This window comes from Choloepus didactylus, chromosome 27 (genome assembly GCF_015220235.1).
Source record: "Choloepus didactylus isolate mChoDid1 chromosome 27, mChoDid1.pri, whole genome shotgun sequence".
NCBI classification, from domain to species: domain Eukaryota; kingdom Metazoa; phylum Chordata; class Mammalia; order Pilosa; family Megalonychidae; genus Choloepus; species Choloepus didactylus.
The window spans coordinates 19,712,546-19,779,878 of record NC_051333.1 but is presented as its reverse complement, the minus strand read 5'-3'; the positions used below and the strand labels follow the sequence as shown (position 1 = coordinate 19,779,878).

Sequence of the window (67,333 nt, the reverse complement as noted above, 5' to 3'; positions counted from 1 at the left end):
CTCCCTGCCCTTTTCACCATCAAAAATACCACAAACTTTATTCATGTAATCGGCTTCTTGCTGCACAAGAGCAAGAATCTTTGTCAGTTTTGTTCTTCACTGCACCTTGGTGCCTAGAAAGGTGCCTGGCAAGTAATTCCTACGTGAATAAATGGGTCGGGCACCTTTAACAGGCCCAGGGTGGCCTAGAAGTGGAGGGGACACTCAACAGACACCAGCCACCACTGCGAGCAGGCTGGCAACCCTGGAAGGGACAGCTAACGCCTGTGTGCAGCGGGCACCACCTCTCGGACACTGTCGTGAGCACATTACGCACATCTACACCTTAAACATCGCAGGGACCGCCCGAGGCCAGGGCTAGCGAGACCCCCCCCCCATTCCACAGATGGGGAAACTGAGGCCCAAAGGGAAGCTCCAGCCTCAAGGCCACACGGCTGGAAAGCAGCAGAGCTGGGATTGGAACCTAGGCCAGGCCAAGTCCAGAGCCCATGACAGAAATCTCCAAGGGCAGTGCCAATCCACTCAACCTAGAGACAGCAGTAACTCTTGAGCCCTCAGTGGCCTCCCTGAGTCTTTATTTCAAGCTCCCTGTGGCCTGCACTCACTTGGGGACAACTTATCGGGCAAATTACATGGGGTGGGAATCCCAGTGGAGATGGTTCAGCCTCTGAATTGGGTAAATTTTCTTAGGGAGGGAGCAGGCATTACTTCTAGACTTAAAAGAGGAGGGAGGAAGGAAGAAGGGAGAGAGACAAAAGGATCTGAGAGTGAATGAAAGAGAAAGATAAAAGTCTCAGCTGGAATAAACAAGGGAAAATGGCTGGGGAGGGGGAGGACAGCGTGGGGGGTGGGGGGAGCAGTGAGGCCAGAGTCCCGCAGAACCCATGGGTGCACAGGCCTTGCTCTGGCTCCCCTCCTACCGTGGGAGGTCGGGGCAAGAGGAGGAAGGGGGACCCCGTGGCCAAGTACGTAAGCTTGGGGCTCTGGGCTGCCACTGCCCATCATGGATCCCTGGGGCTCGATTTTCCAGGGGCTGGAGGCAGGAAGACAAGACCGAGAGTGTCTGCCCCTTCTGGATGAGTCAGTTCCCTCTGAGAGCCACCACTGCCCGGGCTCCACCCACCCAGCCACCCCCAAACCTCAATCCCTCTGCCTGGGCCTCCCCCTCACAGCTCTGGGCACTCTGGGCTGCCTCCCCTGGGCCATGGGCTTCCGGAGGGCGGGGCCTGGAGCTTGTGCAGCGTCCTCAGCATCCAAGGCCCAGCACACAGCCCGGCCCTCATCGGGTGTTAGCTGTCCTTATTCTACGCGTGCTATGAAATCAGGTGGGGGCACCAGGGGATTCTTGCCAAGCAATTGTCCGAAGGAGCCTGTGGAGTGACCCCGCAGGCCGACCCGCTGACCGACTTTCCCACCCTGCACAGACTGACCATGAGGCAACCAGGTCGGAGAGGAGCCTGGACAGGGGCCAGGGGCAGGGATGGTGCCAGGTTCTGTCACCTGTAGATGGATCCTAGAGGGCAGGTGAGCCATACAGACTCGGACACTTCGTTGAGCTCGAAGCTCTCGAAGGAGATGTACTGGGACACGAAGCGCTGCGTCTTTTTGCAGGGCACCTGACAGGCTTCTACCTGTAGCTCCGGCCGAATGCGGTTGGACCACATCGTCACCTCCCTCAGGTAGAGCCTGCAGGGCATGGCTTCCTCCAGGGGCCCCTGGATGTAGCAGTAGCCCAGGCGCTTGCGCTCGCCCGGCACCCCGCAGCGGTTACAGTCCTGCCAGGGCTCCCAGCGGGTGAAGATGAGCTCCTTGCCTCCCAGGCTCAGGGTCTCGTTCTCCAGGGGCTCCTGGGCCAGGTCTCTGTGTGTGATGTGCAGGGTGGTGGCGTCCTGGAAGTCGATCTCGTACTCCACCAGGAGGGTGCCGTTCTCATCGTGGCAGCGGTAGAAGCCCGTCTGGGAGGGCTGCGGGTTTTTAATGAGAATGCTGCCCTGGGGCCTCGTTTCTATGTTGGAGATACCGGAGATGTGGTTGGACAGTTCGGGCTCCTGCAGAAGGAAGTAGTACCAGCGTGCCCTGGAGGAGTTGCAGCCCAGGATGACATCGTTGCCCGAGAGCAGGGCCCGTTGGCACTGACTGCCATCAGGGTAGCTGATGGAGATGAGGAACCCGAGCACAGGGAGAGCAAGGCTGAGCAGCGGGCCCAGGGTGGTCAGCATGGTGGACTGGGGCTGCAGGAGGGGGCCGGGCACCAGCCTGGACATTGTGAGGTCACCCTTCTTGGTACTGGAGATAAAGCAGTGAATTCACTCTGCCTCTCTGGTTACTGTTCTGCCCACAAAACCCTCTCCCACTCAATCCCTCGCCTCCTCCATGCTGCCCTTTCAGCTCTTCCTGGAACCAGTCAGACAAGCAGGCAGGCTCCCGCCTCAGGACCTTTGCACATGCCGATCCCTGGCTCTTCCTCCAGATATCTGCTTGACTCAATTCATTTTAAACAAATGAATAAATATTTTTCTTGGTTGCCTCCTTCCCAACCCCTTTCCAAAACTCCTTCTCAGCCTTAAAATTAAAAACAATCATTGTACAGGCGTGAGCATCCATCCGTCACCCATTCCACAGATTTTACCAGATGCTTCCTGTGCACGAGGCATTATTATAATCATAACAGAGAATAGGTTAGACAAAGCCCCTGCCTCCCTTTGAGCTTACCTTCTAGTGGGAGAGGTTCATAATACCATATAACAAACATATAATATATAATGTCAGATCATGGTAATTATTAAAGAGAAAAACAGAGCAGAGAAATGGGGACAGAACATGATGGTGTGATGTGTGGACATGAGCCATTTGAGGGAGGGGAGTTGGGCCTCTCTAGGGCCTCTCTGAGAAGACGAGCTTTCGACAAACACCTGAATGAAGTGACAGAAGGAGGTGTGTGGATATTGGAGGGAAGAATGTTCCCAGGAAATGGCCAGACCCTGACTTAGCTGCCTGGTTAGTGTATTTGAAGGGCATGGAGGCCAGTGTGGCTGAGAAGGAGTGGGCAAGGGGGAGAATGGGGGCAGGGGGAGGTCAGGGGTTCACCTAGGTCTCTGCCGAGACATTCCACCTTCATCACTACCAGGCTTGTTCAGGAGAAGCTGTTATGCTTAGACTCTCTCTGGAACTGTTGCTTCTATGGTGTCCTGTTGCCTCTCCCACCTGGAGTGGGTCACACATCCCTTCTGTTCTCAGATCTACAGACCCGTCTTGGGTTTTCTTCTGCTTCCCAGGACCTTGTGAATTCCCTCTTACCTGAAACACGCTGTTTCAGTTTGCTAATGCTGCCCTTTTGCAAAACACCAGAAATGGACTGGCTTTTATAAAGGGGGTTTATTTGGTTACAAAGTTACAGTGTTAAGGCCATAAAGTGTCCAAAGTAACACATCAACATTCAGGTACCTTCACTGGAGGATGGCCAATGGTGTCCGGGAAACCTCTGTTAGCTGGGAAGGCACGTGGCTGGCATCTGCTCCAGAGTTCTGGTTTCAAAATGGCTTTCTCCCAGGACGTTCCTCTCTAGGCTGCAGCTTCTCTCCAAAATGTCATTCTCAGTTGCTCTTGGGGCATTTGTCCTCTCTTAGCTTCTCCAGAGCAAAAGTCTGCTTTCAAAGGCCATCTCCAAAATGTCTCTGTAAGCTGAAGCTCCTCTCTCAGCTCTTGTGCATTCTTCAAAGTGTCCCTCTTGGCTGTAGCAAAGCTCACTCCTTCTGTCTGAGCTTATATAGTGCTCCAGTGAACTAATCAAGGCCATGCTGAATGAGTGGGGCCATGTCTCCATGGAAATTATCCAGTGAAAGATCTCGCCCACAGTTGAGTGATCACGTCTCCACAGAAACATCCAATCAAAAGTCTCCAACCCAATCAACACCAATACATTTCCTTCCCACACAAGACTGCATCAAAGATAATGGCGTTTTGGTGGACATACTACTTCCAAACCAGCATACACACCAACACCTATCTCCCTACTGCTTCCCCTCCATCTCCCTCCCTGTCTCTGTCATTCTCTCCCTAGCCCAGGGAATCTTTTAAACAGTAAATATTTTCGAATATTTCAATCAGTAACCAACATGTAAAATCTAAGAGATCTCAAATGAGAATCTTTGCTATTCTTTAAACAATTTGGATGAAACTCCTGCTTACTGCTACAACTGAGTAGCTTGTATCAGATCAACCCTCTTTCTGATAATAACTATTATGGCTAGATATAACAACAACAACAACAACAACAACAACAACAACAAAACAGCCACCTGGAGGCTTCTGAGTGCAATTGAGGCAGCTAGGATCTGAGGGGCCAGATATTGGAGAGAATGGAAACTCATTAAAATGAGTCGGATTCTCACTTTTGCTTTTTTCCCTTTGGAGCATTTGCTGATTCTAGTCTCAAGGCATAAAGATCAATCCAAAAGTGACTGCCTAGAGTTTTTGGCAGTCTCATGGGGATGGGGAGACAAAAATTGGAGTTCAGAACCTACTAAGAAAGTAGAATCTTGAAGAATCAAGGTCCTAGAGAAAAGAGAATCATAGGGAGATGAGCTAAACCCCAACAGATTGAGAAGCTTTTCCCCTTTCTCTCAATGCGTTTGCAGAATCCTAAGCTGTATGGTGCAAAAGGCCAAGAAACTGCAAAGCTGGGGAATAATCTAAAAGACCACCCTCATTTCTGACATCAACTGCAGAGTCTAGGAGTCCCCAAAACCACCCCTACTTCTGATACCAGTTGCATATTTGAGGGTTCCCAAGACTAACTTCAGTTTCAATAATTAGCTAGAAGGACTTGCACCAAAAGCTGTGATGCTCACAGTTACGGTTCATTATATACATATTAAAATCAGCCAAGGGAAGAGACACATGGGGCAGAGTCCAAGAAAGTTCCAAGCATAAAGCTTCCAGTTCAATAGAGTCATGGACAGCATTAACTTTTCTGACAATTATATATGACAACATACACGGAGTACTGCCAATGAGGAATATTCGCCCAAGCCCTGATGTTCCAGAGTTTTTCCTGGGGCTTGATTGTGTAGACATGGTTGATTGCCTGCATGGCTGAACTTTGTCTCCAGCCCTTCCAAAGGTTGGGTTGATGCCATGTGGCTCAAAGTCCTCACCCTGTATTACATTACTAAACTATCCAGTGTGTCCCAAAGACCCAGGTAAACAAAGACACTCTTATCAGGCAAACCATTCCAAAGGCTTAGAAATAACCTCCCAAGAGCCAAGGACAAAGGCCAGACCTCTCTTTGGGTAAGGTTCATTCTTTACTATACATAATTAAATGGGAAGTAGCTACCAAAAATGCTAAATGGAGTTCACAGAAGTGTCACAAAGCCAGGGAGACAAAAGTTGGTGTTCATGGCCTACCAAGGAGGAGAGTTGGTAAGTTCCTTGGCTCAAAGCTGAGACCTGTTATGGGCTACAAGCTAGGAGCAAGAGATAACTGTAACCCAACAATGCCCCATAAAACCCTAAATCCAGCCTCTAAATAATTAATTCCCTAATTGGATCAAGGTAAGCTGCCCCTAGTTTAACTGCCAGCCAGAAGAAAATTAAACCCTCTCTGGAGGAAGAGAATATCATCCAGAACTTTTGCAATTTTTTCATGCATAATGTCCAAAATTCAATAATAATAAAAAATTTATCAAGCATGCCAGGAGTTAGAAACAAAAGATAAAACCCCAAGAGAAAAAAAAATAGACAATGGTAACAGACTCACAGGTGATTTAGGTACTATAATTTTCAAATGTGGACTTGAAGATATGTCCAAGAGATTAAAAAATGAGGGATTTGAATCTATATAGAAAAAGAATCAAATTAAGTACTAGAATTAAAACATAAAATTTGTGAAATTAAGAATTCACTAGAAGGGGTAACAACCCATTAGGCATGACAGAAGAAAGGATTAGTGAAATGAAAGATGAACAGTAGAAAAATATCTAGACTGAATTATGCAGTTTATACCTGAAACTTTCTGAAACTGATGAAAGATATCAAGCCACAAATTCAAAAAGATCTTTGAACTTCAAACATGGCAAATATAAAGAAAACCACATTTAGGCACTTTAATGGAAAACTACTGAAAATGAAATGGGAAATGTTAAAAATGGCTGGAGGATAAAAAGATACATTACTTTCAAAGCAACAACCATAAGACAGTCAATTGACTTAAATAGAAAAAAATGGAAGTGAGAGGACAGAATGACGTCATCAAAGCACTGGGGGAAAAAAGCCAGTCTAGAATTCTATGCCACAATGAAAACATTCTTCAAAGATGAAAGCAAAATAAGAATATTTTCAGAATTAAACTATGAGAATTCTCCACAGCAAAGCACACTAAAAGTAATATTAAAGAGAATTCTCCAGGCAGTAGGAAAAGAACGTCAAATTGAAGTGAGGTAGTGCAAGAAGGAGAAGCACCAGAAGGATAAATATGAGGGTTAAACTAAATAAATACTGCTTGTCTTTTAAAAATTGTGTTTTCTGGAGTTTAAAATATATGTAAAATGAAAACACAAGACAACAATAATGCAACAGGTGGAAGGGGAACAAATTGAACTAAAGGGCTGTAAGGTTTCTGCATTGTCTGGGAAGCAGTAAAAGCAACATTTATGTTATATTATGATGAGTTGAGAATTAATGTTGTAATCTCTAGAGTAAGTACTAAAAGAACAATAAAAGAATGTATACCTAATAAGCTAATAGAGGGGAAAATGAAGTAATAATTTAAAATATACTTGATTAATCCAAAAGCAAGAAAAGAGAAAAAAATGACAAAAGGATAGAAAAAATGTAAAGCAAATAGAAAGATGGTAGATTTTAATCCAAATAGATCAATAATTACATTAAATGTAAATAAGCTAAGTACTCCACTTAAAAGGTAAAGACTTTTCAGACTTAATATTAAAAAATCCATATGTTCCATAAAACAGATCCACCTTAAATAAAGAATATAGAAAAGAAAGTAAAAACATGGAAAAATATTGTGAAAAGATTAATCAAAAGAAAGCTGGTGTGGTAGCTACACTAATAACAGAAAGAGTAGATGGAAGGGACAAATGTATTAAAAGAGATTACAAGGGACATTTTATAAATGGTCAATTCAATGGGAAGATTCAACAATCTTAAATTTGTATGAGCTAAAAATATATAAAGCAAAACCTGAAACTACCAAATGCTGGATAGACAAATCCATAATCACAGTTGGAGACTCAACTACAGAACATACATTCTTTCACACCCACATGAAACATTTGCCAAAATTGGCCATATTCTGGGCCAAAAAGCAAGTCTTGATAAATGTCAAAGGAATAAAATCATACCTTTTGGTCAGTGTAATTAAGGTAGAAATTGGCAACAACAACAACAAAAAAAAAAAACAAGAAAATTCCCGGATACTTGAAAATTATGACATGAAACTTCTAAATAACCAATGTGTCAAAAGAGAATCACAATTGAAAATAGAAAATATTTTAACTGATTAAAGATGAAAATATTTCTTATCAAAACTCATGGGATCGGTAGATGGTAGCATAGAGAGTAGTGAAAGCTAGTTAGTCCCCCTGGAACAACTAATAAACAACCAGGAACAACTAGTAAATAATCCAGAATAACTGTTGGGGGAGGGGGGACAACATGACTGTCCACTCATCATACACCAACCTGAATTGGGAGGAATGCCTGAGATTGCAGCATAAAATCTGTAAGTAAAAACTGCGGACCTGAGCCAGGAACCCCTCCCCCCACAGCCCAAACTGCAAAGCCTCGTGGTACCAGAGAGCAGCACTCTCTGAACAAGCGAATATAGCTCAGCTGAGCTCCAACTGGGGTTTTAATTAACAAACATGGACTGCTCAATACAAGCTCTGAATCCCCAACAAACAGACAGAGGCTTTTGGTGACAACTGACCTTGGAGAGCCAGAGGACCTCTCTGGGAGACAGAGGGGGCCCCAAAGGACCAGGTGCTGTCTCTGGCCAATGGCTGAAAATGAGGGGGGCTGCAAACTGGCCCTGAAGGGGGGATTTCTGTTCCTTTTTTTTTCTCTCAACCTGGGCAGCTCAGTGGAGAAAGCCTCAGCCATTTTCAGTTCCCAGTGCTCTGACGCAGACAAGGGTGGAGATAGCAGAGGCAGACAGACTATTCAAATGCTAATAACCCCTCCCTAGGGTTTTTTTCATCCCTAACAGGAAGAAGGTGGTGCCAAGCTCTACTATCCACCTTCCATTCAGAACTAGACCACAGAGCCTAGGGAAAACAGGCACAGGTCTCACTTCCTTACACCAGTCTGGAGCTACAGGCTGACGGGCACCACCTGCTGGTCAGAAAAGCACAGCAGCTTGAGGTGTCACCATGTGTCAAGTTTCTAAGACACACCCTCAGGGAAGCCTGATACTATTGCCTCATTCTGAGATCTGAGCCCCTTCTGGACTGGGGAAACCTGATTGGGGTCACCAAGGAAACCAGATGCCTAGAAAACAGAAAACTACAACCTATACCAAGAAAAATGAAGTTATGGCCCAGCCAAAGAAACAAACTTACACTTCAACTGAGATACAGGAATTTAAACAACTAATGCTAAACCAATTCAAAAAGGTTAGGGAAGATATTGCAAAAGAGATAAAGCATATAATGGAAACAGTGGATGTACGTAAGGTGGAAATTGAAAGGTTGAAAAAACTGGCAGAATCTGTGTGAATGAAAGGCACAACACAAGAGATGAAAGACACAATGGAGACATACAACAACAGATCTCAAGAGGCAGAAGAAAACACTCAGGAAATGGAGAACAAGACAACTGAAAGCCTACACACAAAAGCACAGATAGGGAAAAGAATGGAAAAATAAGAGCAATATCTCAGGGAATTGAAAGACAATATGAAATGCAGGAATGTACATGTCATTGGTGTCCCAGAAGGAGAAGAGAAGGGAAAAGGGGCAGAGCAATAATAGAGGAAATAATCAATGAAAATTTCCCATCACTTATGAAAGACATTAAATTACATATCCAAGAAGAGCAGTGTACCCCAAACAGAATAGATCTGAACAGGCCTATGCCAAGACATTTAATAATCAGATTATCAAATGTCAAAGACAAAGAGAGAATCCTGAAAGCAGCAAGAGAGAAGCGATCCAACACATACAAAGGAAGCTTGATAACACTATGTGTGGATTTCTCAGGAGAAACCATGGAGGCAAGAAGAAGGGGTGTGATGTATTTAAGATACTGAAAGAGAAAAACTGCCAACCAAAAATCTTATATCTAACAAAACTGTTCTTTAAATATGAGGGAGAGTTTCAAATATTCTCTGACAGACAATGAGAGAGTTTGTGAACAAGAGACCTGCGCTACAGGAAATACTAAAGGGAGCACTACAGACAGATAGGAAAAGAAAGGAGTGAGAAGTTTGGAACACAATTTTGGGTGATGGTAGCACAGCAATGTAAGTACAGTGAACAAAGATGACTGTGAGTATGGTTGAAAGAGGAAGGTTAGGAGCATGTGGGACACCAGAAGGAAAGAGGAGAGATAGACTGGGACTGTATAACTCAGGGAAATCTAGAGCACTCAACAATTGTGACAGAATGTACAAATATGTTTTTTTCATGAGGGAGAAATAACGAATGTCAACTTTACAAGGTGTTTAAAAATAGGGAGGTATTGGGGGGAAATACAATCAATGCAAACTAAAGACTATAATTAACAGAAACATTGTATTATGCTTCCTTAATGTGGCAAAGACAGTCTACCAAGGCTAAATGCATATAAGAAGGGGACATAAGGGAGGGGTATGGGACTCTTGGCATTGGTGATGTTGTCTGACTCTTTATCCTACTTTAGTTTAAGGCTTTCTCTCCTTTTGTTGCTTCCTAGCTGTCATGTTTGTTTTTGTGTGTGTGTGTGTTTTCCCTTTTTTTTTTCCTTTTCTTTTGTCCCTCTACCTTCTTTGTCTCTTCCTCCTGCTTTGTGGAAGAAATCGAGATGTCCTAATATAGATAGTGTTGATGGTTGTGAATACATAAATATGTGACTATACAGGGAACCATCGATTGTTTACTTAGGAAGGAATGTATGGTGTGTGAACAAAACCATCTCAAAAAACAAAACAAAACAAAACAGGGTTGATGAAGAAAGCTTGAAGGCACTATATTGAGGGAAATAAGTCAGACCCAAAACAACAAATATTGAATGGTCTCACTGATATGAACTAATTATAATATATAAACTCATAGACATGAAATATAAGTTACCAGGATATAGAATGAGGCTAAAGAATAGGGAGCAGTTGCTTATTATGAGCAGAATGTTCAACTAGATTGAACTTAAATGTTTGGAAATGAACAGAGGTGATGGTAGCACGTTGTGAGAATAATTAACAGTCCTGAATGGTGCATGAATGTGGTAGAAAGGGGAAGCTCAGAGTCATGTATGTCACCAGAAGGAAAGCTGGAGGTTAAAATATGGGAATGTATAAAACAGTGAATAATGTGGTGGACAATGTCTGTGGTTAACTGTACAAAGATTAGAAATCTCTTTCATGAACCAGAACAAATGTATGACACTATAACTAGAAGTTAATATTACAGAGGAGCATATAGGGAAAAAATACACCTATTGCAAACTATATACTACAGTTGTATTTTAATGTTCTTTCATCAATAGTAACAAATGTATTATACCAATACTATGAGTCGGCAATGGACGGGGTGGTTAGGGGTATGGGAAGATTGGAGTTTCCTTTTTTTTTTTTTTTTTTGTCATTATTTTTTTTCTGGAGTAATGAAAATGTTCTAAAATTTTGAAAAAGAAAACATTAATTGTGGTGATGGATGCACAGCTGTATGATGGTACTGGGGGCAACTGATTGTACACTTTGGATCTTTGAATAATTGTATGGTATGTGAACAATCTCAATAAAAAAATGAAAAACAAAAAACAAAAAACATCAAATACCTGGTAATAAATATAAGAAAAGATGCAACATATGGGCCAATGGAATAGAATTGAGAGTCCAGAAATAAACCCACATATCTTATGGACAATTGATTTTCAAAAAGGGCGTCAAATCTCTTCAATGGGATGGAATAGTCTCTTCAACAAATGGTGCTGGGACGATTGGAAATCCATACGCAAAACAATGAACTTGACCCCCGACCTCTCACCATATACAAAAAGTAATAAAAAAATGTATCAGCAACCTAAATATAAAAATTTTCAAGAGAACGTAAAGAAATACATTCAGGACTTGGGTTAGGCAATGAATTGTTATATTTTACACAAAAAGCATGGGTAACAAAAGAAAAAATAAATAAATTGGACTTCACCAAAATTTTTAAAATGTTTGTGCATCAAAGAACATTATCAAGATAGTGAAATGACAACCTACAGAATGGGAGAAAATATTTGGAAACCATATATCTGATAATGGTTTAATATCCAGAATGTATAAAGAACTCCTACAACTCAACAGTAAAAAGACTAACAACCCAATTTAATAATGGCCAAAGGACTCATATAGACATTTCTTCAAAGAAGATTTACAAATGGCCAAAAAAGCATATGAAGAGATGCTCAACATCAGGGAAATGTAAATCAAAATCACGAGATACCATTTCACACTCTTTAGAATGGCTACTATTTTAAAAAATGGAAAATTACAAGTGTTGGAAAGGATGTGGAAAAATAGGAACCTGGTGGCAATGTAAAATGGTGCAGCTGCTATGGGAGAAAGTTTCACAGTTCCTCAGAAAGCTAAATATAGAACTACCATACTACTTGGCAATCTCTCTACTACGCATACATACAAAAAACTGAAAACATGGACTCAAACAGATATTTGCACACCAATGTTCATAGTGGCATTATTTAAAATTGCCAAAAGTTGGAAGCAATCAAAGTGCCCATTGACCAAAGAATGGATAAATAAAATGTGGTATACACATACATGGAATATTATTTAGCAGTAAAAAGGAATGAAGTCCTGATACATGCGACAACATGGGTGAACCTTGAAGACATGTTGAGTGAAATAAGCCAGGCACTAAAAGACAAATATTGCACCATTTCATTGATATGAAATAATTAGAATAAGCAAATTCATAGAATTGGAATTTAGAATATAGGTTACCAGGGGGCAGAGTCTGGGGTGGGGGTGGGGAATAGGAAGTTAACACTTAGAATGTACAGGGTTCCTATTTGGAATGTTTTGGTAATGGATGGTGGTGATGGTAGCACAACAATGTGAACATAATTACCAGCAATGAAATATATATCTGAATGTGGTTAAAGGGAGAAATGTTAGGTTGTATATATGAAAATAGAATAAAAATTTTAAAAACCCATGGAATGGCAGTACAATAACAGTGAACACCTTTAAGTTAAACTATGGACTTTAATTAATAGTACAATTATAAAAACGATTGATCATCAATTGTGACAAATGTTCCACATCAATGCAAGGAGTTAATAATAGGGGCATGTTCCAGTTTGCTAATGCTGCTGTTTGCAAAACACCAGAAATGGATTGGCTTTTATAAAGGGGGTTTATTTGGTTATGAAGTTACAGTCTTAAGGCCATAAAGTGTTCAAGGTAAGGCATCAACAATAGGGTACGTTCACTGGAGAAAGGCTATTGGCATCTGGAAAATCTCTGTTAGCTGGGAAGGCACGTGGCTGGCATCTGCTTGCTCCCAGGTTGCGTTTCAAAATAGTGTTCTCCAAAATGTCTGAGTCAGCTTCCAACAGCCATCTTCAAAATGTCTGTCTCAGCTGCAGCTCTAGCATCTAGGCTGTGTGGCTCTTTTTAAAGTACTCCAGTGATCCAATTAAGACCCACCTTGAATGTGTGGGGCAACATCTCCATGGAAATTATCCAATGAAAGATCTTGCCCACAATTGATTGAGTCACATCTCCATGGAAGCACTGAATCAATAGGTTCCAACCTAATCAACAGTAATATGTCTGCCCACACAAGATTGCATCAATGAACATGGCATGTTGGGGGACATAATACATTCAAACTGGCACAAGGGGTATATGGGAATTCTGTATTTTATGCATGATCGTTCTGTAAGCCCTCATTAAAAAAAAAAAAGACAAGATATACAAATGGTGAATAAGCAAATGAAAAGGTGCTCAGTATCATTAGTCCTTAGGAAAATGCAAATCAAAACCACAATGAGATACCAACCAATAGAATGACTATTGTTGAAAAAATGGAAAATAACAAGTGTGGCAAGGATGCGGAGAAATTGGAACCTTCATTTGTTGTCAGTGAGAATGTAAAATGGTGCAGCCACTGTGAAAAACAGTTTGGCAGTTCCTCCAAAAGTTAGGCATAGAATTATTATATGATCTGGCAATTCTACTTCCAGATATCTATCCAAAAGAATTGAAAGCAAGGAATAGAATAGGTATTTGTACACCAATGTTCATTGCAGCCTTATTCACAAGAGCCAAAAGGTGTAAGCAACCCAAGTGTCCCTCAATAGATGAATGGATAAACAAAATGTGGTATATATCCATTCAATGGAATATTATCAGACCTAAAAAGAAATGAAGAAGTTCTGGTACTTGCTACAACATGGCTGAACCTTGATGACATCATGTTGAGTAAAATAAGCCAGACACAAAATGATGAATATTGTATGATTTCTCTTATATGAAATACTTAGAATAAGCAAATTCACAGTGACAGAAAGCAGAATAGTTATTGGGGGTTGAGGGTGGGAGGGAAGAAGAGGGAGTTATTACTTAAAGGGTATGGCTTTCTCTCTGGGATGATGAAAACGTTCTGAATAATGGTGAAAGTTACAAAATGTCAAGGTAATTGTGTGGCAGCATTGTTCACTTAAGAGTGGTTAAAATGATTTTTGTTATGTGTATTTTGCCACAATTTTTAAAAGTTCAAAAAGAAACTAACACAAATATAAAAAGAAAGATATGCAAGACTTCTACATTAATAACTGGACATTGCTGAGAGGAATTAAAGAAAGCCTAAACAATGGAGGTGTTTAACACGGGCATGGATTAGAAGACTAAATAAGGTGATATAATTGATTCTCCCCCAATTTTTCTTTAGAGTCAAGAAGTCCCAATTTTTTTTTTTTAAAAAAGGATTTTTGGGGGTGAAAATTACAAGTTGATTCCAAAATTTTTATGGAAATACAAAGGGCCAAGAATAGACAATCTTGAAGAACAAATTTGGAAGACTTATGCTGTCTGATTCATGAGATTATAAAGGTATTATAATTTAGACTCTGTGGCATTGGGGCAAGGATGGATAGACCAATTGTATCAGCCAGAGGCCAATGGGGAGACTGAACCCCAGAGTTTAGGCTGGCATGAGTACGGGCCAGGGCAGCTGGGTCCCCATGCTTTATATTGGGTCTTTCTGTGAATATCAGAGTCCTGCGAGGGCAGAGACGGGGTCTCTGATGGCCACCACTATGTCCCCGATATCCCCTGCCCAGCGCAGCCTCCGAGTGAGCACCAGGATGCTGAATGGCCATCTGCATAAGCCAGTGAAGAGACCCCCCTTTCTGCCCAGGCTGACCATGAAGTCTCACGGGCTGGAGACAGAGCCTGCTGGTCGGTGGGCACGAACACCCCTGGCCCAAGTGGACACAGGGAACAAAGCCTGGGAGAGGGCCAGAGGTGGGGAGGAGGCCTGTTCCTGTCACCTGTAGATGGAGGCCAAGGGGCAGGTGAGCCACACGTTGTTGGGCAGTTTGCCCAGCTGGTCGCTGTCAAAGATGAAGAACGGCTGGTTGGTCTCCTTGACGCGGTCACAGGGAACGAAGCAGGTTTCCACCTGCAGCTCCGGCCGCATGCGGCCAGACCGCTCCTTGGCCTTCCTCAGGTGGAGCCAGCAGGGCATGGCTTCCTCCAGGGGCCCCTGGGTGTAGCAGTAGCCCAGGCGCTTGTGCTCGCCCGGCACCCCGCAGCGGTTACAGTCCTGCCAGGGCTCCCAGCGGGTGAAGATGAGCTCCTTGCCGCCCAGGCTCAGGGTCTCGTTCTCCAGGGGCTCCTGGGCCAGGTCTCTGTGTGTGATGTGCAGGGTGGTGGCGTCCTGGAAGTCAATCTTGAACTGCACCAGGAGGGTACCGCCCTTGTCCTGGCAGCGGTAGACGCCTGCCTGGGAGGGCTGCGGGTTGGTCAACTGGAGGCTGCCCCCAGGCAGCTCCTTTAAGTGAGGCGTGGAGGAGAGGGGAAGACGACTTCCCCCAGAACGGAAAAGAAGTACCAGTGTGCTCTGGGGTGGTCGCATTGCAGAACAACATCATTGGCCGAGAGCAGGGCCTGCTGGCAGAAACTCTTCTGGGTACAGGTGATTAATATCTGTGCCCCCAGAATGGGGAGAGAAATGCTAAGCAGCCCCAGGGGAGCCCACGTAGTGGAGCGGAGCCGCAGCAAGAGTGTAGGAACCGTCGGGCATTGTGAAGTCACTCCCAGAACCCAGCCTCGGCCCACTGACCTTCCAGGAGCACAACTCAGTTCATGGAGTGAAGTGTAGGGCAAAGACTCAGATGTCCACAGGAGGTGGGCGGGAAATAAGACGAGCGAAACTAAGTCAGAACAGGTGGAGTAAATGACTGGCCTCCACAAATCCGATATGCAAGGGCAGAAAGGGACAAAACGGCTGGAAGGGGGAAGACGCGGGAGACTCACAGCAACCACTGGTTTCTACCGTTTCTAAAATCCCATGGGCGGATATTGCACTCTGCTTCAATTCACCCCCAATCTGCACCTTGGGCTGGGGGTGGGGGGTCTTCCCAAACCTTGTTCTTCAGCTCGTGGCTCTACTCTCCAGGGATCTCTCTCCTTTTCCACTATGGTCCTTGGCCGCATTGGAAGGTGTCACAGGAAGATAAACCCTACCTGGGGCCTCAAAGGGTTTTTCAGCCTGCTTTCTGTCCCCCTAAGGATTCTTATAAGCCTCCAGTCAATAACAGGTGCCAGAAAACACATGCACAGTTCTCTTCAAGATCTCTTCTCTCTCTCTCTCTCTCTCTCTCTCTCTCAATTACAGATAACTTAAAAGTAAATCCGAGCTCCCTTTATACAGTGTACAGACAAATGAGTACAAAAATGGGGACAAAAAGTAAATGAATAATGGGGGAGGGGGAAGAGGGGTATGAGATGTTTTGGGTGTTCTTTTCTACTTTTATTTTTATTTTTTTATTTTTATTTTTGGAGTAATGATAAGTGTTAAAAAATTGATTGTGGTGATGAATGCATAACTAGATAATGATACTGTGAACAATTGATTGTACACTTCAGATGCTTGTATGATATGTGAATGTATCTCAATAAAATTGCATTTTATAAAAAGTAAATCAGTGTTATATATCACAATAAGGAAATAACTGAAATTGTGGAACTGTAACTCATAACAGTTTTTGAAATTTGCTCTCTAAACTTGTTAAGTCATACTTTGAAAGTTAGCACTGTTCTGTATATATGTTAAATTTCACAATAAAAAATGCGTTAAAAAAAAGTAAATCAGGCATCCTTGGAGAGCCATATCCTTCATCTCTCACAGTGTCATTCTGTCCATTTTTAGGATTTTCTGGGAGTATCTTAATTCATTCAGAGCTTTTCACAATAGTCAATAATGATTTAACCAGGGTTCTACCCTGGATTTTATCCTTGCCAAAAGCTAAGTTTTAATCAACCTCCATCTCTCAAAGGCCTTCTCCATTCTCAGCCAACTTTGGCCACTCCTAAAGTTCTGTATCCCAACTTCTTCCCCTAAAGTATTTTATCTGCCTTCCAAATTTCTCAGTCTCAATCCTTCTGGCTTCAAATAAGTTTCCTTGTTCCCACTGCCCTATGTCTAAGCTAATCCCATGTGTTTTTATTTTTGAACACAGCAGCACCCCACTCCTGATAGTCATTTACGTATCCATCAAGATAGACTAGGATTTGTATTGTAATAAACTTCCCCCATATCTCAGTGACTTAAGACAACAAAGGTTTACTTCTCACTCATGCTCCATGTCTGTTGAGGGTTGGCAATATAGCCATTCAGGGACCCAGGTTGATGCAGCAAGTGTCATCTGAAACATTTCAAGCCTCATGCCAGAGGGAAAGAAAGGTTTCCTGTCTACAATTAAATGCTCTTGCCCTACGTTATACATGTCACTTGTTCACAAAACATTGGCCAGGCTCAGTTACCTGGCACCACCAACCCAACAAAGAAAATAGATTTCTACTATGACCAGGAAACATTTAGCAAATGTCAGTAATGCCTACCACAGCTAGTGCCCATTACAAGGAGTGTTTCTCTGGTACATTCCTTTATATCAAAAAGTTAAAACAATTTCATAAATCCTTCCATCAGATGTCCCCCAAAGTTCTACTGGCCAGGATTGGGTTCCATGCCCAGATCCAAACCAATCCCTGAAAGTGATATTTTCATGATTGCTTAAACCAGTTAGAATCTGTTCTCTAGAACCAGGGAAAGGTAATCTCGGACTGCAGAAGCTGTTAAAGACCCCAGGAAAATCAGGGTGTCCACGCAGGTGAGATGTGGAAGAGAGTGCTTCTTTGATGCAACCAACCACATCTGCTGCAACACTCACTGATGGGAAATATCTGTTGTACCAGGATTGCTGTGGGCTCTGTGTGAGCCATGTGGCCTTGGGGAAGTTGCTGCCCCTTGCTAAGCCTCGGTTCCCACATCTGTAAAATAGGGCATTAGAATTCTCCATCACCAAGGTTGTTACAAGGCTTTCCAGAGACCATTCATTTTTGGCATAGTCTGTGTTTAGGATATAACAGTGGTTATGATGGCGGCCATGTGGTCCAGTGGTTTCAGTTCCAGGCTCTGGGATCACTTTAATCCCTTGATTCACCATGTATTAGAGGAATTTGGGGCCAGCAACATAACCTCCTGTGTCTGGCACCTTCATTTTCTCCACACCCAGACCATCAGGGCCCCACCTGTGGTTGAACAAAGCTGGGGTTGTTGACTCATCGTGGTAAGGGAGGACTTACACCACGGGGAACGGGATGGTGAGGTGTCTCTCAAGGTGTCAAGGAAGACAGAGTTTGGGCTTGTGTTATGGGATATGGGGGAAAGGATGAAGGAGGTGGGGATTTGCTCTGGGTTGGGTGCTTTCAGGAAGTGGGAGTAGTTCTATTTAGGCCAAAAACTGCCACTGTTAAAGAAACAGCAGTCACTAATATTAGCTTGGAGAGAAGGATGTTAGTATTGTGGCTTGGATGGCGTTCCTCTTTTGCCTGCATTCAGACGTGATGGCGAGTGGTCTTATGTTCTAGTTTGCTAATATTGCTGGGATGCAAAACACCAGAGATGGATTGGCTTTTATAAAGGGGGTTTATTTGGTTACACAGTTACAGTCTTAAGACCATAAAGTGTCCAAGGTAACACATCAGCAATCGGGTACCTTCACTGGAGGATGGTCAATGGTGTCCGGAAAACCTCTGTTAGCAGGGAAGGCACGTGGCTGGCGTCTGCTCCAAAGTTCTGGTTTCAAAATGGCTTTCTCCCAGGACGTTCCTCTCTAGGCTGCAGTTCCTCAAAAATGTCACTCTTAGTTGCACTTGGGATATCTGTCCTCTCTCAGCTTCTCCAGAGCAAGAGTCTGCTTTCAACGGCCATCTTCAAACTGTCTCTCATCTGCAGCTCCTGTGCTTTCTTCAAAGTGTCCCTCTTGGCTGTAGCTCCTCTTCAAAATGTCACTCACAGCTGCACTGAGTTCCCTCTGCCTGTCAGCTTATACATATGGCTCCACTGATCAAGGCCCACCCTGAATGGGTGGGGCCACGCCTCCATGGAAATATCTAATCAGAGTTATCACCTACAGTTGGGTGGGGCACATCTCCATAGAAACACTCAAAGAATTCCAATCTAATCAGCACTAAAATGTCTGCCCCACAAGATTGCATCAAAGATAATGGCATTTGGGGGACATAACACATTCAAACCGGCACATCTTGTTTTTACCTTGAAGCATCACAATCACAGAGAGGCCTTGTCTGATGTTGCGTTTGGTGTAACTGGTTATGTTCGATGGGAGAACACCTTGACCTCCTCGTGAGTGCCAGGCCGGCTCCTGCCTAGCAGGGGCTTGCTATCTTTTCCTTGCATATTTGAGGAACTGCAATGCAGCCTCTTCCTGCTATGCAGGCCTGAACAAATGGCATTCTCTCTGTGAACCTCAGTTTCCTCATTTTTCAAATGGGGATTTTTACTGGTATTAGCCACATATTTTACTGGTGCTGGCTACATAGGGCTTTTGTGAGGATTTGATGAGATGTTGGGTATTAAGTGCTCAGCTGGTGTTATTACTGAAGGGTGGAGGTGGAGACGGGACATGCAGGGTTCTAACTGAGGACTCCCCGTCCAGAGGCAGGTAAGGAGGGAAGAAAGCAAAGGGATCCCCACTGTGGGTCCCCACCCCAACCTTCCCATCTCCAGTCTCATCTGCTCTGGTGCACTGGCCACTTGGCAGCCAAGGAGTTTTTCTGAGGCCCAATCTGACCAGGTGCCTCTCCTGCTTATGATCTAGTGTCCCTCCAAGCCCCTTAGTGTGGTTTCAAGCTCTGGCATGATCTGGCCCACGACAGCTTCTTTGGCGTCTCCCTGCTGGAAGATTCTACACCACTGCCCTGTTGAACTCAGTCAGGCATAACCATGTGATTCACTTCTATCAATGACATGTGAGCAGAAGAGACATGTGCCACCTCAGGATAAGGGCTTTTAAGAGCTCGTGTGTATGTGCCCTGCTGCTCCCTGTCACTGCAGTTAAGGAGGTGGATGCTGAGATGGGATCTGTCAAACCAGGTCCCTGAATGACAATGTTCAGCAGAGCCACTTGCCAACTCCATGTGGACACACGGCATGAATGAGAAATCAACTCTATTATTTTAAGCTGCTGAGCTTTGGAGATTGCTTGTTACCCAGCAGAATCCAGCTCACCTTGACTGATACAAATCTCCCTCTGTCTTAGCCATTTCAAACATCCTTCATTTCATCCGATCCTCCCAGCTCGGGGGCCTCACATATGCTGTTCCCTCTGTCTGGAACACTTTTCCTTTCCTGAACCTAACAGTCCTACTCGACTTCCAAGAGTTAGCCTAGTAACACCTGCTCTGAGAGGGCTTCCCTGATTTCCCCAGGACTGGGTTAATGCCCATTGCTTGTAACCATCTGTCTGGTCCCCTAGACTGGACATTCCATCAAGGCAGAGATCATGGCTAGGATTTGCCATCTGTGGCTTCAAAACCTGTGCTGCTTTGCAAGGGATGGTGGTGGTGGTGCAAAATTCAGATGCCCACAGGGGCGAGGCAGGTGACATGAGAGTTGGCTCAGGTGGGGCCTGTGGGGACCTGACAGCACCTCGTAAAGGGAGTGGGTGTCCCTCTACTCTAGCTCACCGTTGCTGTGGGAGAAGGTAGGCGGATTTTTCAAAAGAAGCCAAACACACATTATTATATGACGTGTATTGGTTCAGCAAAATTTTAAGAGCTGACTGTGTTCTAGACTCTGCTTAGTTCTGCGGTAACGGTAAAATCAGAAAAATCTCTGCCCAGGGAGACATCGGATTAATATGTAAGAATGAGATTATTGTGTACAATGTGTAGCGTGTCAGTTGGTGATAAGTGCTAAGGAGAAAAATAAAGCAGCCAGGAAACACAGGAAGTTGAAGGGGGTGCAATGTGATCAGGCTGAAATTTTGTGAAAAGTGGTCAGTGAAGGTGTCTCTGCAAAGGTGACCTTTTAGAAAAGCCCTGAAGGAGGAGGAGGATTCCGGGGGAATGTGTGGGAAGGGTGCTCCAGGCAGAGGGAGTAGCAAGGACAATGGCCCTGAGGTGGGAGTGAAAGGCACAGCGCCAACAGCGAGGCGGTCAGTGAGAGCGGTGCAGGCGAGGTCCGGGAGGAAAGAGCAGGCCCCTGCGAGGACTTTGGTTTCTGTTGGGAGTGAAGGGGAGCCACAGGAGGGTTTTGAGCAGAGGGGCGAGATCTGGTTAAACAAAACACGGCTGGGTACAGAACCGGCTCTCCAGTGGCCAGTTTGCAACCTCCAGGAGTCCGACGAGATGAGGCGCCTAACGCTCCCCGGGTGCACTTCCTCTGGGTACCACCGGGGGGAAGCAGAGCCGCGCCGAGCGCCCTGCTTTCGGGGGGCCGCGCCCCGCCCCACCCTCGGACGCAGGTGGCCCAGGCGCTGGGACCCTCGCGGCGGAAGCTGGTCCCGGGTGCGCGCCTCCGCTCGGACCCTTTAAGGGCCAGAGTTTCCGGACGCCTGGCCCGGGGCGAGCGACGGCGGGGGCCGAGCCACGAGATGGAAATGAAGGAAGGCGGAGGAAAGTTCCCAAGGGGAATCACAACTTTTCCTGCGCCCGATATGCCGCTCTGGCGTCCCCAAGGGGGCAGGGTTTCCATTCCGGGAACTTCACTTGGTTTTCTGAATCATCTAACTGGGAGGCACACAGGGCCCGCGGCGCCCCCCGTCTCCCCAATAAGAGGACGAGAGGGACCCCAGGACTAGGGGAAGCGCCAGGCGCTAGCGCCAGCCGATCCCGGCCGGAGCGCCTCCAACGCGCCCCTCCCCGCAGGGTGTGCCCAGGCCGATCCATCGGAGCCGGGGGGAGGGGTGCAGGCAGGCAGGGAACAGGTGCGCGGCGGGGCCCGCCCTTCCCCGACAGGTGAATCACGCCAAGTGGCTCCCGGTTCTGTGGCTCTCCGCCCGCTCGCCATGGCCCGAGCAGGAGGGCGCTGGACGGGACCCGGGCTCTGCGGGCGCCCTCCCGGCGGGCTGGTCACTTGGTTCCTCCCTTCGGGGCTGGGGCGCACCTGGGACAGCCCACTTCCGGGGAGGGAGGCGGCCGAGCCCTTCCCCACCGCCCACCCCCAGGGCCGGCCCTCGGCTCCCACCCTTGTGTACCTGGGGCGATCCATTCCCTGAGCGCGCAGGGGTGGAGTGGTTCGGAGGACCACGGCGGGTCAAGCAAGTTTCTCCCCAAAGCTGGAAGCGCGTGCTGCATCCACGTTTCCCCGCCTTTGAAAACTCCTGCACGCGGCGGGGCGGGGTTGGGCTGGGGACAAGGAACGGAAGCAGGCAGCGGAGGAGCGGGCACCCCTCCCAGGCTTAGTGCGCGCCGCGCCCCCTACCCCCCGGGTACCTGGGAGCGGACGCGCGGGCCCGACGCGCACAGACGGCCGCGATGGCGCTAGTGACCCGGGGCCTCTCCTGGGGCCCGGGGTCCCACCCAGCCCGGGGCGGCCGGGGGTCGCTTGTCTTCGTGTGCCTCCTTCTCAGCACCTGGTACACAGGTACGGGGTAGGGATGGGGGTCTCCGGGGCTGCGGAGCGGCGGGAAGGCACAATGGAAGGGGCATGGCGAGAGTTCTGTGCCAGGAGAGAGGCGGGAGAGCTGGGGGTGGGGTGGGGAATGCGGAGACTGGGACCTCACGAACCCGGCTGGCGAGAATTCCCCTTGCGCGCCGTGGAGCGATCCCCGCCCTTGTCCAGAGATAGCAGGAAGTGAAAGTCCCGGGACCGGGAGCCCGGGAACGGCTGGAAGGACGGGACCCTTTGTGGAGTAGGGGCAGGAGGGCCGTCCGCTCGCTGAGAAAGGCTGGGATGGGGGCTGGGACGCGCCCCGGGATTTGTAAATCCTGGGGTAACGGGGAAAAGGCAGCAAGGGCTGGGTCAGACGCTTCCTGGAGGGAGAGTGCAAGAGACGGCACCCAGACGGCACCCAAGCCTCGGGTGGGTGCGGGATTGGGAAACTCCCGCCCCCCACCTCCCGGGGACTGCAGAGTATCTGTGCCTAAGGGTACAGTGGGGATGGATTTAAGGACTTGCTAGAAAGTGAAATCAGGTGTTTGTTTGGATGTGGTGGGCGGGGAGGGAGCAGGAAGGCTTCCCCGGGGGGTTCATTTGAGATGGCTTTGGGTAGGGTGAGGTGGGAAGCTGACGGAGATTTTTTGGGGGGTAGGGGTGCTCCATGGCACAGAAATTCAGTGAAGCAACTTCACAAATTCCCCCCCAATTCACGAAACCCTGGGTAACCAGGAGCCCTTGGGGGTTCAGTTTGAGGTGAGCACCATTTGGCCTGTACAGGCCAGGAGAGAGGCCCTTTTTTGATATGCGAATGGCAAAGGGAAGAGGGGGCTGGGGTGGCTCCAAGCCCACTGTCTGGGGAGAGGGATGGAGAGGACGTTCCGGGGAATCCCTCCGTGGAATCTGGCCTCCTGACCTTGCACCTGCTCCTCCAGCCCTGTGGGTCTATAAAACCGACGTGATTGTCGTCGATAACTCAGCGGTCCCAGGGATTAAGGAACACTGTGCCAGGCTATCAGTAAATCCCTGCCCTTGCAAATGTCAAGGGCCAAAGCCCTGCCCTGCGCTGGCCGCGTGACCTCCCCGGGGCAGCCCCCACTGGGCCCCACTGATTCTCCTCTTGCCTCCAGCCCCTGCCGGCGCGATCCAGGTGACCGTGTCGGACCCCTACCACGTGGTGATCCTGTTCCAGCCGGTGACCCTGCCCTGCACCTACCAGATGACCGCGACCCCCGCAGTGCCCATCGTCATCTGGAAGTACAAGTCCTTCTGCCGGGACCGCATCGCCGACGCCTTCTCCCCAGCCAGCGCCGACAACCAGCTCAACGCCCAGCTGGCGGCCGGTAACCCGGGCTACAACCCCTACGTGGAGTGCCAGGACAGTGTGCGCACGGTCAGGGTGGTGGCCACCAAGCAGGGCGACGCCGTGACCCTGGGCAGCTACTACCAAGGCCGGAGGATCACCATCACGGGAAGTATGTAGGGCAAGGCAGAGATGGGGCTGGGGGCTGGGGTGGGCTCTCAGTGGGGGGGGAGGGGGGCGGCCCCCGTGGGCCCAGCCCGGGGTCCCCCACGGGGAAGCTCTCGACGGCCAGTGTCTGAAGGGACACACTTTCCACGCCCTTGTTGAACAGCAAAGAGTTATTGAGCATCTGACATCTACTGGGCACTATTCTAGGCCCCGGGGATATGGCGGTAAACAAAATCAACAAGTCACTTCTCCTGTGGAGTTGACATTCCACTGAGGGAGACAAACCAGATAAACACAACACACACTGCCATGGGCTGGGAGATACGGAAAATCGGGTCAGGGAAAGAGAGGCAAAGGGACTGTAGTAATACTTTACCACCACCGCAGCGGCCATTAGCAGTAAAAAAGTATAAAGGGTCTCCTCCCGTGTGCCGGACTCGAATCCACGTTTGCGTGGATTCACCCATTTAGACCACAGTGGAATTGAATGAGTAGACACTATTCTTTTCATTTTGCAGAGGGGGAAACTGAGGTCCAGAGAGGTAAAGTGACCCACACGGGGTCACACAGAGCTGGATTCTAACCCATCCACTCTTCACCCTGAGGCTCACAGAGGAAGTGACAGGAGTGAGCCAATGGGGCAAGAGATTTTTCTGGAAAAGTCTGTGACTTGCAGGCGTTTAACACACATTGTCCCATTGAGTCCTCACCATCACATCCTTCCTTCCTGACAGCTGAGGCTCAGCAGGGTTATGTAGCCCGCCTAGATGCACAGCCATAGGGCGGGTGCTGGGATTTGAACCGAGGCAGCCCCGAGAGTCCTTGTCCTTTACCGTAATGCTGCCTCCTGATAGGAGGTGTCTTTGGACTAAGCAACAGCGATGGGGAAGGTGTTTGTTCGTTCACTCATCCATTCATTTGGTATTTCTTGAGCACCTACTAAGTGCCAGGTGCTGTTGTTGGTGCTGGGGATGGAGTGGTGAGCGGGACGGCCGAGGACCCTGCCCTCGAGGAGATGACATTCTAGAGGAGTGAGACAAGCAGTAAGCAAGTGAGAATGAGTAAGAGAATTGCAGACTGCTAAGAGCCACACAGAAAACAGAGCCAGGTGAGGGACTGTGTGGGATGACCCAGGGACACCCACCTTGACACCCTTGTGGGTGTGATTTGGGGAGGGGCTGGAGCTGGGCCCTAAAGAATCTGGAAGGCAGAGGGGCAGGTGCTGGGCGGCAGGGGCAAAGGGTGAAGGGCTCACCCGCCTCCTGGATGTATCCTTCCACTCTCAGAAACAAGGACCAGCGTTTTCATCCTGGGCAGAGCGGGAAGCAAGAGGCCCTTTGCAGACCCCTGGGAGACCAGGCCGGGAACTCGCACCTTCCCTCACCCGCCCCGACCATGGATGGAAGGCGGGTTCCAGGGGCTGAGCTTGGGGTCCTGTTGCAGAGCAGGGACCCACCTGCCCTGACTTTTCCAGGGGCTGAGCTTGGGGTCCTGTTGCAGAGCAGGGACCCGCCTGCCCTGACTTTCCATGGGCAGTTCAGCCCTAAGCAGCCTGCTGTTCTGAGGTCAGAGGGCTTCTCGCGGGGGGCTCAGCCTTCACAAGCCCCTTCCCCACTGACCTGGGGGCTTCTCCAGTCTGGGCTGGGTCGGACTGCCCACCCCTGTCAGGACCACCCAAATACTGAGGGTGCCCTTGAATCTGCGGGGAACAAACCTCCTCTGCTGAATACAAAGCTCCAGAATGACCCTCTGGCTCTATCCTGAGCGAATTCTTTAGGGGCCCCCCAGGCCCAGAGCTTTCCAGCTGCCTCTCCCTAGAGCTGTGTGGGACACGAGGCATCTGTAAGCGCCCATTGTGTGTGTCTCCTTTCAGGAAACCCAGCGGCCATGGGAGCTTCCTCCATTTCAGCTTTGAAGCTGTGGAGAAGTGGGCTTCCCCTTTGGGGTCCCTGGGGCACCAAGCATCTTGGTTTTAAAAGGGAAAGCCCTATGTCCCCCGAAACTGCTTGGTCCCAGGCAAACTGGAATAGTGGGTCACAGCGTTATCCTTCAGCTCAGGGTGGCTCCTGCTCCCCGTTCGTTCCTCCTGCCTCCGGTGAGACGGGGCGCCTGGAGAGAGGCCCTGTTTACCTCCCCAGGCTGCTGGGGGCCCAGGTGTCCCCACTCTGAGCAGCACTGGACCACAGAGCCCCAGGGGGTCCCTGAGACTCAGGGTGACCTCTGCCAAGTGCAGATAAGGACCCAGAGGCCCAGATACGGGGCGGAGACTTCGTTCCCACCCAGGGCCCTGGCATCGTCTCCCTAAACCTAAAACAATCAGAGCGGAGCCCGGCCCGGGAGCTCGGGGCCAGCCGGGCCGGGGACAGGGTGCGCCTCGCAGGAAGGAGGTGGGCCCGGGCCTAGGGCTTCATGAAAAGAAGCCGGAAAGTCGTATTTTCATGGGTTTTGAAAACATCATGCGGGCCAAACAAAACACATTCAGGGCTGGATCCAGCCCACAGGACCCCAGATTTCTACCCCGAGCCTATGACCTCGCGCTGCCGCAGGGGGTTCCTCTCTACCTCTTGAGCTGGGCAGGGGCCAACTCTCAACTCCGGTGCGGAAGAGGCCCGGTCAGAATCGGATTTAAAGACAGAGCTGGAAAAACAAGGGGCCGACAGGGCGTGAGGGAGAGTCTGGAGGATTTGGGGGAATCTAGTTCAGGCCGAGGGTGTAGCACCCATCACGTGGAATGAAGCACAGCACGTAGGGAAAGCTCAACCAACAGTGAGAATCATGACCAGGGGTCGTGCCCTCTGCTCCTTCAGGTCTGCTGTGAAGGTCACCTTGTCCGGAAGCTTCCCAGCCACCTAATTTAAAATGGTACCCCCCCCCCCCGCCCCGGCACAATCTGTCCCCCTTCCCTGCTTTGTTTTCTGCATACTGCTTATTACCATCTGATATACCATATATTTTAGGTTTTTATTTGCCTCTCTTTTCCGGTTAGGATCTGAGTTCTGTAAGCGCAGGGATTTAGATTTGTTCTCTATAGCAGTGGTTCTCAAACTTGTCAGTCTTAGGACTTTTTTAACGCTCTTAAGGATTGAGGTCCTCAAAGAGCTTTTGCTTTTATAGCTTTCAAGCTGATGAGTTTAAAAAAAATCTTAAATGATAATAATAAACTAGTTACAGATTAACATAAATAACATACTTTTTATGAAAAATAACCATATTTTCCAAAACAAAACAAAGAAGCTTTAATGAGAAAAGTAGCCTTGTTTTATATTTTTGCAAATCCCTGTAAAAGTCTGGCTGAATAGAAGCAGCCGGATTCCCACAGCTGCTTTTGCGTTCAATCTAGCGTGATAACAGATGTCATGGAGCTTCTGGAAAACTCTACCTCCCACTCACGCAAGATTAAGTGAAAATAACTTCAACTCAGGGATGCCCTGGAAGGTCTTGGGAACAGTTGCTCTCTAGCACACCAGGGGACTCAAATCCTGCCTGGAACATGGTAACCACTGAGCAATCACTTGTTGAATATTGAATGAAGGAGTCAGGTGCCCATTTGAATACACCTGTGTGCCCAGACCGCTGTTACAGACGACAAAGGCCAGCCCGAGGAGGGCAGGGAGCTCCAGCCAGGCCCTCTGTCGGGCACGAGGCACCCACAGAGCCCGCGACGGACTGGGTCCCACTCCCATGGACAGTCAGCATCTCAGCTGGGTGCTGTAATCCAGCAGTCGGGTGGGGAGCTGTGAGAGCTGGGGCAGCCCGGGAATGGTCCTCGAAGCCAAGGCCTGAGTAACAGGAAGGAACCAGCCCTGCAGAGGGAAGAGCCTGGGCACAAGCTGAGGCAGGTCTGAGCGCAGCGTGTTGAGCTCGGTGTGGGGAATGGTGGGGATGCCGCTGGCCTGGTGTCCAGGAGCCGGGTGGTGCCGAGGGCCTGGTGGGCCCGGGCTGGGTGTTTAGGATGGTGCCAGTGGACATTGAGGAAAGGAGGATTTTCCTGTGGACATGAGGCCTGGGCTGGGGACCCAGTGAGGGAAAAAGCTCTGTTCCATTCCCTCAGCAGATACTGACTGATGCCCTGCGGCTGCCAGGGGCTGGGAATCGGGGCACATGGTTGCCGCCCTCATGGAGCCTTCTGCAGAGGGGCGGTGGGCACCTGGGGCAGGGTGGTGGGCAGGTCCGCGGGAGCCCGGGAGCCTGGGAGCCTGGGTCCCAGCTGCCGCACACTGGTGACTGGCTGAGGGAACTTGACTAACGAGGGCCTAGGAGTGGAGAGGAAGCCGGATGTGCCGAAAGACTTTCATTACCAGCATGATTAACAGGCTCCCCGCCCGGGGCTACCCCAGGCCTGAGCGTCCCCAAGCGCTGGGGCTAGCCTGGGATGTGGCCCAGGGCCCGCGCGGGGTTGCCGTCTCTCTCACCGCCTGGATGTCTCCCAGTCGCCGGAATCGTCCCTTCCCTGCCCCGGCCCCACTGCCCCGGGGCTGCAGGAGGCCCCGGGACAGCTCCTGTGAGAGGAGTTAAGCCGTGGCCTTGCAAGGTGGTCCCGATGACGGCCTCGAGGCACTGGTTCTCCACTCTCGGTGAGCTCTACACCTTTGGGCAGAGGAGGTGGCCTCTCCAGTCCTGTTGTCCTCTAAAAACAGGAGGGTAACAGAACCCACCTCAAGACGGCTTGAAATAACCCGTGCCAAGTGCTTAGAACACTGCCCAAAGGTGGTGCACCCCTGGGAGAGTGATTGCAGTTGCAGTTGACCCGTTGGCCTCACGCTTCCTTCGTTGGGGGTGGGGGCAAGTGTTCTGGCCCTGGGGTGCCCTCACGCTGTCCCCTCCCCACCCAGATGCTGACCTCACCTTTGACCAGACGGCTTGGGGGGACAGCGGGGTGTATTACTGCTCCGTGGTCTCGGCCCAGGACCTCCAGGGGAACAACGAGGCCTACGCAGAGCTCATCGTCCTCGGTAAGTGTGGGGCCAGGGCTTGAGGGCCTCGGAAGGGAGAGGGGAAAGAGAAGGGGGCGCTTCCTCTGTCTGCTTCCGTGTGTTGGCCTCTGCTTCCCGCTCTCCTCTCTCTCTCTCTCTCTCTCTCTCTCTCTCTTTGGGCCTGTTGCATGCTTTGCTCGCCCCTTGCAGCACCTCCAGTCACTTGGGCTGATCTGTGCCCTGCAACCCCTGGCAGGGACCCCTCCCTGCACCCCCCCCCCCCCATTGTTCAGCCTGAGCCAAATGGCGAGTGGAGAGAATTGGGGACTCGGCCTCTTCTGGCCTTGTTTTTAAAAAACACTGAGGTGGTCAGAGTCAGTGGGCAGCACATGAGGATGGCGGGTTGTGTGGACGCCTGAGATGCTGGACCCGCTTTTGGCCACGTCCCCGACCCAGAGCCCCCCATTGTGGTGCATGCTCTTTGCCCTCAGCCCTGCTAGGATAGCACCCCGTGGCTTACGAGCAAGGGCCCCTCAGTTGAGGCGGACCCCGAGTACCCAGGGCCAGCAGCCCCTGCCTGCTGAGGACCCCGTGCCGTCTGCGGTGGGGACGCTGCCAGGGGAAGACACGTGGTCTTGTGCGGCATGTGCTACATGTGAGTGCGTGCTGGGCCGTGCACTGCCCTTGTCCCACATACAATGCAAAGACATGCATGCGTGAAGGAGCACGTCGTGGGGAGCACACCCCAGGGAGCTCGCCCCACACACAGCCCACGTGGAGGGGATGGCGTGCGGTGAGCTAGGCTGGTGGCAACCCACACAGTCTCTGTGTGGCCATTGGCGAAATGCCCAGTCAACATCAGCCACACTGAACATGCTAGTCCAGGACTCGTTTACCCTCAAAAATATGATCGAGGCCCCCAGAGAGCTTTTGTGCATGTGGAATATCTCTAGAGATATTTATCAAGCTAGAAATTAAAACTGAGAAAGTTTTAAAGGGCAAGCTCCACAAGTGCACAGTCCATTAGCCATCTGGGGCGACATCGCGTGTCACTTAGCCTCTGGGAAACTCCGCTATTCACTCGAGAGAGAACCGCACTGAGAAAGGCAAATGCCGCCCAGAACTGCTGTGAAAGGAGCTCTGGCCTTGTGGCCGGGATGGCACTTTGAGAACCGCTGGTGGAGCTGCTGACGTGGGAACCAGACCTGCTGGCACATGGTCCCAGTGTGTGGAAGTTTGATGGTCTGGAGCCCAGGGATGCAGACGCCCTGGAAAGTGCCAGCCCGGGGGGCCCAGAGCTCTCAGGGCTCCAGAGGGGAGGCACTGACGGGGTGACACGGCGTGTGGCTGCGGCCCAGGATAGGGTCCATGACCCGGGGTTGGAGCCTGTGGGCCCAGACGGGGCCTTTCGTGGGCTGTAGTTAGCTTGGCCTTTGTGGGCCAGATTATGTTTTATGGTTTGGTGCTACATAGGCATTTCATTACTGTATGTTCAGTGTGGTTATATCCTTTATTCAGTTGTTCTGATTAAAAAGGAAATATTTTCATGGACCCTTAAAATGATGGGCCTCGGGCATCGGGCCTCCCCGCACCTGGTGCTGGCCGTGCACCCAGGGGCCACGCTGCAGGGTGACAGACTGTGAACGTGGCCGGGCCGATCCACTGGGGCCCCACGGGCAGGTGCTGGACCCCACAGTCTCCATGTGGGAGCCCCTTCAGGCAACAGAATCACCCACAGCGTGAGAGGGGGGTGGAGTCAGGTGATGGCAGCCTTTGGGAACACAGCACTCACATCTGGGCAGGGGGTGGAGGGCAGGAACCACTCTCTGACACCCTTCTAGGCCACCAACCCCTCTCCCTCCTCAGGTTCACCTTCACCCTGCTCCAGCTGGAGCGGGGCTCGGGGGGCAGGGGTGGCCCGGGCTGGCTGTGGCCAGCATAATCTCCTGTTTCTCTTTTGTCCCTCCAGGCAGGACCTCAGGGGTGGCTGAGCTCTTACCTGGTTTTCAGGCGGGGCCCATGGAAGGTATGGGGGGTGGAGTCCTGAGTGGGGCTTCCCCTGGGGTCCCCTCTCCCCACCTTGTACCACTCTGTCTCTGGAATTCTCCCCGTCCTAAACCCTGCTCGCTGCCCCACTAACCCGCCGACTTACTCCACGGCATCTTGTGGCCGGGCTCTGGCGTTGGGGTGGGCTGGGCTGGCTGAGGAGGAGGCTGGGGTGTAGGCAGAGGCCCCTGTGACTGGTGTCTGCAGTGCTTTCTGGGGTGGGGTGGGGGGGTATCTGGCTCTCTCTCCTCTCTCTGGGGCTACAGCCTGTTTTGCTCTGGCCAGCTTGCTTCTCGTTTTTGGCTCCCCTCATTCCCCAACTTGGGGATGGGCCTGGATTTTGGAGGGGTGGGTGTCCCGCTGCTGCTGCACCCCGATCTGTGGCATAGAGAATGCAGCTTGGGCTGCAGCTTCCCCGACCAGCTTTGCAAATCCTACTCCCTGCCCCCGCCTTGCTCTGCACTGGCCCTGCCTTGCTACCTGTCCCGGCTGCCCCACAGATTCAGGGCTCAGGGCCCGTTCTCATCTCTCTGCAGACTGGCTCTTCGTTGTCATGGTCTGCCTGGCCGTCTTCTTTGTCTTCCTCCTCCTGGGCATCTGCTGGTGCCAGTGCTGCCCCCACACCTGCTGCTGTTACGTCAGGTGCCCCTGCTGCCCAGACAAATGCTGCTGCCCTGAGGCCCGTGAGTGCCCCCTGCGCGGCCGCCCCCTCTCAGCCTCCTCCCGGGTCCCCAGCCTGCCTCCCAGGACAGGGCTGCTGGCCCAGAGGTTAGGACGTCCGCAGACGGGGAGACAGTGGGCCAAGGAGGACCTGTACTTCCTGCGACTTTTAATTTATCTTTATATTTCATTCATTTTGCGTTTTCTTCTTTTGAAGTAGTCAAGGCCCATGGTAAACAAACAAACGAAACCCAATAGTACCAAACTTTATTCACTGAAAAGTGAAGCTCCCTTTAAAGACAAAATCTTAAGTACAAAGGGTAAGAAGCTGAACTAGGTTCACCACGCTGCACAATCTGAGTAGATTTAAAAATCACACAACTCACCTCCACACACGGCTCCAGCTCCTCTGAGTGGAGACCTATGGAGGGTGTGGAAGGGAGACCAGAGATGAAGAGGAAATAGAAATCAAGCAGAAGGGAAACAAAACGAGGAAACCAGGTCTCCCTCCTGCTGCTGCCCCGTGTCCTCTCAGGGACGTCACTGTCACCCGTGCCCAGGGTTCCCCTCCGAGAGGTCAGGGTGCACGAGCCCCTCGGTGCCCGCAGTCCATGGTACCCAGGTAGCACAGAAACAGGTGCTGCTGCGAGCACGGGCAGGTGCAGGCTGGAGGCCAAGTGAGTGAAGTCTCCCCTCCGAGTCGTCTTCCTCCTCTGTAAAAGGCGGCTATGCCAGGGCCCACCCTTCAAGGTGAGTCCGAGGACTGGGCAAACCCTCGTGCTGAGCAGGCAGTGTGGGGCCGGACCGTGTGCAGCGTTCCCCGTCTGCTGGCCGTCAGCTCTGGTGATGCCAGAGGGCCACATCAGGGCCTCTCAGAGCTCGGATTCCCTCCGTGAGGTCCCACCCTCCTAGGGCACTACGGGCATTAAAGGAAGAGTGTACAGAAGCTTCCGGCACGGGGCCCAGCTCCACCCAGGCCAGCTAACTTTATGATCGTGAACTCAGTGGGCAGAATTTCCTGAGAAGTACTATTCCTCTACCCTCAAAATCCACCGCCCTCTGGAGGCTTCTGCTGGCTTTCCCCTTCTTCCTTGTTCCTCGTAGCTGAGAGTGGGTGTTGGTCCATCTCACAGATTCACGGAGGGAGACCCGTGGGCTGCTGCCAAGTTTGCAGCTCCCCATGAGTCAGGGCTCGGGCTGGGGCCAGGACTGCAAAGGCCTGTGCCAAGGCCACATTCACTCCATCTCGAGATCCCGCGACCCCAACCCGAGGCCTTGCCCCTGCTAGCCCATCAGAGAGCACAGCTCCCTCGACTAATTACAAACGGGCAGACCATGCCAGCTACTGAGGGCTTCTCCGGGCGGGACTGAGTGCTTAGGCTTCTGCCTCTGAACAGAATCAGAGGTGCAGGGAGCTTTCCGTCTTCCTGCTCACATCCCCTGGTGGAAGGGACCTATTAGGGCCCAGGGACTTGCTGCAGGGGCAACCACCAGAACTCAGCTTCTTGCTGTGGGGAGGAAGGTGGGAGGGAGGCTCTGCCCTTGAGCCTGCAAGCCCACAGCAGGGGAGGGGGGCTTAGCCCCCACATTGGAAACTCTAGAGGAGATAACTCTGCTACTGTGGCTGAAGAAAGTGAACTCCGAGGCCCCCTGCCTCCTGCCCCAGACTGATTCCCATTGCATCTGGGGCTTGAAGATGACTAGGGGGAGCACCCAGCAGGCGGGAGAAGAGGGTGGGCATGGATCCGCAGGTGATGGATTTTTCCAGAGCAGGGGCTTGGCTGCTGAAGGGGACAGCAGTGGGCCCCTTGTGGGCTTCGTTTAAGGGACAGCCACACCCTCGGTTGCCTGTTAGAACAGGCCCGGGTTGGCTGCATCTGATGCGGTAGCTGGGGAGTTGGAATTATATATAAAACCATCTGATTGTCAAACGTTGGCAAAGCACCAAACTGTCCAAACAAAACACAGTGGCCTGCCCGACTGGGGCTGTGTGCTGCCAGTGGGGACCCCCTGCCCTGAAACTTGGGTGAGGAGTCACTGGGAGATGGGGACTCAGGTGAAGCTGATGTCCCGAGCCTCGGGGACCCTGCAGAGACGGAATGAGGACTGGCAGGGGTCCCAGTGCCTAGGGAGGCTCCACCGTCGGGGGGCTGGGAAGACCCAGGTCCACATCCCTCCAGAACCCTGATCGCCGTGCAGGCCCCGGCCTCCTTGTCATGTTGACTGTGTCCTCCCAGTGTATGCAGCCGGCAAGGCGGCCACCTCAGGCGCTCCAAGCATCTACGCCCCCAGCACCTACGCCCACCTCTCCCCTGCCAAGACCCCACCCCCACCAGCCATGATTCCCCTGGTCCCTGTCTACAACGGTTACCCTGGAGACTTTGACAGGAACAGCTCAGGTGAGGCTGGGGGAGCCAGGAACATTGGTGGGAGGGGGGAGGCTGGGCATTTGGGCACTAGAAGGGTCCAGGGCCGGAAGGAAGAGTGGATTGAGGGGGCCTGGGCTGTGGGTGTTCCAAGAGGGCAGCCACTGATGGCCAATTTTCTCCCCCAGTTGGCGGCCACAGCTCCCAGGTGCCCCTCCTTCGCGACACGGACAGCAGCGTGACCTCGGGTGAGAAGCGGTCATTAGGAGGTGGCCATGCCTGGAGGGGAGGAAGCTGGGCCAGCTTCCCACCTCCCACACTGACGCCTCTGCCCTCCGCCCCCTGCCCTCAGAGGTCCGCAGCGGCTACCGCATTCAGGCCAGCCAGCAGGATGACTCCATGCGCGTCCTGTACTATATGGAGAAAGAGCTGGCCAACTTTGACCCTTCACGACCTGGCCCCCCCAACGGCCGTGTGGAGCGGGGTGAGCAGGAGCCTTGGGGCCTGAGAGCTCCCTGAGCAGGGAGGGAAGCACGTTCCTAGATGCCTCCCCTGGGGATACTTGTTGCAAATCCCCCCTCCCTCCCAAGGACACAGTGGGAAGGCGATAGGATCCTGCATGTCATCACATAATAGATGAGAAACCAAGGGCCCCCTAGTAGTGACACTGTTGGACCCCGGGGCCCCTGGCCTCCTCCCAGCAGCCAGTGACACCCCCCTTCCCAACAGCCATGAGTGAAGTCACCTCCCTCCACGAGGACGACTGGCGATCCCGGCCTTCCAGGGGCCCTGCCCTCACCCCGATCCGGGATGAGGAATGGGGTCGCCACTCCCCCCGGAGCCCCAGGAGGTGGGAGCAGGAACCCCCCATAGAGCGGTCCAGGGATGGCTGGGGGACCGGGCGGCCCCGGGCCCGCTCCGTGGATGCTCTGGATGACCTCGCCCGGCCGGGTTCTGGTGAATCAGGGAGGAGGTCTCCCCCAAGCAGCGGGAGGAGAGGCTGGGCCTACGCAGCCCCCCGAAGTCGCAGCCGAGACGACCTCTATCACCAAGACGACTCAGGGGACTTCCCACACTCCCGAGATGCCCACCACGATGAGTTCAGGTCCAGGGACCACCCTCCTGCCGAAACCCGGTCCCACTACCATGGTTCCCGGGACCCTCGGGATAATGGCTCCAGGGCCGGGAACCCCCAGTACGACGGGCGGCTGCTGGAGGAGGCCTTGAGGAAGAAAGGGTCAGGGGACAGGAGGAGACCCTACAGGGAGGAAGAGGAAGGGGAGGCCTGCTACCCCCCCGCGCCGCCCCCTTACTCCGAGACCGAGTCCCAGGCGTCCCGAGAGCGGAGGCTGAAGAAGGTGAGTGGGCCGCCCCTGCCCGAGCGCACGGCCCTTTCTGGAACCCTCCCGTCCAGTCCTCCTCGGTTCACGGCCTTCTTTCTTCTTCCCTTGCAGAACTTGGCCCTGAGTCGGGAAAGTTTGGTCGTCTGACCTCACATTTTGTATGTAGTTTTTGTACTGTTTTTTTGTTTTTTTTTTCTAATTTGAGTTGGGGATACTGATGTTGGTTTTCCCCTAAATCTAATAAAAGTTATAAACCCAAAGGCTTAAGTCTCGGGGGAAGTGTTTCGCTGCTGCGTGGGGGGGGGGGGAAGGCACGGCCCGCTGCCGGCGGGGGGAGAGGGGTATCTCCGGTCCTGAGTCGGGAGGAGAGGCCCCCGTCTGCCTTCTCTCCCTTCCCCGGCCCCTACTAAGCGTCGCGAGTCTCCTCGCGGAGCTCGGACCCGGGTCAGCACCCCGGCCCGCCTGCGCCCCCTCCCCGGACCCTGGCCTGCGTGCCCCGCGCTACCTCCGCCCGGCCCTGCGTGCGCGCCCCGGCGCCGGCCCCGCCCAGACGTGCGCATGCGCCCGGGCCTCCGCCTTCGCGCAAAACAACCGGGTCGCCGGGGGCGCGCGTGCGCGCTCTCCGATACTCCCCCCCACTCCCCCGACCTACTTTGCTATCCCGAAGCCCCGCAGCCCGCCTAGCCCCGGCGACAGGCCCCGCCCTCCTCGCGGACCCTGGGGTTCCATCCGGGCCCGCGTTCCACCCCGGCAGCGCGCCGGCGGGGGGGCGGTGGCGGCGACCTCGCGCCCCGCCGAGCCCCGGGCCCGCGCCCGCCCGCGCGCCATCGGAGACAGGCAGCGCGCGCGCTCCCCGGGGGACGCCCTCCCCCCGCGCGCGTCGGCCCGGGCTCGCGCCGCCGCCGCCGCGCGCGCGCAGCTCAAGTAAAGGAGGAAAAAAAAAAAGGGGGAAAAAATAGCAAGCGGCGGCCGCTGCAGCAGCGATCGGCCGCGGGACCGGGCCAGGCCGGGCGGCGGGCGACCTCGGGGAGAGGCGGCGGCCATCCAGGGCGGGCCGTGGTAGAAAAAAAAAAGTCGCGGCGGCGGCGGCTCGAGGAAGGAGGCCGGAGGGCCGCGTGCAGCGGGCGGGGGGCGGCCGCGCTGCGTCCGGGAGTCTAGAGCCGCCCGGAGGCGGCAGCGGGCAGAGGCGGCGGCGGCTGCAGAAGCGGCGGCGGCGGCATCTCCTCCTCACATGACCCCACTGTTTGTCCCCGTGATCAGCGCGAGCGGCTCCCGTGTCTCCTCCGTCCCCTCCTGCCGCGCGGCGTGAGCGCCGGGCTCGGGGCCCCCCCGGCCCCCCGCCCCCTCCCCTCCCTCCCCCTCCCTCCCCTCCCCCCCCCGGGCCCCGCGCCCCCCCCGCCCCCGCCCCCCCCCATGGACATGCTGGACCCGGGTCTGGATCCCGCTGCCTCGGCCACCGCTGCTGCCGCCGCCAGGTAAGGGCGCCCGGCCGGGCCGCGCGCCCCGACCCCGGCCCTTCGGCCTGGCTGCGGGGCCGCCATGATCCCGAGGGCCGACGGGCCCAGCTCAAAATGGAGGCCGCGAGGGAGGGGGAGAGCCCGGCGCCTAATGCCCCTGGCCCGAGCGACGCCCCCAGCCCCGGCCTGGGCTGGGCGCGGTGGGGACCCTGCACCCGGGCGAGGGGGCGGGCCGCGGGCGCCCCTGAGCCCCTCTCCCTTCCCTCATTCTCGCAGCCACGACAAGGGACCGGAGGCAGAGGAGGGCGTCGAGCTGCAGGAAGGTGAGCGCAGGCGGGGCCCCGCGGGGCTGCGGCCCGCGTTCGGGGAGGGGGCTGGGCCGCCCTGGCCCGGCCCGGCCGCTGACCGTCCCCCTGCCCCGCTCCGACCGCAGGCGGGGACGGCCCTGGGGCGGAGGAGCAGACCGCGGTGGCCATCGCCAGCGTCCAGCAGGCGGCGTTCGGCGACCACAACATCCAGTACCAGTTCCGCACAGAGAATAATGGAGGACAGGTGAGGCAGCCGGCCAGGAGCCCCGCCAGCCGGCAGATGGGGGAGCGGGCGTGCCGGGAAGGGGCTCCGGCCGGCCCGGGCCCAGCCTCGCTGCTCTGCCGCCCCCTGCAGGTGACATACCGCGTAGTCCAGGTGACTGATGGTCAGCTGGACGGCCAAGGAGACGCGGCCGGTGCTGTCAGCGTCGTGTCTACGGCTGCCTTTGCTGGGGGACAGCAAGCGGTGACCCAGGTGGGTGTGGAGGGGGCAGCCCAGCGCCCCGGCCCCGCCGCTGCCTCTGTGCCTCCAGGTCCTGCAGCACCCTTCCCCCTGGTAGGTGCCCAGCAACCCCTGGGGGGTGGAGAGGGGATACTCCCTTAGGGAAGGGTGGGGGCAGGTGGGACACGGGTGCTGCTTTTGGGCCATTAGGTCGGTTAGGGTCAAATCCCTGTTCTGAAACCTTGGGCAAACTGTTCTCTCAGAGTCTTAGTTTTTCCTTTCTGTAAAATGGGGATGATGGCAATAGGGTAGTCTCTTAGAGGTGAAAATGGATTGGCTCAGCACGTGGTTGCTGAGTATATGCCAAGTTCCAGGACCACTAGGCACACAGAGGGATCATGGAAAATGCAATAAACATCAGGCATACCAGCAAGGCGATGGGGTGGAGGAAACACACATGGCTAAGGGTGGCCCCTGTGTCCTCCTGTCCTCCAGGCTGTAATCCAAAATCCCTTCAGCAATGGTGGCAGCCCAGCAGCCGAGGCTGTCAGTGGGGAGGCACGATTTGCCTATTTCCCGGCCTCCAGTGTGGGAGATACGACGGCTGTGTCTGTACAGACCACAGACCAGAGCTTGCAGGCTGGAGGTAAGGGGAGGAGGGGAAGGGAGCAGCAGGCCTAGCGGTGAGGGAAGCCCCCCAGCCAGTCCTGACTCTGCCTCAGCTTTGACGCTAAACTCCCACTTTCCCTGCAGGGCAGTTCTATGTCATGATGACACCCCAGGATGTACTTCAGACAGGAACCCAGAGGACGATCGCACCCCGGACACACCCCTACTCCCCGTATGTGCCAGGGCCAGGGGATAGCGGGAGGGCCTGGGTCTGGGGCCCAAGGAAGGGGACGTTTACTGGGGCGGGAGCCCGGCACTTCTTTCTGCACATAGCAGCTGCCTGTTGTATTTGTTGGTTTGTTCTTGCTTCTGGGGTCTGAGTGAAGAAAGCACCCTTTTCTCACTTTTTGCTTGTGGACTTTACAGACAGAGGTGATTTTCGAGTTTGACTGGACAAATAGGGCCCATTTTTTCCTTGTTTTCCTAGGAAAATCGACGGCACCAGAACGCCCCGGGATGAGAGGAGGAGAGCTCAGCACAACGAAGGTGAGGATAAGGCCGGGGCCTTCTGAGCAGGGCCGGCCTGCTGTGTGAGGACTCAGGCGGGGAGGCAGCTCTGGCCTGTTACCAGGCATACTGCATGTGCTCGGCAGGGGTTTGCTGAGTGCTGGAGAGGTGGAAACTGGGGGGGTGGTTGGGAGGGGCTGCTCAACTTTGGGCAAAATTGGCTGGGGGCGTGAACTGCAGCCAGCCCCCAATTTCCTCCTGCCTTGCCGTTGATCTTGACTTTTGGCCAACATCTAAAATGGGAGGTTTCACATTTGTGTGTGGATTTCTTGGTTACCTTCTCTGAAAAAAAATGGGCTCTCTGGCTCCCCCAGGCCTACCTTTCCATGTGGCAGCCATTCCTGGAGCCGAGGGCCGTCCCCTAGGGCGTGCGCTCTCCTGTGGCTTTAGCCACCTGAGTGGTTCAGCAGCTCTCGGCCTCCTCCCTATGTGTGTGTCCCTCGTTCCCGGGCCCGCCTGGCTGCCATAGGCAGGTGTCAAGGGGAGCACATGTGAGGGTGGAGGAAGTGATGGGAGATGGTGCCTGTGACTGGCCGAGGCCAGAGCCTGCCACCCTACCCACAAACGCCATCTCCCACCCCGAGTTGACTTTGTCCCTAGTCTTCCCCCTCCCTGAGTCGGTTCTTATGTAGCTGCTGCTGTGGGCTTGGCCGCACGCAGGAGCCAGGAGACACTTACGCCCAGACAGTCACCACTGAGCAAATATTGACAACATGGATTCTGGGCTGGGCATCATGTGCCCTGAGCCAGGTCAGGGGCCTGATTTGGAGGGTCAGGGGGCCTGGAGGACAGAGAGGTGAAGCCTCCCCAAGAAAGTGGCCTTGGGGGGCCCTGTTAGGCAGAGTGGGGGAAGGCAGGGGACAGGTTGCTTCAGGTGGTGCTGGTTTGCTCAAGGAGGAGGATCTTTGTAGAGCAGTTGGGAAGGGAGCCGGGAGGGTTGTGGAAGGCCTGGAATGTCCAGGCAAGGCCCTGAGAGCCCTGGAGGGGCGGGGAGTGGGGGTGGGGGGCACAGAGCGGCACCCAGAGCAGCTTGCCGAGGTCAGGCGTGTGTTCACCTCCATTGCCTGTTTGAGGGCACAGATAACACTGGATAATAGAACAAATGAGGTCTCTGTCCTCGCAGCGTTCTGCTGGGAGAGACACAAGGCTGGGATATGGACCAGTCACGCTAATCTCTGGGTGCAGGGTGGGCACACTGCTGGTGGTGGTGGGAGGGCGTCTCTGAGGTGACCTTTGGGCAGAGACCTGAAGGGACCCTGGGGAGGGAGCGAGCCAGTCAGACGCCCAGGGAGGGAGTCCCAGGCAGAGGGGAGAGCTGGTGCTGGCCCTGGCCTGGAGCAGGCTGGGTGTGTTTGGGGAAGAGCAGAATCTGGGAAGGGAAGGACCTGAGCTGGTGAAGTTGAGGGGGGAGAGCTGGCCGGGGCCTGGAAAGCTGTGGTCAGGAGCCCTGGTTTTTGTCCCAGCGGGGGGCTTTGTGTGCGGAAGCTGGGTGGTGAGGCTGGGAAGACAGGAGGTGACCCTGGAGAGAGGCATCTGGGCCCAAGTGACTGGGCAGGATGGGGGACCGGAGCAGCTTTCACGATGGAAGAATCAGGGGTTCATGCTGGGTGGGAGGGAGTCGCGGAGGGCTGGTTTGTTTGAAGGGAAGGGGGCGAGTCTGAGCCTGGTTTGGGGTGTGGTGAGTTTGAGGGGCCTCCAGCGGGATACCTGGAGGCTCCCCTTCCTGGGGCTGGTTTATAGCCATGTCTGTGCCTGTTTTGTCTTCTGAAAATGGTGTTAACGTGACTGTCCCCGAGTCCCCTCGTGAGGATTCAGTGAGTTGAGACGTGAGGCCCCCCAGCCGAGTGTATGGGGTGCCCCCTGGGAAGAAGGCAGGAGAGGGCTGCTGGGACACCCCGCGGCCCCTGTCCCAGCACACACACACCACGGGGTTCACCCGCCTCCAGACAGCCTTGAGTCTTTATTAATCTCGCTCTTGGCCTCCAGCCACGTCCTGCCCTCTCTCCTGTCTTAACCTGCAGATGTCTCACCCTCCACCTGCCCGTCCTCCCTGGACCCTCGGCAGTCTGGCTCATCTGCCCCCCAAAACGGCCCCGTGTGAGGCCACTGGTGATGGCCTCGTTGCCGTGTCCCCTGGCCGCGCGCCCTGCACCTGATCCTGCCTGTTCCCCTGCTTTGGGGAGGTTTCCTTTCTGTTCTGCCTTACCTGATTCTCTTAGCTCTTTTCTTTTACTTGCCAGCCTGCCCCTTAGGGCAAGTTTTCCTGGGAAACTTGTTAACAATCAAGATCTCCAGGGCTCTCCCCAGGAGGTATTGACCGAGTGGGTTGGGGGTGCCCAGGAATCTGAATTTTTAACCATTTCCCCAGGGAGTCTTCTCATCGGGTAAATCTGGGAAGCGGCTTTGGGTGTTTCCTGAGGTCGAGCCGCCTCTTCCACCTGCCTCCACAGTGTGAGGCCCAAGGCCCACGAGTGGCCCTTAGAGGCGCTCAGTGATCAGTGTCCCCCAGACCCTGTCCCTGGTTGTAGACGTTCATCATTTTCCTGGGAAGGTGGGGGCGGTCTGCTGGCTTTCTCTGGAAGAAGGGTATGGGGTCCCCAGAAAGGTGAGAACTGCTTCTCACGGCCTCCCAGGCCGCCCACGTCCCTACTCTCTTCTCTTTGAATTCCAGAGAACTGCCCTTTCAGGGTCCCATCTCTGTTTCAGAGACACCTCGAACTCGACTTACCCAACACAGGACGAGCTGTCCCCTCCCAGAGGGCCCCAGGCGGCATTTCCCTTTCTGGAGCAGCAGAAAGCACCCCCCGGGCAGCAGTGACCCAAGCCAGAAGCGAAAGCTGGCGCCGTCTCTGAGTCTGCCCTCTCCTTCCCTCCCAGACCCCGAGGTTCTGTGCCCATGTGGTTTTCTGACCAGCTTCCCTTTCTCCTTTTCTCTTTCCCACCGTTTCGGGGTGCCGCGGGAGTCCCGATTCAGGGTCCCACGCTCAGATTTCTGCAGGGGGCTGAGGGGCAAAGCGTGTGCGGGGCGTCTGCGGGGCGGCTGTGGGGCGTCTGCGGGCGCCTGGTGAACCGGGCACACCGGCCTTCGATTGCTCGGTGCCCGCCCGTTGCCACTGTATCAGAACTGGGCCCACCATTGCCAGAACTTCTGAGAAACCAGAAATCTAGATCTTGTTGTGAAATCTGATTTTCAAATGCTGGATAGAATTGCTTTATCTGTTTCATTGATTTCCAATTTTAATGTTACTAATTCATTCCTTCTAGGTACTTTGGGTTCGTTTAATTTGCTTTTTCCCTAGCTTTTTGCAGTGATTGTAAGCCTTCCTATTTTTTTTTTTTCAAATACAAGCTTTTGTGGTTGTAAATTTCACTCGAACACTGCTTTAGCCGCATCCCATTGGAATATGTTGTGTTTCCATTATCATTCAGTCCAATTTTCCTTGTGATTTCTTCTTTGACCCATGGGTTATTTAGAAGTGTGTTGCTTAATTTCCAAATATTTGTGAATTTTCTGGATATCTTTGTGTTACTGATTTTCATTTAATTGGATTCTCTTGTGCACAGAGAACATACTGTATGGTTTCAATCCTTTGACATTTATCAAGACTCATTTTACAGTCCAGAATGCATTCTATCTTGGTGAAGGTTCCACGTACACTTGAAAATAATGTGTATTCTGCTACTGTTGGGTGGAGAGTTTCATAAGCGTCCATTAGATTAAGGTAGTTGATAATGTTCAGGTTTTCTGTATTCTGGTTTTTTGTCTCCTTCTCTGTCAATTACTGAGAGAGTAGTCGTATAGTCTCCAGCCATATCTGTGGACTCTATCCGTGGCTTCTCCATTCTTCCCTGGCAGATTTTGTTCCTAATTCTGTTTTGCATGCCAGGTGGGTGGAACAGAAGCCCCTCTGTGGACTGGATGTGGCCTTGGTCTTAATGGGTCTCCCTTCATTTCACATTTGCCGGAATGTTCTCCCCAGGCCCCAGGCCTGCCTGCATTGCCACCTGCTTTCACGAGGATGCTAGACTCGAGGGCCTAGACCCCTAGCGGATGAGGTCCAGCCCCGTTAGTATGTCATCCAAGGCCACAAGAGCCTAGGCACCCTCTTGCCGTGCCCTTGCGCTGTCTGATGTCACTGCTCTCAGAAACCGGCCCAAATGTTTCCTTTCTGTCTCTGTCTCGAGTCACACGCACACATACCCTATCTCCCCCAGGCACTCCCAGGCCTCTGGTACAGTCTTGGGTTATAGCACGTGGCCTGTGGTGTGTCACCTCCTCGTGTGGCATTTCACAGCAGGGCTGGTTGCCCCAGCAGGGCCGAGGCTGGGATCGAGTCTACCTTAGACCCTAGCCTCGTGACGAGCCCTGCACTAGGCAGGCAGTAGGTTTTTAGGGAGTAGATGCAAACGGTGGAGATGTGCACCCCCCATCCCTCGTCCCATACCTGGGCTCGTGAATGTTGGGCTGTGGGAGGGTAGAGAAGGGAGCTGAGGAGCCATCTGCCATCGAGTTCCTCGGGTGAAAGGGTGGGGAGGGAGATAGGGGCCCTGCAGCCAGGCTGTGCTCGACCAGCTCTGCTGCTGCGTTTGGGCAGTGACCCCAGGTTCCTGAAGGCTGTCAAGCATGGCTGTCCCAGTTGCGGGCACCGCAGCACCGGTGGTGCCAGGCACCTAGCACTCACGGAGCCCAGGCCCAGGCCCGGCCACTCTCAGGACCCAGACACCCGGATTGTCATGGGGTTGGAGAGGTTCCAGAGAAAAATGAGGGTGAGAGAGGAAGAGGGGCCAAGGAGGAGTGGTGAGAGAGCAAGGGGGAGAATCCGTATAGGAGAGTGATGTCACCCGGGCCAAAGGGGCGCACGTGGAGGAAAGACAGCAGGAAGTGCATGGAACCAAGTGCTGAGGAAAGACAGTGGGTTTGCCTGCTGGTGGTCCAGGGGCGTTCTCTGGGGGAGCAGCAGGGTCAGGGGAAGAGTAAGGGGCAAGCTCCTGGCTCACCTCTTCCTCACTCTCACCTGGACCCCCTCCCCAAATCTCACACCACCATTGCCCAACCCTAGAAAATGCTCCCTTGCTCTCCTTCCCAAATCCCACCCAGCATAGCCCAGTCCTCCCTCACCACTTTGCAAGACCCTCAGCGGTGTCTCCCCCAACAAACACCTCCTGCACTTGCTTATGAGCCGCCCAGGCTCCCCAGGACGAGTACCGTGCCTGGAAGGTAATGAGGGCTGGGATGGCCATGCTTCAACAGGCCGCAAGCCGGGGGTCTCAGCGGGTGTCCTAAGGATGTGATGTGGGCCAGATGAGGAACCAGAGAAGACACGTGCCCTTTCTGAAGGGGGGAAGCATTCAGTTCAGTCCGGATTTTCCCATTCATTTGCCGTCTCTGGCCTCTGAAGTAGGATTCACATTGCTCCTTGGTGACCCAGTGCCCTTGGGGGACTAGACCCCCAAGTCACAAGGGCCAGTCTGGGGAGCTCAGACTAGCTACTTGGCACCTGAGAAGGATTTCAAGTAGAGGCAAGACCTGGTCAAACTTTGGTTTTAAAGATGAGAAAAGCAGAAATCACAGGGCCCAAAACTTTGGGGAACCCCAGGTCTGTGGAGAATTGAGTCCAGGGATTTTGGGCATGAACTTTGGGGGCTACCGAGAACTGAAAAACTGGCACCCAGGTGCTGTGCAGAGGAGCTGGGGCCCATTCTCGCCTCCAAGACCACATGCCCAGTGTAGCCAGAACTCCACTGGTCAAAAGAGGCCAATTATATAAAATTTCCACATTGGTAAACTGGCTCAAATTTTGAAAATACGCTGGGCAGGCCAACCAAACAAACCTGCAGTCCCCAGCTTTGAATTTGGCACTAAAGGCATGTGTGGTGCTTATGGGTCCAAATTTCCTCGTTCCTTTTGAGAAGCACCGTGAGGTGAGCATAGGAGCCAGGCTGCGTGGGTTTGCTCCGTGGTCTCGGGCAGGGCCTGTGTTGGGCGTCAGCTCAGGAAGCTGCGACAGCCTCCGCCGTACGAGGTAAAGGGGGTGCCGTCAGCCCAGCTGTCCTCGTTGCTCGGTTCCCTGCAGTGGAGCGGAGGCGGAGGGACAAGATCAACAACTGGATCGTCCAACTTTCAAAAATCATTCCAGATTGTAATGCAGACAACAGCAAGACGGGTGCGGTAAGTGCCCCCTGCCCACTCTGGCCAGGAGGCCGCCCGACCCTCAGCTGGCCACAGTGGGCCCAGTCCCCCAACCCCTTCCGGGCCTGGGAATTGTCCTGGGGCGAGCCGGGGTCCGAGGCTGGGGGCCGTGCTCGCTCTGAGGCTCTGGTCCACCCCTCAGAGTAAAGGTGGGATCCTGTCGAAGGCCTGCGATTACATCCGGGAGCTCCGCCAGACCAACCAGCGCATGCAGGAGACCTTCAAGGAGGCCGAGCGGCTGCAGATGGACAACGAGCTCCTCAGGCAACAGGTGAGTGCCTGAGCCCGGAGCTGGGTGGGGGGCCCAGGGACCTCAGGACGCGGGGAGCCAGCCCCTCTTGCCCTGCCCTGTCGTGTCCACCAGATCGAGGAGCTGAAGAACGAGAACGCCCTGCTGCGGGCCCAGCTGCAGCAACACAACCTGGAGATGGTGGGCGAGAGCACCCGGCAGTGACGCCCAAGCCACCGTGGGCAGGAGCCCCCTCTGGGCCCTGCCGCCCTTCCCCAGCCCTTAGCACAGAGAGGGACAGACGCCCCTCCCCCAGCTGCGTTTTTTTATAGTAGATTTTTAACAAAAACGGGGAGAAATAATGCATTTCTGTGGATACGGCACCCACCGCCCACCTCGACTTGGAAAGGACATCCTCCCTCCCCCATCTGCCTGTCTGTATCCCCTCTCCTGGCCCCCACTAAGCCCCGGCACTCCTGGTGATCGCACCTGGAGGCAGAGGGAGGAGGACAGAGGCCCTGCCGTATCCCGCTGCCTCCTCGGTCTCCGGGGATGCTGAGCCAGGGTGCTCGTGGGAAGAAGGGGAGCCTTTGGGGGCTCTCCCCAGGGCCTGGACCTGAGCAGGGAGGCCACGTCCCACCCTCACCTCTTGTTTCTGGATCCCTGCTCCCCTTTGGGTGTGTGTGCGTGTGTGTTTGTGTGCGTGTGTGTGCGCGTGTTAATTTTCTTTATGGAAAAAATGGACAAAAAAATAGAGAGAGAGAGAGGTATTTAACTGCAATAAACTGGCCCCATGCGGCCCCCGCCTTGTCTGTCTGTGTCTGTCCATCCCGGGGGTCGGGCGGGGTGGGGTGTGCAGAGCTCCAGGAGGGCAGGGCTGTGGCTGTTGAGTGTGTGGGGGTGTGCCAGGCTCTGCCACCCCGCACCGCCTGGTCCCTGGGCTGGTGGTTGGATGGAGGGATGAAGGAACGAACGCCCCAGGTGCGCAATGTGGGGCTGGGGTCAAGGACATGCCCCGTGTTGGAGAGGCTGGGGTCTCCCCGGTGATCAGTTCCCAAAAAGAGGAGTGGCTGGTGTCCTGTCCTGGCCTGCAGCCCTCCCCCCTGCACCAGCCAATTGTGGGCCTGGCCTTGAGCCCCCTGCCCCCCGGGAGGGCCGAGGGCCAGGAAGCCAGGCTTGGCCCGGCAGCCTGTCGCCTCGAGCAGTGACTGGCGCCTGAGCCGTGACCCCTGCCCGGCTGATGATGAAACCCGGCCTGTGCTGAGATGCGGCGCTGCCCGGCAGGGCTGGGGGATGCTGCTGTCTCTCCCTGTGGGGGGACCTGCGGCCATTCGTGGGGCCCTGCCTCCTCCTGCACCCCCACGCAACACCATCTGCTCCCAGGATCTAGGCCTGCCAGTCTTGTCACTTTTCTGAGCTCCCCACTGTTCCCCCAACCCCACAGGCCCCCAATTCTGAAGCATGTCTCTTGCTCTGAGAGCTCTGTTGGGCGTCACTTGTGAGAGTGGGCACAGCAGGAAAGAGCAGGAGCCCCTGTGGAGTGGGCAGGCAGGCGGATGGCAGAGAGCAGCCCTTACTTCCTAGGGCCCCCCCATTTTTCTGGTGTAAGAGCCCCAGGCTCCACAAGAGGGTGGCCTTGGATGGCTTCAATGAAGCAGGGAGATAAGGTGGCTCTTCTGGGTTCTGGAGTCGGGGTTTGGAGGTCCCCTGGGCCGAGTGCACCCCGAGGTGGTCAGGGCAGCTAGGACTGAAGGTGCTGCAGCCCAGCAACCTCAGTGCACCCTCAGCTGGTGGTGTGCTGAGAACTGGTTCTCCAAAAAGCAGCAGCCGGGCTTGTAATGTTTGCAGATTTCCGTGGTGTAAACTCTCCCGCCACAGGGGATTTCAAGGTACTGACATGATGGCCTGAATGGGAGTTGGGGCAAAGTGTGCACCGTCTGCTCTAGCGCACCTCTGCACCCCGCTGTGCCTTCTGAGGGGTAGGGAAGCCCGGTGCAGAGCACGCCCCGCTTCAGGCCCGACGCCGGCACTGCCTCCGGCTGGGTGAGCTGGGGCGGTGCTCTTACCGCCACCTTCACTCCGTCTTCTGCAGAGTGAAGAATACACTTCAGAGGGTGGTGGGATTGGGGCGGCAGGGGGTCCCCCTAAGAGGGAGCAGGGTCTGGGAGGTCAGGCCCTGAGGTGGGGGGCTCGGGTCCCTGAGCACAGGGCAGGGCGCAGGCCGGGCGGGTGGCTGGTTGCTGCTCGGAGCGGGTGGCACAGGCTGAGCTTGGGTACACGTGGCGCACACGGTGTGGTCTTCAGATGTCAGCTGTGACTGTTACCGCCACGGTCGAAGTGCTCAAAAGCTCACTCAAACGTTTCCCAGAGAGCAGGGCCATATCCTCCCCGCCTGACACTGAGAGAACATCCGGCACGCATTCTGGGGGGCTCACGCCGACACGAACCCCCTGCCTCCAGCTGCCCCGGGGCTCCCTCCCAGAACCCACGCGAGCGTGAAGAGGACCCCGAGTAGTGGGACGTTCCCCCCGGGCCATGCCGGCTGCTGCCGAGGCCCCCAGCACGTGACAGCTCCTCCATGGGGGTGAGGGGCACCCCGCTTCTGCTCGCCTAGCGGTTCAGCTTCTGGGAAAGGGGTGAAGGTTTTCTGAGATCAACAGGGAGATGTCATGTTGGGGAAAGGGTTCCCCAGGTTCCCGGTGGGAGGCTCCTGCCCGTGGCCCCGGCTGCCCCACCCCCTGGCTGAGGTGACACAACCGTGTTGTTCCCTGTCACTCGGTTCCCGCTTATCTCTCCCGCCTTGTCGGCGCCACCACCTTCTTGGAAATGAGTAAGGGCAAAGGGGAGGGGGCTCAGCACCCCCGCCTCCCCAGCGGGCCCCATAAAGGTGCTGTACCTGGGCCCCAGACGCCACAGCAAGTCCTAGACTCCACAGGACAGCCAGCCAGACAGCTCGATGGCAGCGAGCACTCGGGCGCAGGCCACCTGCCTCCTGCTCCTCCTCCTCACCAGCCTGGCCAGTGGCTCAGTTTCCCGGCTCCAGGTAAGAACCAGTGGGCCTGGGTCCCGGCACGGGGCTGGGATGGGAGAGCCAAACCCGGGCGAGGGGTGCTGAGGACAAGCTAGAGACTCCCCGGCCCGGAGCAGAGCCCTGGGCAAGGAAGGGGAGCAGGGGCCGGCAGCTGCCCAAAGAACAGGGATGGGGTGCTGACGGCAGGGGCTGGGGCCTCTGAACTGATGAACGCCCCAGTTATTCACCGAAGGCCAACACTGCACCAAGTGCTGTTCTAGACGCTGGGGATCAAGAGTGGACAAGGTGGGCAAGAGGTTAAGTTTCTGCCTTACATCCTGGTCAGGGACTTAGTCAACGAGCAATTAAGACATTAGTTAAAAAGGTAATTTGTGTTCAGTGCACACTATTCACAAATAACTTAAAAGATGGTGGGAGAGTGACGGGGCGTGAGGGGTGGCTTTAGACGGCAGTCGAGTCAGGCTGCCTTTCGGGAAAGGGACATTTGAGCAGTGGCTTGAAGGATGAGCCATGGGGCCAGGATGCTCCCGACAAAGGGGACACCACGCAGAGGCCCACGGTGGGATCAGCTGGCACCCTGGAGGAGCCGACGGTTAGCTGAATGAGTGAAGGGCACCGAGTACCCGGACATGAGGTGGAGCGTGAGCAGGGGCCGGAGCACACGGGGGCAGGCTCCGCAGGGATTCAAGATGGGGAAAGACATCATGGTCTTCCTGACACAACGTCACAAGTTACTCGGCTGTGCGCGGAGAAGGGATTGCAAGGGACGAGAGGACACGCTGGTGGAAGGGCAGCAGTTGTGGAGAGGGAAGGGGACAGATCTGGGTTGTTTTTAGGAAGGAGAACAGGCTGGGGGAGGTGAGGTAAAGCAAGAAAGGAGGATCACTCCGAGGCTCCCGCTGAGTGCTGCTAGGCCCCCCACCTGGGGAGGAGCCGGCGGGTGGGAGCACGGCTGAGCACTCTGCCGGGCCATCCTTCAGCCCCCCTTCTACTTCCGCAGACGGGACAGCTCCTAGACCCCCAGACCCGCGACGCAGCTGCAGAGAAGGGCGGCCTGCAGGTGAGAGCCCCGGGCCTCCCCGCGCCCCGGCCCCCCTCCCCGCCTCCCTGTACCCGGCCTCACTCCCCCTCCTCTCCTCCCACAGTCGGTGCTCCACAGGCTAAGGAGGCGAGATACCCACATCCCCATCTGCATCTTCTGCTGCGGCTGCTGTAACATGTCAAGCTGTGGGATGTGCTGCAAGACATGAGCCTCCCTGGCCCGCCCCCCACCTCCCACCTCCTTATTTATTCCTGCCACCCTCCAACATTTGTTTGATGAATAGTCTTGGAATAAAATGGCCGGTCCTGGCTTTGATTTTCCAAACTGGAGTGTCTGTTGCCCTTTCCTTTCGCCAAGGGCCTTTCAGGACCTGGTGAGCTTTGCAGGGCTGGTATGTGCTGGAGTTTGCAGGGAAGCTTGGGGAAGCAAATTTGTTTTCTGTTCTTCCCTTTCTTTCCTCCCTTCAGAAGGAATTTACATTGCAACAGCAGAGAGGAATGCTAAAGTTTCCTCTCTTGGAAGCCTTCTCAAAACAGGGATAAAAAACTCAAATGCCTAGCGGGGGGTTTTCAAGTGAGGTCAGCAAACACTTCCAGGGGTCCACAAGGTGGAAACTACTAAGACATTATTTGCCTTTTGCACTCTCATCCTTTCACGAGGACACAGTGGATTGTTCCAGAAGCTACGTGGCAGGTGATGACATCACTCTGGTAGCTAATGGATTGTGTGATTGTGTGTCTTGTGCTTAAAATTACCCAGTTTCATTTCTAATACATTAAACAGCTATAGATAAAACCTACTTTAACAAAAGCTTTCTGGAGTCCTCCATAATTTTTAAGAGTTGCAAAGGGGTCCTAAGACCAAGAAGTTTGAGAACCACTGGCATTCAGAGAACAGATAGGTCCAGTAAATGAGTGAGGGGTATTGGGTTGCTTCATAGGAGCACCTTAAGGTGTATTCTCTCAACAGGGACACACTTTGCACATGAAACATAGAAAAATATTCTTCATCATCAGAAGGAATGAAGTTCCCATTGCTTCTTCTTAAAAACCATATCCCTCTAAGTCCATCTTATTTTCCCACTTTTGATAGAGGCAGAGAAACAAGAAACATTTCACCTTCTTCTAAGTTCATAAGAAAACGGCACTAGCAAGACACTAGAGGGCATTGGCCACTTGGCCTCGATGTTGGGTGTCGATAGGGAGTGGTGAGGCCTGGGGTCCCCTCGGAGGAGGCTCCAGGAGATAGCTGCCCTGCCCAAATGCAGACCCCACATGGCTACAGCTTCTGATTTTTCAAGAGAAGGTGGAAATCTTTATTTTGATGTGAAATTTCCTGATTTTTACAAAATATAGGCAACTGATGAAAGGTGATCTTGCATTTTAAATCAATGTTCTGTCAGCACAACTAACCCCAACCGAGAGCCTGCTCAGTGCTGTACTCCATTAACCTTTAACTCCTGCCTTAGAAGCCACCAGGCTTGTCCTCTGAGGCTCTGGGAGGAGGGTTTCCTGAACGGAGAAGGAAGGGGCTGGGAGAGGAACCTGCTTGGAGAGCTCTGTCTCTCATCAGTTACAGGATCTCTGAGCTCTGAAACTCTTAACTCCTTATCCCTAAGGGGAGAGAAGTGTCTCTACAGGGCTCAGCTCAGCTGGCCATTGAGTTGCTCAAACAAGTTCTTCCAAAATTGCTTTGGAAACCATCAAATGCCTCATACACATAAAGGAGTATTGACGGGGAGGCAGGTAAAACATGGGACGGTGGGAAACCTGAACTTGCTACTTACATGTAATGACTCCCGGTGCTGTTCTCTCCATCTTAGCAAGCAGATTCTCCCAGGTGGCGCTACAGATGGGAGATGTGAAGCAGAGGGTCTCAGTGTTATTGTGCATCAGAAGCTCTTGAAGGGCTTGTTAAAAACTAAATGAAAAATAGAGTGGGATGGGGGTGTGTGTGTGATTTGTGTGTTCTTTTTTACCTTTATTTTTTATTCTTATTCTTTCTGGTGTAAGGAAAATGTTCAAAAATAGATTAGGGTGATAAATGCACAACTATATGATGGTACTGTGATCAGTTGATTGTACACCATGGATGACTGTATGGTATGTGAATATATCTCAATAAAACTGAATTTAAAATAAAAAAATGCAGATTGCTGGGCCTCACTTCCAGTATTCCTGATTCAGCCTGTGTGGGATAGGGCCCAAGGACTTGTGTTTCTAACAAGATCCCAGGTGATACTGACGCTGCTGGGCTGGGGGCCACACTTTGAGGACCACTGGTGTGAAATGCCAGAATGCTTCTTGCTTGGACCGAAGTACCAGCCCCCACTCAAGAGAGTACTAAGCCGGTGGGCCTGGGGGCTTGACGCTGCCTGGGATGAGTTTTTGCTTGGCCAGTATGGTGTTTCAGACAGAATTAGGCTAACATCTAAAATAGGGCGCTTCACCTAAAATCTGGAGTCCTGCCTTCTGTTGAAAGATACGATGATCTGGCAGCACCAGGAGACACGAGGGGCTCTGAGCAGTGGCTGCCCCCTTTAGGGGGAGCATATTCATGCCCTCCGGTCCCCATGCCCTCCGTCTCCAGCCTCCCACCCTCCCTTCCCCACTCCTGGGACTTGGAGCCCCACGATTGCTGACTTCTTGGTGGGCAGTGCTGCACCCTTCCCCCAGAAGAGCAGTCAGCTCACCCCGTGGGAGAGACGGAGCCCCCAGCTGCACAGACAAGCGACCCCAAGGGGCTTGGTGTTGACTCTGAAGGCTGTCACATATGAACCCCCAAGATCTGGGTGTCCCCCCACAAAGCCCAGGTGCCAGGCCCCTCTCTTCTCCGGGACCCAAGCGTTCAAGTCCCACCCCACTCTCAATGGGCTTTTGTCCCCGGCTGGGAAAGGCACGAGCAGAGTCTGACATCATGAAGCTGGGGTGGGGGTGGGACTCCCTTCCCCCCTTCAAGCCCCCTCCGACTCCTCACTCTCTGGTCCGAGGGATTTCCCCACCCCTCACCCCCGGGCTCTGGAGGAGGAGAGAAGATGCCCCGACGTGGCTGAACAGCTCGTGGCAAACTGCTGTCTCCCCCACTTAATCACAGCCCGCCCAGCTCTGCCCGCCTCCCCGGCCCCCACCCCCTCCCACCCCCACTCACCTTGCAGAGGTTGGGACCACAGGGAGGGGCTGAAGTGGCAGTTGGAATCCCCGTGGGATTGGCTTGCAGAGGGTTCCCACAGCCCAGAAGGTGGGTGCAGCCCTCTCTGAGCACACTCGGTGGACCAGGCACTGTTCTAGGAGACACCTGGTGGGCAAGACAGACACACACACAGCCACCCTGCCCTCTGGAGCCCCATGCTGGTGAGGAAGCTGGTGGAGAACTCAGCACAGAGTGCAAATCCAAAACGTTCAGATGCAGGGGCTTGACCTGGTGAGGGGTTGGGGAAGGCGGCTGCGCCGGGGATGGGGGGTGGGGGTGGGGGTCTGGGGGCGTTTTCCGGGAATAAGAGGCAACATGCAGATGCCTTGGGTCAGAGGTGCCAGGGGGGCTGGAGGGACACATCCATCCACCTGCTCTATATTCTTTAGGCTTGGCTCTGGGCCAGGAGCTGTTCCAGGAGCCGAGAGAGGCTGAGACTAAAGCAGACAAGATTCTGACCCCAAGGAGGTCGTGTTCTAGTGAGAAGAGATCGCTAATGTGTAAGGTTGTTCAGACGGCAGTAAAAGCCTAGAAGAAAGTAGAAGTTTGGGTAACGATGTTGGTGAGTATAATTAATGCCACTGAACCGTATGCTTAGAAATGGTTAAAATGGGAAATTCTGAGAAGTATATACGTATATATATATATATATATCTACAACAAAAAAATTAAAAAAAAAAGAAAGAAAATAGTCCGGGACAAGTGGACCGAGCGCGGCCGAGGGGAAGTGATCCTGAGAGGGTGGAGGAGGTGACCCTGAAGCCGGGAGTGGGACAATCCGGTCTCCTCGTGCCCACACCAGCCTCTGCTGGCTTCTCGGGACCAGGGTCACCCCTAACTTCACCACCAAGATTCCCCAGAAGCCAAGGGCAAAGCCTTCTGGCCTCAGCTTGAGACTTCCAGCAGGGTCCGCACACCCCCCCCAGGGACCCAGAATCAGGGTGCCGGGTGACAGAGAGGGGTGAGGAGCCAGGCAGCTGTACCCCCGAATCCCCTCCAGGAAGGAGCTGGTAGAACCCAGGCGTCAGGCTGCCCCGTCTGAGCCCCGCGGTGACAAGGGCCCTTTGTGCCCCCTCCCCCAGGGGCAGGGAGGAGCTGGGCCCTGGAGGCAGGCGGCCCCTGGCACCCGGGGGGAGGGGAGGGGCCCGCAAGCCGGGGCCTAGACCCTGGAGGTGCTCGGCCTGCGGAGCAGGAGAGCGGGAGCAAGGGCATCCGAGTGAGTACTGCCAGGGGCCCCGGGCCAGGGCTAGGGGATGGGGGCGGGAGGCGCAGAGCACAGGGCTGGGGAGAGGATGGGCAGGGGGCCCAGAAGCATGTGGTCTGTGGGGTGGATGGTCACTGGGGATTGCCGCTCACTTAGGACTGCTTGGGGATGGGTCGGGGCCATGGCAGGGGCAATAGACAGTTCCCAGGCTTTGGGAAGAAATCCCTGAGGGAGAAAATGAAGAGGCCTCCTCAGCAACCCGTGTGGCTGGGGGCTCTGCAGGGACAGCTGCACGGTGGCCCCCAAGTTTGGAACAGATGGGGACTGAGGGGGTCCGGGGTTGGGTGAAGAGTGGAAGGATGCCCGGATGATCAGACAGCCTGCGGCGTGCGATGTGGGAGAGGGGTAGGGGCAGCGGGCTGTGGGTGAGCCAGGCCCCCACAGGTGTGTGCATGCACAGGTGCATGTGTGCACAGGTGCACCTGCCCGTGTGTGTCACCTTTGGCAGTGGTTCCTCTCAACCTTTTTTTTCATTATCACCCCCCAGGGAAACATTTTAGCCCGTTTTTCCTAATTGCCACCCCCCATGCAATGTCAATACTATTTATATATATGTGCTTATATACTAAAGGGCCACAATTTGTTGTAATATGTAAGAATGTTTTGCCCCCCTTAATGCCAAGAACCAGTTTTTTGCCCCTGTTAAGAATACAAGGTCTACGTGCTTGTTTTGCACATATGGCTGGCCCGCATCTCTGCTTACCTCCTGCTCCTTCCTCGTGTCCCAGGTGCATGAGCCTGTCTGTGGGCAGGTGTGTATCTGCTGGGGCAGCACCTGCCTATCATCCATCGTGGGTACGGGTGGAGCTGCCCTACCCCTCAGTGTGTGTGTGCGGGTCCGTGTGTGCACACCACCCTCCCATGCCATGCCTATATCTGTGCATGTATGTGGTAGACATGAGGGAGGGCAGCCCAGCTACCTGGCCTCTGTGACCGTGTGTGCCAACACAGCTCCAGTGGGCACAGGGTGCTCGGCACCTGTACGTGCGTGCAAGGCCCTGCCCATGGGAGCCTCTCTGTCTGACTGGCTCTACATCTGTCACATTTCACACCAGCATGTGCACGGGTCTGACTGTGCATGTGTCTGTGTACAAGGGGAGAGGGAGGTGAAAGCAGGGAAAAGCAGCCACTTGGAAATCCTGGCTCCGGCCCCGAGGCGGCCCACAGCGCAGCTGGGTGCCAGGGGCTCGCCAAGCCCCTACCCGCTGTCCTGTCCTCCCTGGCCCCACCCAGGGCCCGGCCAGGAGTGCCTGCCTCCCGCCTCGCCCCCCACCTACCCGAGAAGCCCCCAGGGAGAAGGCAGCCTCACCCCGAGGGAACAGGGCTCTTTTGTGCCTGGCTCTGGCCTCCGTTGCGGGGAGGGACACCAGGGCCCCGTCTGTGGGGTGGGAGAGGGCGGCAGGAATCCGCGTGGCATGTCGGGAATGCTGATGCTGTGAAACCCAGTCATTGATGAGGCCGGGTCCCTGCCTCCCACCCCCGGGGCTCGGCCGTGGGACGTCTGCTCCCTGGGCCCACTCACCATCATCACTACCTCCCCAACTGGCTGCCGCTGCTGCCCTGCTGCTCCCCTTCCCCGCCCCACGGCGCCCCCACTTCCCCGATGGGGGTGAGGGCTGCGGCAGTGTGGAGAGGCTGAGGCTGTGTGGGAAGATCCCAAGCATCCATGGACAACAGAAGCCACGTGGGCCCCCTTACGACAGGCCTGGCCCACCACCCAGGGTGGCTGCGGAATGAGGGGAGCGGCAGGTGCCCAGGCTGCCAGCCCCTTGCACCCGTCTGACTCTTGCTCCAGGTCGGCTGACAGCTTTGAGCGGATCCAGAAGACATTCTCAGCCCAGGGAGGCCGAGGTGAGTGGCGGACTCCCCACCCCCTTCCTCCCAGCTCCCCCTGCTCCCGGCTGGTCCAGCCTGGGCTCTCTCCTTACTTTTGGGAGATCCTCAGGGATAAGAATGGTGATGAAAATAATTATCAGCTCACCACGATCAAATAACAGCTCAGGCTCGAGGCCCAGCTCTGCAACTTATCAGCTGTGTGGCCTGGGGCAAGTTACTTCATAGATCTGGAACCCAGCTGTAAAATGGGGTTTATCTTGAAGAGATCAAATGAGTTAATACAGCAGGTGTAAAGCCCTTAGGCCTGGCACGGAAACAGTAAGTGTTAATTACAAATAATGATGGCAGCGGCCACTAACCACTGACAAGCTCCTTGCTCAAGTCTTGAGAGAAGCACCCCTCCCACTTCCCTTGACCTGTGCTTCTTTCCTCTCCCCTCTCCAGCTGTCTCGCATTTGCTGTACAAAATGATATTCCTCACGGCACTGCCCCTCTTTTGGATCATGATTTCAGGTAACAGCAGGAGGTGCTGAGGGGTTTTGGCTCCTGGGCAGGCTGGGGCTGCTCCCGTGGGGTCCTTGGAAGGCGACGGAACAAACGGGAGGCAGGGAGACCTGTAGGGTGCGTCCCTCTGCCTTAGCAGCCCTGCTCCCCCGCAGCCTCTCGAGGGGGCCACTGGGGGGCCTGGATGCCCTCGTCCATCTCGGCCTTCGAGGGCACGTGTGTCTCCATCCCCTGCCGCTTCGACTTCCCGGATGAGCTCCGGCCCGCCGTCGTCCATGGCGTCTGGTACTTCAACAGCCCCTACCCCAAGAACTACCCCCCGGTGGTCTTCAAGTCCCGCACCCAAGTCGTCCACGAGAGCTTCCAGGGCCGCAGCCACCTCCTGGGGGACCTGGGCCTGCGCAACTGCACCCTCCTGCTCAGCAGCCTCAGCCCTGAGCTGGGCGGCAAGTACTACTTCCGGGGGGACCTGGGAGGCTACAACCAGTACACCTTCTCTGAGCACAGTGTCCTGGACATCATCAGTGAGTCCCCTGCAGGTGGTGTGGGCCCCAGGGGGCTGGGGAAGTGTTGGTTCCCAGCACCCTGGCGCAGGAGGTCTGGGTGGGAGGTCCAAGGAAGCATCAGTGAGGCTGGGGGTGCAAACCTCATGCCCACATGGACCCAGCAGATGAAAGAAGTGAGCAAAGCAGGGCCCCAGATAGTCTTCCTGCACCCAGAGGACCGCAGGTGGTTTTACTCTTCTATGGGGACAGGCAGTGGGGCCAGGGGCTGGGCCAGGGCCTCCAGATAGCTGTTTTAGCTGGGCGAACTTGGACAAGTTACTTAACTTCCCTGGGCCTTGGCTGGGGTTAGGAACAGCACTTACCCCAATGGGTTAACAGTTGTCAAGAGCTCAGAGCTTGCCCAGGTTGGCATCCAGCTCTGGCTAATAGGTGCTGGGTGGGGAGGCAGGTCCCATGGTCTCAGGCATTCTGATTTTTCAAGAGAAACCAACATCATGCATTTTTCTGTGCAATCTCCTAATTTTGAAATACTGGCCACCCATATATATATATCTTTAGGCCAAATAAACTGCACTGTGGACCAGATTTGGTGATCAAGTAGGGCCTGTAGATTCAGATTTCCCTCCAGCACCAAGTCTACATGAGGAGCCAGATTACAGCCTCGATGCAGAAAGAGACCCCACAGCCAGGCACACACACGCAAATGCACATGCACGCCCACCGGTAGAAGGGTAAATCAAGGCAAACAGGGGGAGGAGAAAGTTTCCTTAAAGACGGTAACAGTGCCAGTGTGGCAAGGCTTGAAGGCCAGCTTCACCCGCGGTGGCCTCGGTGGCCTCAGCTGCAAAATGAGCATAACAATAGCTCCACCTCCCAGCATTGCTGGGACCCAGCAAGTTAAAACACTGCAAAACTCCAGACCATGATGATGTTATTGGCATTGCTATGACATCCCAGTTGACTCTGTGGACTGTTTCTGGGTGCAGGAGGGAAGGGGGTAGGGAAGTCTGTATCCGGTGATAGGGGAGGGGACAAAGTGCCAGGGTTGGAGTTGGACAAGTTGAGGGGGAGGGCAATCCTGTAGCTCAGGGCTGCTTCCTCCACCTTCCTTCTCCCGCCTCACGCAGACACCCCCAACATCGTCGTCCCCCCAGAGGTGGTGGCGGGCACGGAGGTGGAAGTCAGCTGCATGGTGCCGGATAACTGCCCGGAGCTGCGCCCCCAGCTGAGCTGGCTGGGCCACGAGGGCCTGGGGGAGCCGGCCGTGCTGGGTCGCCTGCGCGAGGACGAGGGCACCTGGGTGCAGGTGTCGCTGTTGCACTTCGTGCCCACCAGGGGCGCCACCGGCCACCGGCTGGGCTGCCAGGCCTCGTTCCCCAACACCACCCTGCGGTTCGAGGGCTACGCCAGCCTGGACGTCAAGTGTGAGCCTGGGGCGGGGTCGGGGCGGGGCCGGGGCGGGGCCGCCGGGGGCCGGGGCGGGGTCTGAGGCCCCCGAGCGCCCACCCCGCTGTGTCGCCGGCCTCAGACCCCCCGGCGATCGTGGAGATGAACTCCTCGGTGGAGGCCATCGAGGGCTCCCACGTCAGCCTGCTCTGCGGGGCCGACAGCAACCCGCCCCCGCTGCTGACCTGGATGCGGGACGGGGCGGTGCTCCGGGAGGCCGTGGCCGAGAGCCTGCTCCTGGAGCTGGACGCGGTGACCCCCGCGGAGGACGGCGTCTACGCCTGTCTGGCAGAGAACGCCTACGGCCAGGACAACCGCACCGTGGGGCTCAGCGTCATGTGTGAGTGCGCAGGGGGCCCCGGCCCGGCGCCAGCTCGGGGGAGGAGAGGGACAGGGGGTCAGTGCGCGCTCACCGCCCCGCAAGCATGTGGGGAGCGCCCGCTCTGCGCGGATCCCACTCAGAGGACAAGACTGGGAACAAGACAGATGAGGTCCCTGTCACCTGGGCAAGCCTGTTAAATAGCTTCCTGTGGGCAGCCGGGTGCTGGGCTGATGGGGTAGGTCTGGACCTGCGCTTAGGAACCTGCATTTTCACATGCGCCCCAGGTAGTTCTAGTGGGAGGGGCTGAGGGGAACCCAGGCCTCCCTAGCTGGGCTTGTGCACAAATACATTATGGGGTGGGAGAGGAAGGATTCTCAGCTAGGAACCAAAAACAGGTCATTCATCTGCTCATTCATTCATTCATAAGTATTTATTGAAGCAAAATGCTGAGTGCTTTGCACAGACCTTCTCCCAGACACCCAGGCTGGCTCCTGGCCACGCCTCCTTCCAGTCTCAGGGAAGGGTTCCCTCACCATTCTATTTAAAACTGCAACTACCTAGATTCCCGATCCCCTTTTATTTTCTCTGAAGCACTTATCCTGATCTTGCAAACTATATATTTCATTTATTTACATAACATCCACCCACACGGGCAGAGGCGTCCATCTACCTTATTCAAGCTAGCGCCATGCCTGACTCAGTAAATGCTGAAGGAGCAACCCTCTGAGGCTGGAACTATTATTAAGCCCATTTTGGAGATGCAAAAACCAAGGCCCAGAGAGGTCAGGTCTCATGTCCACACCACTGGGATGGGGCAGAGCTGGTAACAAAACACAGGCACTATAGCTACAGAGCCCCTGCCCTTGGAAGGGGTTCCCTGAGCCATCCTGAGCCCCTGGGCTAGGTTTGAGGTGCCTGAGGTTATAGTGGGGGTGGCTGGCGAAGAGGTGCCTCCCAGCTCCTGACCATCCTGCTCCCGTCCTGCCCCCCAGATGCCCCCTGGAAGCCGACGGTGAATGGGACAGTGGTGGCCGTGGAGGGGGAGGCTGTCTCCATCTTGTGCTCCACACAGAGCAACCCGGACCCCATTCTCACCATCTTCAAGGAGAAGCAGATCCTGGCTACGGTCATCTACGAGAGCGAGCTGCAGCTGGAGCTGCCGGCAGTCACACCCGAGGACGATGGGGAGTACTGGTGCGTGGCTGAGAACCAGTATGGCCAGAGGGCCACCGCCTTCAACCTCTCTGTGGAGTGTGAGTCCCCCCGCCCCTCACCCCTGCTGAGGGCTGGCTGGACTCACCACCCCCGGTGGGGATGCTACGTCCCAACCTGAGGCAGCTGTGCCCCCACCAGCAGGCTAGGATGGGCAGGGCAGGCATGCTGGACCCCCAGCAGTGGAATAAAAGGCCCTCCTGAGAATACTGTCCCACACCTTGAGGTGGGCTCCTAACCAAGGCAAGCTCTGGATTCTGCACCCTGTGCTACCTTCACATCAACTCAGACAATACCCAGGATGACATCTAACCCTTGTGGAAGGTCCCTGTGTACCAGGCACTGGTAGAAATGCTGTACAAGGAACCCACTCATTCCATGCCCACGACAGCTCTAGGAGGGAGGCTCTCCCACCATCCCCATTTTACAGATGAGGGAACTGAGACCCAGAGAGCTTATGACACTTGTCCAAAGCTGCACAGCTACAAAGTGGCAGAATTCAAGATTCAAATCCAGGCAGTCTGGTACGACTTTTCTATACCACCCAAAGTCGCCCACGTGCTATGTTATCACATTGGCACATACCAATCGAGCAGTTGCTAGGTGCAAAGGGCTGTGAGGCTCTGTGGGAGGTGGGTAGGCACCAGGGACCCCAAGCTTATTATGACATATGGTCTAGCCAGGGAGATGAGGAGGAGGAGCAGTTTTGGAAATGAAACTCCGTGCCACTGCAAGCCAGCGCCCCTTCTGACCCCCTCTCCATGGACAGCATCAGCAAACACACGCCCTCCTGAGACATTCCCGGTCAAGGGTCCCAAGTCACAGGTGGGATTCCCCTCCTCCAGCAGCCCCCTCTGGAACTCTCACAGCAGTCAGCTCTGCACTCCCATCTCCCTTGCTTCCTCCTGCCCTCTGGCCTGGCCTCTGTCTCTTGTCTCCAAAGTGGGTGCCAGACCTTCCATCTCTCACCCATCTCCACCTATTCCCAGCTACATCATGCTGGGAAAGTTTCTTAACCTCTCTGGGCCTGTGTTTCCTCCTTTGTTAAACGAGGAATAATAATAAAAGTTTTGCTTTATGGGGATTGGTGAGGTTCAGACTAGATAATCCAAGTAAACATATGCACAAAGTCTTGGCACAGGGCAACTGCTCAATGTTAGTCTTTGTCACCTTCCTTTACCTCCTCTGATCTACCACACACACACACAGAGCACAGAGCAGGGGCTTAGACCCACCCAGACTCCCATCATGCTCTGTCATATATATACAAGCTGTGTGACCCTGCACAACTGCCTTCACCTCTCTGGGCCTCAGTTACCACCTACAGTGGTCCCCACCACACATGCTTGCCAGCAGCTTCAATGAGATGCAGTACGTAAAGCCCTTGGCAGGGTGGCTGCCCCACAGTCTGAGCTCAGTGGTTTGTGTGTGGTCATAGTCAGGACACAGCGGATCCGTAGATGAATTATTCCAGAAGTGCCATCTTCCACAGCCAAGCTGTGGCTGCTCACTCCCCTGCCGGCCTTTAACCTTTGGGCACAGTCCCTCCCAGCCTCTGCTTCCTGGCAGCTCGGAGATGATCATGGCGTTTGGAGCTTCTGGCACTTTACTTTCTCTGTATGTGCCATCCTGGGCCCAGCCCATCTTCCGGCACACCCTTTCCCCATTCCTTAACCCCCAAGCCGGTGGGTCTTAAGTTTTAAGAATGAGAGAACCCTCTGAGAATCTGATGGAAGCCCCAAGCACACATTCACCAGCATCTCACCTGCTTTCTTGGGGAGTCACAGGCCCCTCCCTCCAACATGAGCAGCAGCAGCAAACATTGGTTTCTGGGTATAAGCTCGCTGAGTCCTTGTGGTCACCCTGTGAAGCGGGCACATCTCACCAATATCCCCCTTAACTGAGGAGAAAACTAAAGGGCAGCATTCCCCAAGGCCTCGCAGCCAGGAGGGTTGGTCAGAGCCAGGACTCTTCTGGCCTCTTACCTGCCCCAGCTCTTAAACCTCTGGCTGCTTCAACTCCCCCACAGCCCTTGGCACCCATGGTCTCACGTAATCTGGCCTCTTTTGAAAGCAAACCACCAGAAGTTTTGGAGTGCGAGGCCCTCAGTCAGTTGGAGCTGAGGGGCAGCCACTCCCCCCTCCTCCCATCCGCTGAGCCTCTGATTCTTGGCCGAGGTCTGCATTAAAGCGCTGCCCCCGGGAGCATGGCCTCGGCTGCTGGGCAGGGCTGTCCCCCAGGCTTCCTCTGTCCACCCCCACGGTGCCCCTAGCACTGGGGCTTTAGTGTGAGGACATTGGGGTGCTCCTTGAGCAGGGCACCCTGTCTTACCTGCCGACCCCAGGGCCCAGCAGGGTATGGACCTGCAGGAGGAGAATACCCCTGCTCAATGCTTGGGACAAGCCAGGAACCAGCCTGAACGGTTGGCCCGCATTGACCCCTATAGCCTCACCACAATGTGCCAGTGCCGGGGTGGGGTGGGGGCAGCGAGGGGGCTGTTATTCACCCCAGTTTAATAGAAGCAAGCTGAGGTGTTCTTGGTATCCAGTGCCCGTCAGAGCTGGGCAGGCCTGGGGCAGTATCCCGGCCCTGCCCCTGTCTAGCTGTGTGATCTCAGGCAAATGACTTTGTTAAGCCCCAACTGCCTCATCTTTAAATCAGGAGTGACAACAGTGTCTTACCGTGAAGGTGGCTGTGAGGGGTGAGGCTGTCCCGTCAAGCAGCCCTGGCACCTGACACATCCCATGTGCTCCGGGAATGTCAGATGCCATCATTACATCCCACCCATCTTCCCTTTCAACTCCAGTCTGGTTGTTCTCCAGGTGAGCCCGCAGCCAGGGCCTGGTTCCCAGGCTCGCCCTGTAGGAATGGTGCATTTATTAAGGAGAACTTGGATGGGAAGAGTTTACAGCACCCGTAAACTTTAGAGACCCTTTAGCGTTAAGTGCTATTTCCCCAGATGGTGCAGACCAGAGAACCCCATCCTGGAGGTGCGGGAGGGCTGCTTGCCCTGAGCTGGCATTCACTCCTGCTTGCCCAGGAGATGGCAGAGCTGGCATTCACACCAAAGCCAACCCACCCCAAACTCCCCGTTCCTAGTAGCACTTGAAGTTTGTCTAGCGTCGCCCAGGAAGTGCACACACAGGGCGGGAGCTGCTCTCCCACAGCCTCTAGTGGATGCTTGGTCCCCAGAGCAGGGTGTGAGGTCTTGACTGGGAGGGTTTTTCCACTGCTACTGTTCAAAAGAAATTGTTAATCACTGTCAGTTCAGGTTGGTTGTTACTAATTCACTTGGCAGCGTGTTAATTAGTTACATAATGTCTGTCTGCACAAACAGAATTTGGGGCATTTGCATTTTTATTTACTAGATTTGCAGGCAGGGCTGCACTGAGCTTACAATCGCAATCTTGCCAGTCGCTACCACAGCGGGCACCGTGGTTCCTGGCCCTCTTGCTGTTATCCACACAGTCTTTTTAGTTTTATTTTTTTTGCTGAAATTGAGAAGAGGTGGGGTAAGTGGGCCACGGGGGCTTTGGCCCGTGGGTAAGTGGGTTTTGGTCAGAATGGAGACCCTGTGCTGTGCTCAGTCTAGTGCGAGCAGAGGGGGAGTGTCAGACTCTCCAGGAGGAAAAGAACATTGTTTAAAACAGCAACATTCAATGTTCTAATATACTTTGATGTTTTCCAAAGAGAAAAACCCACCTGTACTATTTTTGTAATACAAGTGTCAGCAAAGCTCAACACAATGGTCTTTGGTGCGGGCAGCACTGGGGAGCCCCGTGAGATGTCCGGCCTAGTGGGGCTCTGGGGGAGTAAACCGGGGCATCTACGGATGGACGGAGGGGGAGGGCAAGGCGGGAGGAAGGAGGCAAGAGAAGGAGGTGGGGTGCGAGAGCTCCTGCCGTGCAGAGGGCCTGTCCTAGGCTGGGGGGGCGGCGCGTGGAGACCTGTCTTCATGGAAATGAGGGGCCAATCATTTAAATCCACAACCGGGGCAGGGCCTGGGGCTTGGAAGAAGAGCTGAGTGGGTCGGGGAGTGGTCGGGGAGCGGAGGACGGGCGAAGGGAGTGGATTCCCGTGGGTGGGCAGGAAAGAGAGGGGCTTGGGCAGAGCCTTGGTGGAGTGAGCTAGGCAGGTGTATGAGGAGTGGTCCAGCAGAGGGAGAAACGCAAAGACCCCAGGGTGGGGAGAGCTCCAGGAGTCTGAGTAACTGCACAGAGGCCCGTGGGTCTGGACATGAACAGACAAGGGGAGGGTGGGAGAGAGGAAGTTTAGACAGGTGGTCTCGTAGGCCCAGATGAAGAATCTGGATTTCATTCTAAGTGACACAGCAAGCAATGGGAGGGCTGTGAGCAGGGGGCGCCCTGATCCGATTTACGTGAGGGAAACAGGCAGCTCATCTCCACCCCAGCCCCGGCCACCCTGGCCTGGCCCTCCGCCCAAGGGGTCCCCTGGGGCCCGGCCTCTGTTGTCCCCAGCCCCCTCTCGGTCTTGCCCCCACAGTCGCCCCCATGATCCTCCTGGAGTCCCACTGTGCAGCAGCCCGGGACACGGTGCAGTGCCTGTGCGTGGTGAAATCCAACCCGGAGCCGGCCGTGGCCTTTGAGCTGCCGTCGCGCAACGTGACCGTGAACGAGTCGGAGAGGGAGTTCGTGTACTCGGAGCGCAGCGGCCTCCTGCTCACCAGCATCCTCACGCTGCGCGGGCAGGCCCAGGCCCCGCCGCGGGTCATCTGCACCTCCCAGAACCTCTACGGCACCAAGAGCCTGGAGCTGCCCTTCCAGGGAGCCCGTGAGTGGTGTGGCCTTGGGGCGGCAGCCACGGCGGGGAAGGGGGCTCCCCCTGGATCCAAGCTCCCCTCCCCACGGCTGCCAACCAGCCACTGAGCGCGGTCAGGCTATGGAGACGGATGACAGGGTCAAGATTCCCTGCCCAGCTGGGAAGGAGCGGCTGCCCTGAGTTCGTCCCCACTGCGCTGGTGGCTCCCGGGCCTGTCTGCAGCAGGAGGGATAGCACGTGGGGGGTGGAGGGGGCTGCTGGTCACTCAGCACAACAGTGGGAATATTTTGACTCTCACCCCTGCCCTAGCCCATCTCCTAAGAACCCAGGTGTCCTCCTACCACCACCAGCAGCCCTGAGGGTGCCTGGGTCTTCTCTGTCCCCAGACCGACTGATGTGGGCCAAGATCGGGCCCGTGGGTGCCGTGGTGGCCTTTGCCATCCTCATCGCCATCGTCTGCTACATTACCCAGACACGCAGAAAGTGAGTGAGCCTGCCGGGGCTGATCTGGGGGCGAGGGAGGGTGGACCCTGATCTGAGGACGGGGAGGGAGGGCTCCAGCCAGCGTGAGCCACTGCTGGTGGGGTTCACACCAGTCCCTTAGCTGAGCACTTTCCCTGACTCATGGCCTGTTTGCCCGCGTTCAATGCCTCTGACCCGTGGGAACCCTCCAATGTGAGGCAGAAAACCCAGGCACAGCAGGTTCCAGGAGCCCCGACAATCACACACATCTGAGGCCAACAAAAACACTCCCCAGCCCCAAACCACACCCACCTGGCACAGCTCTGCTGCTGGGATTTTTCTTCCTCGTGGCACACACATAGCTGTCCTGAAAACGAATTCATCCAGAACATACAAGGGCGAACCTGGGGCAGCCAGGCCGCCGTCCTGAAAAGTGTCAGGAGCTGGGGGCAGGCTGAGGGGTCCCCTGGGGCCCGGCCTCCGTTGTCTCCAGCCCCCTCGGTCTTACCCTTGCAGTTGCCCCCGTGATCCTCCTGGAGTCGCACTGGGCAGCAGTCTGCGACACGGTGGAGTGAGCTAGGCAGGTGTATGAGGGAGTGGTCCAGCAGAGAGAGAAATGCAAGGACCCCAGGGTGGGGGGAGCTCCAGGAGTCTGAGGAGCTGCACGGAGGCCAGGGGGACAGAAAGGAACAGGCAAGGGGAGGGTGGGAGAGAGGAAGGCTAGAGAGGTGACCCTGTAGACCGGACGAAGAATCTGGATTTCACTCTAAATGACACAGCAGGAGCCCCTCGAGGCAGGGGAGGGACGGGCAGTCATGGACAGAGGGAGGGCCTGGCTTCCCCATCTTAGAGAGAGGGGCGGGGGCAACTCTAGGGGGCCTTGGGCCAAAGTTCTAAGGTAGATGGGGCTGCAGAAAAGGAAGAGAGAGGTGCAGGGGACCCACAGGGGCTGACATGTCCTGCCCTACAGAAAGAATGTGACAGAGAGCCCCAGCTTCTCAGTGGGGGACAACCCCCCTGTCCTGTTCAGCAGCGACTTCCGCATCTCTGGGGCGCCGGAGAAGTATGAGGTGAGGCCAGAGTCCTGCAGCCCCAGGCTGGCTGGGGAACCAGAAGCCCAGGGACCCCGAGGGCCTGGGAGGGCCTGGGAGGCTGGGGGTCAGAGGGGAGCCTCTGAGGGGAAGAGGAGCTGGGATGGGGAGGAAGGGCGGACGTTTCCGGTCCCCGCCTGGGCCATGACTGAATTTACTTCTCCGATAGTCCAGAGAGGTCTCTCCCCTGGAATGTCACTGAGCGCCCCAGGAGGTAGGTTCTGGGGCCTCCGTGTGTGTTCGTCCTCGTCACACGTCCAGAACAGTCCTGGCTTAAGCCTGGCCCCGTCCAGCAGTCCTGGCCTCGTCTGCTCGGTCCCATCGCTGCCCCCTTGTCTGTGGCCACTGTCCTGTGTGTGTCCGATGGTCCATGTGGGGGTGGGCGGAGGGGAAGGGAAGCATGGTGGGGAGCCAAAAGTGCACCTGCAGGGCTTCCCAGAGGGAGGAGGGGGCCATGGCAGACTTAAGCCTGGGGGTCCTCACCAGGTGGCTTAATCTGGGCAGGCTTCCTGGAGAAATTGAGTTTTTAGGCGAATCTTAAACTTAGCAACGAGGAGGTTGTAGTGCATGTTGGAACAGCACAGACAAAGGCTTGGAGAGGGACCAGCTGACCGGGGGCTTTAGCAAGGCCGAGCAGAGCCTGGGCTCGCACAGACGAAGGTGCCTTGGGCCTGGACGTTGGCCTTTGCTTCCGGAAAGATGGGGGCAGGCCCCTGCCAACCAGATGCTCCCCCCACACAGAGCGAGAGGCGTCTGGGATCCGAGAGGAGGCTGCTGGGCCTTCGGGGGGATCCCCCAGAACTGGACCTGAGCTATTCTCACTCGGACCTGGGAAAACGACCCACCAAGGACAGCTACACCCTGACGGAGGAGCTGGCTGAGTATGCTGAGATCCGCGTCAAGTGAGGGAGCCGGGGGGCAGCCCGGGTGGCCACCCCCCTTCAGGACCCTCGCTGGCCCCCCGCTGGCTGCGGGCTCCCTTCCTCCAGAAAGTAGTGGGGGCTGGGACAGGAGGGGGCTGGGGAAGGTGACAATGAGGTCCCGGGGGCCTGGCCTGCCCCTCCTTCCTGGCCACCCCTCCCCGAGCACCCCCACCCCACAGTGTGGCTCCCCTCTAACCTCCTTTAACCTCATCTGTCTGGAGGGGAGCTCCGTCTGTCTGTGTTATTTATTGCTACCCCTGCCTGGACTCCCACCCACACCTGGCCCCAGGGCCTGTACAAAAGGGACATGAAATAAATGCCCCAAAGCCAAACACCTGTCTAGAGCCTGATGATTTCTGATACACCCTTGGGGGTCCTGCCTCCCCACATCTCCAGAATGATCACAGTTTCTTCTTGCCCTCCACTGGGCCCTGTGGAGGGGCAAGGGCCAGGGATTCTAGCCCAAAGCTCAGGCCAGTCACCCTTAAGGAGTGCCCACCCTGAGCTGGCCCTGCAGGCTGAGTCTGGCCAAGATTGACTTCTACCTGTCACACCTCATTTCTGGCTTCTGCTGCAGACAGATCAACTAACAGCACCGGGCCTACACCTGCATGCAGCTGTGACCTGAAACAGAGGGGGCACCCCTACTGAAGCGGCATGGCTCCCCAGGTGCCACAGTTCCCCCCACTTCCCTGCTGTTCCACACCTGGCCCCGTGCAGGTTGGAGATGGGGACCCCAGGTCTCGGCGTTTCCCAAGCCTGGG

The 67,333-nt window shown here is 54.8% G+C and overlaps 6 protein-coding genes across 10 annotated transcripts in view; 4 read left to right on the top strand and 2 right to left on the bottom strand.

Annotated features, from left to right (window-relative positions):
- The window catches only part of LOC119521565 (protein FAM187B-like), a 3,669-nt gene extending 1,450 nt beyond the window's left edge, over nt 1-2,219 (bottom strand). Inside the window, exon 1 of the mRNA XM_037819962.1 lies at nt 1,501-2,219. Coding sequence (XP_037675890.1) covers nt 1,501-2,219 — 719 coding nt within the window. The remainder of the gene's footprint in view (nt 1-1,500) is intronic.
- Nucleotides 2,220-14,720: 12,501 nt separating this feature from the next.
- On the bottom strand, nt 14,721-21,458 carry LOC119521194 (protein FAM187B-like). Its single transcript, XM_037819234.1, is given in 3 exon segments — nt 14,721-15,253; nt 15,256-15,518; nt 21,064-21,458. Coding segments are annotated over 3 exon segments (1,191 nt in total).
- Nucleotides 21,459-22,008: 550 nt separating this feature from the next.
- On the top strand, nt 22,009-35,372 carry LSR (lipolysis stimulated lipoprotein receptor). 2 transcript variants are annotated; one of them, XM_037819959.1, is made up of 10 exons: nt 22,009-22,349; nt 23,492-23,836; nt 28,665-28,784; nt 30,715-30,771; nt 31,328-31,474; nt 33,689-33,850; nt 34,006-34,065; nt 34,170-34,301; nt 34,547-35,175; nt 35,272-35,372. In XM_037819959.1, exons 1-10 carry the CDS (start codon nt 22,241-22,243, stop codon nt 35,305-35,307), a joined length of 1,797 nt encoding a protein of 598 aa, XP_037675887.1. In that variant the 5' UTR covers nt 22,009-22,240; the 3' UTR covers nt 35,308-35,372. The 2 variants fall into 2 exon arrangements, with proteins under 2 accessions (XP_037675887.1, XP_037675888.1); XM_037819960.1 differs by lacking the exon at nt 30,715-30,771 and having other exon boundaries at nt 22,013-22,349.
- A 737-nt stretch (nt 35,373-36,109) lies between these two features.
- USF2 (upstream transcription factor 2, c-fos interacting) lies at nt 36,110-45,774 on the top strand. Of its 2 annotated transcripts, none has more exons than XM_037820046.1 (10): nt 36,110-36,635; nt 36,894-36,940; nt 37,051-37,169; nt 37,281-37,400; nt 37,863-38,013; nt 38,121-38,208; nt 38,464-38,522; nt 44,618-44,712; nt 44,876-45,004; nt 45,098-45,774. In XM_037820046.1, the coding sequence occupies exons 1-10, from the start codon at nt 36,574-36,576 to the stop codon at nt 45,185-45,187; spliced, it is 960 nt and encodes a 319-aa protein (XP_037675974.1). In that variant the 5' UTR covers nt 36,110-36,573; the 3' UTR covers nt 45,188-45,774. The 2 variants fall into 2 exon arrangements, with proteins under 2 accessions (XP_037675974.1, XP_037675972.1); XM_037820044.1 differs by having other exon boundaries at nt 36,113-36,635; nt 37,281-37,481.
- A 1,851-nt stretch (nt 45,775-47,625) lies between these two features.
- LOC119521502 (hepcidin antimicrobial peptide) lies at nt 47,626-49,359 on the top strand. The gene is made up of 3 exons (XM_037819841.1): nt 47,626-48,005; nt 48,994-49,053; nt 49,139-49,359. The coding sequence occupies exons 1-3, from the start codon at nt 47,919-47,921 to the stop codon at nt 49,241-49,243; spliced, it is 252 nt and encodes an 83-aa protein (XP_037675769.1). The 5' UTR covers nt 47,626-47,918; the 3' UTR covers nt 49,244-49,359.
- A 3,340-nt stretch (nt 49,360-52,699) lies between these two features.
- Nucleotides 52,700-66,901, top strand: MAG (myelin associated glycoprotein). Of its 3 annotated transcripts, XM_037819174.1 has the most exons (12): nt 53,344-53,440; nt 55,284-55,339; nt 55,769-55,837; nt 55,984-56,352; nt 57,462-57,758; nt 57,863-58,120; nt 59,095-59,355; nt 63,818-64,105; nt 64,480-64,576; nt 65,526-65,625; nt 65,816-65,860; nt 66,388-66,524. In XM_037819174.1, the coding sequence occupies exons 3-11, from the start codon at nt 55,792-55,794 to the stop codon at nt 65,846-65,848; spliced, it is 1,749 nt and encodes a 582-aa protein (XP_037675102.1). In that variant the 5' UTR covers nt 53,344-53,440; nt 55,284-55,339; nt 55,769-55,791; the 3' UTR covers nt 65,849-65,860; nt 66,388-66,524. The 3 variants fall into 3 exon arrangements, with proteins under 3 accessions (XP_037675101.1, XP_037675102.1, XP_037675100.1); XM_037819173.1 differs by lacking the exons at nt 53,344-53,440; nt 65,816-65,860 and adding an exon at nt 52,700-52,786 and having other exon boundaries at nt 66,388-66,901; XM_037819172.1 differs by lacking the exon at nt 65,816-65,860 and having other exon boundaries at nt 53,351-53,440; nt 66,388-66,901.
- The last annotated feature ends 432 nt before the right edge of the window (nt 66,902-67,333 follow it).

Excerpts from the sequence above, each read along its gene's own strand:
- LSR (XM_037819959.1), top strand. The coding sequence starts at position 22,241 with ATGGCGCTAGTGACCCGGGGCCTCTCCTGGGGCCCGGGGTCCCACCCA. Across the intron at positions 23,837-28,664 it reads GAGGATCACCATCACGGGAA|ATGCTGACCTCACCTTTGAC; the intron begins GTATGTAGGGCA and ends CTCCCCACCCAG. Across the intron at positions 28,785-30,714 it reads CGCAGAGCTCATCGTCCTCG|GCAGGACCTCAGGGGTGGCT; the intron begins GTAAGTGTGGGG and ends TTGTCCCTCCAG.
- USF2 (XM_037820044.1), top strand. The coding sequence starts at position 36,574 with ATGGACATGCTGGACCCGGGTCTGGATCCCGCTGCCTCGGCCACCGCT. Across the intron at positions 37,170-37,280 it reads CAGAGAATAATGGAGGACAG|GTGACATACCGCGTAGTCCA; the intron begins GTGAGGCAGCCG and ends CGCCCCCTGCAG. Across the intron at positions 38,209-38,463 it reads CGGACACACCCCTACTCCCC|GAAAATCGACGGCACCAGAA; the intron begins GTATGTGCCAGG and ends TTGTTTTCCTAG.
- LOC119521502 (XM_037819841.1), top strand. The coding sequence starts at position 47,919 with ATGGCAGCGAGCACTCGGGCGCAGGCCACCTGCCTCCTGCTCCTCCTC. Across the intron at positions 48,006-48,993 it reads GCTCAGTTTCCCGGCTCCAG|ACGGGACAGCTCCTAGACCC; the intron begins GTAAGAACCAGT and ends CTACTTCCGCAG. Across the intron at positions 49,054-49,138 it reads CAGAGAAGGGCGGCCTGCAG|TCGGTGCTCCACAGGCTAAG; the intron begins GTGAGAGCCCCG and ends CTCCTCCCACAG.
- MAG (XM_037819173.1), top strand. The coding sequence starts at position 55,792 with ATGATATTCCTCACGGCACTGCCCCTCTTTTGGATCATGATTTCAG. Across the intron at positions 55,838-55,983 it reads CTTTTGGATCATGATTTCAG|CCTCTCGAGGGGGCCACTGG; the intron begins GTAACAGCAGGA and ends GCTCCCCCGCAG. Across the intron at positions 59,356-63,817 it reads CTTCAACCTCTCTGTGGAGT|TCGCCCCCATGATCCTCCTG; the intron begins GTGAGTCCCCCC and ends TTGCCCCCACAG.